The 67,011-nt window shown below is 37.6% G+C and overlaps 1 protein-coding gene and 1 long non-coding RNA gene across 3 annotated transcripts in view; one reads left to right on the forward strand and one right to left on the reverse strand.

Annotated features, from left to right (window-relative positions):
* The first annotated feature begins 20,250 nt into the window (after positions 1 to 20,250).
* Positions 20,251 to 37,290, forward strand: LOC132033368 (RGS1-HXK1-interacting protein 1). The gene is made up of 8 exons (XM_059423324.1): positions 20,251 to 20,472; positions 24,239 to 24,305; positions 30,449 to 30,526; positions 35,476 to 35,528; positions 35,700 to 35,836; positions 35,909 to 35,973; positions 36,742 to 36,800; positions 36,918 to 37,290. Exons 1-8 carry the CDS (start codon positions 20,251 to 20,253, stop codon positions 37,005 to 37,007), a joined length of 771 nt encoding a protein of 256 aa, XP_059279307.1. The 3' UTR covers positions 37,008 to 37,290.
* A 19,763-nt stretch (positions 37,291 to 57,053) lies between these two features.
* The window catches only part of LOC132035414 (uncharacterized), a 21,799-nt gene continuing 11,841 nt past the window's right edge, over positions 57,054 to 67,011 (reverse strand). Inside the window, exons 2-3 of one of the 2 annotated variants that reach the window (XR_009409240.1) lie at positions 58,488 to 58,546; positions 57,054 to 57,346 (exon numbers count right to left, since the gene is read on the reverse strand). This is a non-coding gene — a long non-coding RNA (uncharacterized LOC132035414). Of the gene's footprint in view, positions 57,347 to 57,916; positions 58,547 to 67,011 lie in introns of those variants that run through there. The other variant, XR_009409239.1, reaches the window with a different exon arrangement.

The raw sequence follows: 67,011 nt of genomic DNA on the forward strand, positions 1-67,011 counted from the left end.
AGCGTCTATAATAGATTTTGTTAGACCCAAGAAACTTCTTATATCGAAATTGATGTGGTCCGGCCAACTAAACTTACGGTAGCAAATCTTCTCGATAATCAACTTTAACACTTTCACCCGAGATCACATGGCCTAAGAACGCCACTGACTTAAGACAAAACTCACACTCTGAGAATTTTGCAAAAAGTTCGCGATCTTTACGAGTTTGCAACACTATTCTAAGATGTTTTGCATGATCAGCCTCTCTATGAAAATACATCAAAATATCATCAATGAAGACAAGGATGAATAAATCGAGATAAGGCTTGAAGACCCTGTTCATAAGATCCATGAAAGCAGCTGGCGCATTGCAACGACCCGTTTTGTCGTTAACGTGATTATTCCATTTTTCCCTCGTTGACCTGTTCCTAAGTCTCAGTAGAACTATTTTGACCCAAGGAGATAGCTGGCATGACTTCCTAGGCATCGTTTTGGGCTTTAAAATGTTTTCTAAAAAAATTTAGCTTTAAGCGAAAATCGTTTGATCGAGAGTTGAGTTTTGGGTAAACGGACCTTTTTCAGAATTTAATTGATTCATAGTATTATTTATGGCTCATTGGTGGGACTGGTTCGTTTCCCAATGCACTTGGGTGCATTTTGAGACTTTAGTTGGAAAGTGTGTTTAAGGGTTTTGGGAGTCGACTTGGTCAACGAGACCTTATTTGGGAAATCCGAGGTCGCGGGTGAGTTCGTAGCGCATTTTTATGTATATCTACATACTTTATTTGTGTGTTTTGGGTCTCGGATGATAATCAAATTTCGGAGTTGAATTCATGAAAGTTGAATCACATTTTCCGGTTGCGGTGTCCGCCGCAACGGCACTGTGTGACCCTTCTATAGCGCCACCGCCTGGGCAAAGGAAGTGATCACTTTGCAACAGCGTAGTGAGATCTTGTGCGGTGACCGCTACGGCCGCCTACATACCGAGGCGGTATTGCCAATGGCGGTATCATTGCCGCTAGAGCGGCAGAACTATACCAGTGTGCCTTATATTTGTAAAGACCCTAGACACTTAGTCATTATTCTTAATTCGTTCTAAGGGCTAGAGAGAGAGAACTAAAGGGTTTTCTACCTATTTCTCCACTAAGGTAAGGTTCTTGGCTCCATAATCATTTAGCTTCATCTCCTAATCCTTATTCTACCGTAGAATCTTCGAATCAAAGGAGGGTTTCCGGGGTTTTTCATGAAAGAGCTCTAAAAACGAATTTACTTCCTCGATTGTGATTAATGATGTTAATAATGTTGTTTATGCTAGATAATGTTGTATCTAGGCTTGTTTATCAATAACCCATCTTTATGGAGTTGAATTTCTTGAATCAAAGTTAGGGTTCTTAGACCAAAACTTGGCTTATTTTTATATAAATGATGATTTTGGGAATTAATTGAGTATTCCTATTATTAAAGTAATGGGTTTTGACCTTTTGGTATTGAATTTGGTATTTTGGTCATAAAATTCCCGTTTTTCCCTTGAGACCCGTTTTTCCTAAATTACGAGTTGGAATTTGACCTGAATAGAAAGTAGCCAATATGGGTATCATTATTCATGGTTTCTTACATAGAATTCATATGTGATAGAGTTTGGTTATTTGGAGACGCTTCGAAAGACAAGGCAATGTGTGGGTTCGTGGCACCTGTTCCCACGCCGGTAGGTTATGGCTTCCCCTTTTAGTAGACTTCGGCTAGTTTTATATATTCGTGTATTAGAAGGAATGGAGAATGCGTAGAATCGGAGATTTGGGATGGAATCTTAGGATGGTATTGCTTTGTGCTTGATTTGTGTTCGGGCTTGTGGCCTGTAGATTCCTTAGGTTGTTTGATGTGGTTTTCTTTAATATCGGTGGATATATGTGACTTGGAAGTAGCGGGTGAAACCTATTGTTGTGTCTAATGATGAGAAATTCCCGTAATATGTGATTATTGTGTTATGCCATTAATAATGAACCTAGTTGATAAATGGGAAGATAAAATACACCAACGATTGTGATTGAGTTCTAAAAAGGAGTTCTGACGAATGATTGTGAGTGTAGGGTGAGATTACTTGTTCTGAACTAATAGGCAGATTTAAGAAAGTGGTAATAATGTATATCGATTGATTGACCTGTTGTGTGTTGGGACTAGCCACCCCGTTGTGTTATGCTTGGAGGTTCTATCAGATCCGGCTAGATGCAGCCGAGTTGTTGATAGAGATTAGACCACCGGCATTATCTTGATTTGGAATATATCATTAGCATACCCATTGTGGTATTTGTGGTTCGAATATATTATTTGCATACCCACTGTTGGTATCGTGATATAGATACAATACTGGCATGCCCACTATTGGTATTGTGATATTGATACATTATTGGCGTAGCCCATTATTGGTACTTGTGATATTGAGCTTGATTGTTGATGTTGATACACGCATTGCACGCATTCTCATCCATTCATGATACATAGCCGATATTCGATGATGATCCGGTATCGTTGTTTGAGTGAAACTGATATCTTGATAAAACTCTTTACTCGAGTGATTGTGAGATGGCCGATGTCCGATGATCAATTCCAGAATCGTTGATTGTGTGAAATTGATTGATACGTTGTTGGCGTACCCTATTGTTGGTACTTGTGATATTGAGCTTGACGTTGATACACGCATTGCACGCATTCTCATTCATTCATGATGCATGGACGATACCCGGTGATGTTCAGATATCGTTGATTGAGTGAAACTGATATTTGATAAAACTCTTTTACTTGAGTGATTGTGAGAAGGCCGATGTCCAATGATCAATTTCGGAATCGTTGATTGCGTGAAACTGATATTTGATAAAACTCTTTTACTTGAGTGATTGTGAGATGACCGATGTCCGATGATCTGTTCCGGCATCGTTGTTACATGGCCTATTCCGAAATTATTGTTAGTGCATGGACTCCGCAGGTCCCTCAGAGTGGTGCCGGTGAGACTCCCCCTGTGAGCAATTAGCCAGGGTCCCGTCTGTCTGTTGGGCAAAGATCCGGGACGGGTGGCACTTAGGCTGCGCGATCACACTGGGTTGTGCTACCGAGACGTCGATATTTCCATCCGAAGTACATGTGTACATCTCATTTGCATGGCATTGCATTTCATTGATACATCTTGCATTGCATTGCATTGCATTATGGCTTGTATGAGATGATTTGGTGTTTACTTGCGATGATTGGATTCGGATTGATTTATTCAGACTTGGCACATTTGGGATTAGATGCTTTACTCAGGCAATGACGTGTACTTGAATCTGGATTCATTGATTGAACTTGTTGAGGTATCCCATAGACCGTCCGTAAGATTAGTTATATGTTTGGTCTCTATGTGATGTAGGATAAGGGGTATCTTAATGAAGAGTTGACTAATAGACTGAAATGATCGATTTAATGATATGTGAGTTCCGAGATAGACTGGTGAATTATTAGAGTGAAATTAATGCCTAAAGGTATTGATATACAGTGTGTGGTAGATAGACGTATGACTTGATTGGGTTGTTATCATGTTTATCTGTGAATCCTTTACTGATATATGTTACTAACCATTGTCGGCCTATGATACTTACTCAGTACGCGTGGTTTGTACCGATATTGTACTTAACACACCCCTTTTGGGCGTAGATTGTTTCGGGTGATTGATCGAAGCATATGTGGAAATACGCGGTGCCTATCCGGAAGGCCTCCTCCCATTTCATTCCAGGATGGAGATTGAGTCTTAGATCGCAGTGGGGATCTAGAATTACTTAGTCGCTCTTGTACTAGTGTAGACCAGGTCATGGGAAATTGTATCAAGTCTGTAATCACGTATTGTTGTAAACATATAAACACTTGAGTTTATTGAATATATTATGGAGTTCCGCTGTATTTCTAATTATCTAATGCCTTAAATGATTTGTTGCTTAATTGATGTGTCAATGAATGAGAGGGTTCGCCTACCGTTGGTGGGGAAGGTAGGTGCCCGCACGGTCCCGAAATAGGCCGTGACACGCATTTGTCAACCTAAAGGACATACCAAGAAATTCAAAATGGCCATAACGGGTTCTGAAAGCGGTCTTCGGAATATCAAGTTCCTTAACCTTTAACTGATGGTAGCCTGATCTGAGGTCAATCTTGGAATAACATTGGGCACCCTGAAGTTGGTCAAATAAGTCATCTATTCTGGGAAGATGGTACCTGTTCTTAATGGTGACTTTGTTCGACTGGCGGTAGTCGATGCACATGCGTAAGGAACCATCTTTCTTTCGGACAAATAAGACTGGCACACCCCAAGGTGAAACACTAGGCCTAATAAACCCCTTATCAAGAAGATCTTTCAATTGGGCTTTTAACTCCGCTGGAGCCATTCTGTGTGGCGGAATAGATATCGGCTGAATATCGGGGAGTAGATCAATTCCAAATTCAATCTCCTTGTCAGGAGGGACTCCTGGAATATCTTCAGGAAAGACCTCTGGAAACTCATTTACAACTGGGACGGACTGGAGAATTGGAGTTTGGGCATCTGAATCCTTGACTCGAACTAGGTGGTAGATATAACCCTTGGAAATCATTTTTCTGGCTCTTAGATGAGAAATAAATCTACCCCTGCGTACTACTGAATTACCCTCCCATTCTATGATTGGCACATTAGGGAACTCAAAATTCATTATTTTGGTTCTACAACATACCGTGGCATAACATGTGTTGACACCTAATTTTCACCTCACAAAAATGCGTATTTTAATTTTCCAAATTTTTCGAGTCCAAGACGGAGTGAGGATGCCCTTAAAAATTTAATAATTTAAAAATCTCGAGAAAAGTGTAAAAAATTGGCGTTTAATTATTATTCTGTAAAAAAAATGATAATTGAAAGAAAATTACGAGTTATTTACTTTCATAAATATAATTCTAAAGAAAATATGTTTCCCGCTCCGTCTAACTCAGAAAAATTGTTAATTAAGACGACGTATGAATTACGGCTTATTTTTTACCACATTTTTCACATTCTTAAATATCCTCCGGAACTACATCAATATTAGGCTCGTTTTGAAGCTAATATTTTAAATTTGCGAGTTTTAAATTTTAATCAACCTAAAAAACTATTTTATTTAGCTTTGTATGTTATTTATATTACTTAATCATTGTTTAATTTAAATCGGGAGGAGGGCTAATTTAAATTTCTTAAAAGGATTGGGGGAAGGGGGGGGGGGTGAGTTTATAACAAATGAAGTGTGGAAGTTTATTAAAATAAACTTCCACCCCCCACTCTTTATGTTCAGTTGCGAGGAGGGCTAGTTTAAATTTCTTAGAAGGATTGGGGGGCGGGGGGGGGGGGGAATTTATAAAATATGAAGGGTGGAAGTATATTAAAATAAACTTCCACCCCCCACTCTTCTTTGAGGCGAAATGGTGATGCCACTAGGGCTTGCTTTATCAGTCCAATTAGTGGCATTTCACGGCTGTTTTACATCGGATTTTTTAGGGTTTCTGTCCTCTACCATGTTTTCTTATGATTACCAGATTTATTTTTGTACTATTCATTTGTCTTGATCTTGAAATCGACTCGAATTGGGATGTTGCTCGGGTTTCTTCATGTGTGTGGTTGCCATGGGCAGAGCATTAAAGCTCTTAGCCATCTTGTGCACTACACACATCAAATGAAGGACCCAGGGATAATATCCCATGAGCCCATTCAAGATGAGTACCATACTTTGGGGATTTTATCTCGTTTTGTACCATTCTAGTACTATGATACCATTGGAATATAGCATTCTTGTTTTATTAGTGATGAGGCGTACTATCGTATTTTTTCTGATTTTTATTTGGAATTTTAGGGTGCAATTAGTAAGTTTCTAATTGTCTCATGTGATTTATATGAAATTCTGTTAGATATAGCATGAATTAGTACAATTAACTGGAAAATTCATTTGTCTTTTACTGAATTTCGAAATTGTTTGAATTAGGGTTTATTGGTTTGAAATATATTTCGCTTCTATCCCCAAACCCTATGGGAGGAGTGCTATATATAGATGAGTTTGTTGCCATTTTGAGAGGACTCCTTTTTTCTGAAAAATTGGGAGAAGGAAAAAAGGTCTTAAATTCTCATTATTATCTTATTAAAAAAACCAAGAATACTATAGACCTACTACTGAAATACTACAATATACCTACATTATACATTTATTATCCGAAAATATATTACAAGATGTCATAAGAATTCAAAAGACCAAGGCTCTTTTTTTTTTTTTAAAGAAAGGGAATTTTGGGTGTTTGATATTGAAGTGTTGATCCAACCCCTCCTCTTTGATCTTTAGGCTGCCCTACAAAAAGGTAAAATTCTGTTTTTAGTTTAATTCATACTCATTTTTATTTCCTTCTATGCATTTAGCTTAGTTATAGTTCCTTGATTGATGTTCTAAGCCTGTCTCTGTTAAAACTTAGTATGAATCTTTGGTTTAAGTGTGTTTGTGTGGATATAAAGCTTTCTTTTTCTGGTTTACTGTTTCATTGATACTCATCATATTATTGGTTCTATAATACTAGCAATATAAGGTTCAAATAAGCTTAAATGAGGAAGAAGGGTTAGTTTTAGACCATAGTTTGTTTCCTTTAACATTTCAGAGTTCTATAAAGCTCATTTAGTTTGAAAAATATTGTTGCATTAGTAGTATCTTCAGATTTCATATCATATTTATGTTGTTTAAACTTGTTGCTATTTATTGGAGGTTTGGCATTTCCTGGTCTTACTTAGTTATTTAAGGAATCATTAGGTAGTTTAGAATCCTGTCATGAGGTTTAAATTTGAAATATAGTTGTTTGGTGAGTTGTATGATTTAAAATCCAACATATGCTTTAGAGCTAGCAACAAGTACTCTTTATGGCTTTACTGGGATGAAATTGGTTTTGCTTGTGTGATTTCTGTTAGTTTCAAAACTGTCTAAATCTAAACTTGAAGGAAGGATAAGTGTTGTTGTGTTGTGTGCCCAATTTGGATTGGTAGGTTCAGAACTTTGAAACTGTTGACTGCTATCAGTGTCACATGGACTTGAATCCTTTTAAAACGTTGATTAAAACTGGTTTCTTCTTTGTTTAAGTGAAATACTCTTCTTTGAGATGACTTGTAAGGTGTATCTATAGGGGTCTTAAAAGTGAGTTTTAAATGAAATCTAGTTTCTTGTCTGTTGTTATGAGTCTTAGCTTGTGCTTCTGGTCATTTTCTTTTTAAAAGGCTGCATAGTTGCAAAAGGTTATAAAGGGTAGAGGCTGGTGACTTATGGTGCTGTCTCACTTTTGTGAATGTTGTTCTGTCATCCTTTGGTCCTTTAGAGGGCCTCTTTCAAAGTTAAGTTTGCTTTAGATTTGACTTGTGAATTTTGGAATTTGTTTAAGATTATGGTGACTGCTGATGGAATATATGGTCTTTAGAAGTGATAAATTAAGTGTAAAAGAGGGTACTGAAGGTTTATGTCACTTATTGTCTGATTTGTTGACTTTCTTTGAACTTTGAGCATCATGTTAAACCTTATATGTGTTGTCAATGCCCTTTCTGCCAAGCTGATTAAAAAGTTGGAAGTATAAGGAATTTTGGAAACTTAATCTCTTGTTTTAAAACTAAGTATGATGGTCTAAATTATTTTTTTTATTTTTTTTGGAATTGTTTAGTGATATCTGAAGAACTAGTTTTTCCTTTTCATTTGCCTATGTTAAAAGGTTCTATAATCAGTTGTTTTGAGACTTGTGTCCCCTGAATTTGAGTTTTAGGGATTATGGTTTTGAGAACTTCCATCACCTAGAGTCTAAGTGTACAGGAAAGTTTGAAGCTAAAACAAAAGTGCTCAAAAAGGACTAAGTATAGGGTCTGTATTTGTGTGAATTATTCTCTTTGCTAGATGGTTTGATTAATCCTGTGATTTATGCACCATGTCTCTCTTTCCCTGCTTGTTTGAATTATACCATATCCTGTATCATTTGCATCCTTTTGGACTGTTAGGATTTGCCTAGATTGACATTAACTTGAAATTCTCTGTGTTTGAAACTTGCATTGGCCATTCTTGACCTATATTTATGTCCTTAATTTTTATGTGCCGCCTTGAAAGTAAAATTGAGAATCCTTGGACTAGTTTTGAACCTGTAACTAGCATCATCTGATAGTTTGGTCATGTTTTGAGTTGAACTGGTCTCCTGTATTCATATTTCTATAACCTTTTATTTGGAAATTTGAAACTAAAATAAACTGAACATTAGGTTACTTTGAGAACACATTTTGGACTAGTCTAATTCACTCTCTTGGCTCATTAGATCATGATTTCTAAAAACTGGAAGATTAGTGTTTGGCCTATGCCTTGTCTTGATCATGTGTTTGGTTTAAACTAGAAACTTTCCTCATTTTTTTTTTCTTTGTCTCTCCACTATATCATTGATTGTTTGCCTGGGTCACCTTGAATTCCTACTCTGTCTTTACTTATGGTGTTACTGTATCTGTGTACCTGATTGTATAAACCATGTTCTATTTTATGTTGACTAGCAAGCCTAGGCTTTCCACACATTGCTTTGTTTGTTGCACAAGTAGTTATTCTCCCAGGCTCTGTGGTCATTTTAGAAGTTGGCTGATGAATAGGTGGTCTGTGTTTGCTTATGAATTCTGAATTACTATCTTGTTTCATGTTGGTTTGCCTTTTGGTGACTTGTGCATCTTTGTTGGTTTTAATCATAGTATGCTGGATTTCTAATTTGATGGGGTCATCTAAAATTAAGTAAATGTAGCCTAAAACAAGACCAAAATTGTGTAAAAAGATTAAGTGATGTTATTTCTGTGATTCCTCATCTTTTGTTGTTTATGTGAGGAATGTGAGGTTATCCCTCATGTATATGGCCTTTGTCTGTTTGATCCAAGATGAAATAGGCATATTGTGTTGCACCTAGGAATAGCACCATGCCCCTTTTAGTTGCCCTTTGACTTCTCTGAATTGCTGGGGTGTCCTTCTAAGAATCTCTTTTTGGCTATTTTTACCTTTTGACTCCCCTGTATGGCTCTAGGAATAAATGAGTTAGATTACCATTTGAAATTCTTACTAGTGTCTCTATAAGACTTGACATAGTTAGGTATGATGTACAACTTGTAGTTTGAATCTTTGTCTGAGAATTTCTGAACTTTAACCTGCTTTGCCCTTAACTGGTAAAAACTGGAAAAGATAATGTTGTTTATACCTCCCCTGCTTGTTCCATTAGCTTAATTGACACTCCCTGGTCTCATCTCTTCTCAATGTTGTTGTTTCCCTTCCCCCTGTTATCACTTAGACTCTTGTTTGTTTTGTTCTTAAGAAACTGCTGCTTGTGGGATCTATTGACAGCAGCCTTACCATGTTTGTTTATAGATTTGATACCTTGACTAGGTTCATTGCCTATCCCGAAGAACTGAAACTATGAAAACTCTTATCAACAAAATGTTGCCTCAACTTTAGTCAAGATTAATCATGAGTTTTAAAAGTGAAAAATTGACTCCTAGAATATGATGTGTGCACTATGTGTTGGACACTGCCTCGTATGCATTTGCTTTTGGTTTAAAACTGTTTGTTACTCTATTATCTTTGACTAAGTTGTTCCTTATTGTGCTTGCCTAGTTTGCTAGTTGAGAATCCATAATTTTAAGTGGCTTATGTGCTTGATAAAATCTGAACATTTTAAACCTAGAAAATCTAGGTAATTTCTGGGAATTTTTGAGTCCCCTTGGGTAGTTAAAGGAGATATATATAGAGTGTATATTGAAGGGCATATAGTGTATATTGGTTGTATATGGAGGGTATGCCCTTCAATGGGTTTTGCTCTCCATATGAGGGTATATCACATAGTATATCATGTATATCATGGTTCAACACTTAGAAAACTTCTGGCATGATTCCAAGAGCTGGGCCAATTGGGCCCATATATTGGTTCAGTCCTTTTTGCATATCTGTCCCCTCTTCCGTTCATCTAGTCATGGGCTTAGCCCAGTTGTGTTGTAATTTAAATTTCGGCCTTGTAAATTTAATTTATGTCCTTGAGATTAGATACTAATGTATTTATACCCTTTTATTTGTAAACCTCCCCATTCATTGGTGGGTCCAACGAGGCCCACCAATCCACTTAGATTGAGTCAACCTCATTATGGACGGGCTGAGCAATTGGAGCAGATTCGGAGCGGATAGGTTTAAAATTGCATTTTATTTTCTGTTGGGCTTGGTAGGCCCAACCCCCTTTACCTCGTATTATATATTTAGCAAAATTGATGAAACGTGTTTATTGGAACCCTTTAAAATTGTCACGCATTAGAATCGCTAAAAAAAACCATTTTTTCTTTATATGAAACTGATTTTTGACAAATAATAGCATGCAAAAAACGTCTTGTAACTAAAATCGCTATTTATGGACAAGAATGAACATTTCCTTTAAATAAAGACATGGTTTTGGACGAGAAATTAACTTGATAAATTTTATGGACTACAAAAAATAAAAATTATGGACCGTGCCTATGGACTTGGACATGTGGACTGATTTTGGACAAAGCTTATGAGACTGATTATGGTTATTTAGACTTATGCTAAAAAATAAAAATTGACTAAAACTTAGAAAAAGATAGAAATAAAATGGACTATATATGTAGAATATTAGGGACTATAATAGTATACTTAGCTTATTTTCTTAAAAAATATTTTCCTATACTCTAAAAAAATATTTTCAAAACTATTTTTGGGTGGGCTTACGTAGAGTCCTACTTAGGCTAAGAGCCTTCGGGTATTAGCCTAAGTGTTCTAACCCGACACCCTAAACGCCCCATTTTGGGTAAAATTTTACCACTTTTGATTTTTGAAAAGTGGTATATCTTGCATAAATGACTAATTTCTATTTGCGGAAATATTGTTTTTATCACAATCAATGTATATTTACAAAGGCATACTATTAGAACCTGTAGGTCAACCGTATTTTACGGATCCTTAATACCGGGGTGCCTAACACCTTCCCCGGGGATTACCAGAACCCTTACCCGTACTTTGGTTAGATTAGGATTCTTTTAAGACTTAACTGCTTTAAATGAACCCTTTTCGAACTGGTTTTCCTAATTTCCTAAAAATTAGGTGGCGACTCTGAAATAAAGTTCATTTAGAGCACCATCCACATAGAATTATATTTTTTTCTTTTTCCCGGTACGATTGACAACCGTACTTCCCCGGACACTTTCCTTTTTAAATAAGGCAAGTGCAAATATGAATCGAAAAAAATAGACCCGCTACAACATGAAGCTATCTAGTCCATACCCATGATCACATCAAAGTCTACCATCTCTAACTCTACTAAGTCAGCTATGGTTCTGCGGTGATAGACTAAAACTGGGCAACCCCTATAAATACATCTAACTATGACCGATTCCCCAACTGGGGTGGACACCTCAAAGGGTTCATGCAATTTTTCTGGTTCAATCCCAAATTTCTTAGCAATAAATGGGGTTACATAAGATAAGGTGGATCCTGGGTCAATAAGGACATAGACGTCAAAAGTGAAGACTGTTAGTGTACCTATGACAACATCTGCACAAGCTTCTGTATCTTGATGACCTGTCAACGCATATAAACGATTTTGTCCTCCGCCTACATTTCCAGACTTAGCTGCATTGTGCCCCTACTGAGACTGATTGTTACAAAGAGCTGCCGAGTTCATGGACTGCGCCACGTAACCTCTGGTACCTTGCCTAGTTGACGGGCAATCTCTCTGAAAATGACCCCTCTGGCCACAACCAAAGCATACATCCATACCCATACGACACTCACCTGGGTGTCTCTTACCACACTTGTTGCAACTCGGAATATAATATGACTTCTGCCCCACACTAACTTGAGAATAAGAACTTAATAGTCTGAAACTCTGCCTCTTGTTATTTCGGAACTTAGGGACTGGGGCACTTGCTGTGGATGGAGCAGGTCCTGCTGACATGTTCTTAAAGAATTTCCTATTCCCATTACCGCTAAACTGTCCGGTAGACTTGACCCTCTTATTGAACTCCTTGTCTTTCTCTTTCTACAAGGTTTCCTCCTCCTTTAGCCTTGTCTCATTCCCCTGTACGAAAGCAACCATCTTGGAGATAGTCATTCCCCCGTTCTGTGCAGGAATATTGGCCCCATCGTACAAATGGGGATCCAGACCACCAACAAACCTCCTCACTCTTGCCTTCATGTTCGGTATCATAAGTGAAGCATGCTTAGCCAGACTAACAAATTTCAAATAGTAGTCTTGAACTGGCCTGCCATTCTGCTTAAGCTTCAGGAATTGCTCAGTCTTAGCTTCTCTGACTTCTATTGGCATGAAGTGGTCTAGGAATGCGCTTGCAAACTCATCCCATGTAGCATTAGGTGCATACTCACCTCGGGATAATTCCCAAGATTCATACCAAGTGTTAGCAATGCTCTGCAGCTGACGAGCTCCAAAAGTAGTTGTTTCAGTCTCCGTAACTGTCATAACCCTGAAAATTTTCTGAAGAGCATCAATGTAGTCCTGAGGGTCCTCGTCTTTCTTTGATCCCGTAAAGGCTGGGGGATTCATCCAGAGGAAGTCCTTAGTCTTAGAAGACTCTCCATTATTCCCTGAACTTGACCTAGAATCACGACCTTGGGCACGAGCTACTACCACCGAGTGAGCATGTTAATGGCGCTTCTAACATCGGTATCATTAGTTCGGGTAGAGGGTGGAGTCTCTGTTGGAGTAGTAGTCATTGGTGGCGTAGTCTCTGGCAAAGGTGCCTGATTCGAAGTGGCTCGGATAGCCTCTGTCCTTGCAACATTAGTAGTACGCTCTTTGGCTGTTAGAAGCCTTCCTCTTTGTAGGCATGATTCCGAAAATATGTACACGCACGAATTAGAAAGGCATCCCGAGAAATCTTGTCTAATCGCGCGAGAGTATGAAAGAAGTGAGACAATCCTAAATGTCTTGGTGGTCAACTGTTTATATGTGTGGGGCCCTCATACATATAAAGTGACCCCACTGGACACGATTTCATAGACTCCCTAAAGACACTCGAACCAAGGCTCTGATACCAAGCTTTGTCACGCCCCAAACCATAGCCTAGGCAAAACACGACATTCGGTGCCTTACTGCATGTGACTGAGCGAACCACATGGCTTGCTGAATCATTATGAGGCATATCATAAGCGAAATATAACGTGAATGCATGATAAGCCTTTATAAAACGTAATAAGTCATAATACTTAATAAAATACTTGTTTAAACATGAGTGTGGAAATCACATGAATGGGCCAAAGGTGCCTATATGACTCTGAATATCTGACATGACATAACTGGCTGATCCTCTATGAAGCCTCTAACATGAGTCTAAATTGGAAATCACACTTTCTAGGACAAGGCTCCCAGCATACCTTTAATGCATAACTAATAAGACATAGATAAATGACTAAATCTCGAATGAGATGGGGCTCACCAATAAGCTGATACGAGCACGTCCTACTGAGTAGATGCGCCGTCCTGTAAATCCGTACTTGCATCGTGAAATGCAGGCCCCCGGGCAAATAAAAGTAGATGTCAGCACATTGAATGTACTGGTATATAAAGCAACTAAAAGAATAAGCATGGCACATGAAATCACAATGATAAAACTGAACTGAAACTGAAACTGAAACCTGGTTGTGAGCATGAACATGGATATATATATATATATATATGTATATATATATATATATATATATATATATATATATAGAGAGAGAGAGAGAGAGAGAGAGAGAGAGAGAGAGAACATGAGTAAAATATCTATGGGAGAGCATTAGTATGACCGACATGTAACCACCACGTTAGCACGTAGCATCTGATCTCTGCCCGATCAGCTAAGCCGTCTTGTACCTTATCGGGGTACAAGACATGAACATGGCATGAATGGATCCAAATCTCTCAATGGGGAAATATAAAGGAATCGTCCTAAACATGGGCGGAGCGATCCTTAACCTCCGGTGGCAAATGTAGTTTCAGGCTATCTGAGCCTTCTCGGTAATTTGTGCAACTCCCAAAAACATGAACATGAAAAATAGGTGGCACTTGCTGCCCATGGCTTTCATAAATCATAATTTGCATGTACATGGATATCATTTCATAGTATTCTTGCATGAAAACGTGTAAAGCATGTAGAGTATTTTCTTGAAAATAAACATAATAGATTATAACTTGCATGTAAGGACCCATGGAATGCAAAGTATGAGTTTTTCATGGATTACGGACAGATTTTCAATAATCATAATGATGTATCAAGAACACAATGAAGAATTTATAACAATCTAATGCATAATATAACATGGGGCATGGACCTAGGGTTATCATGAATCATGGTTAAAAACCCTAGTTTTCGTAAAGCTTCGTACTTTATGGAAGAAGAAGCGTGGGGAAGAACAATGATGTTCCCACACGTAGATAGCAACCCTACATACCTGGTAATGCTCCAAACTTGAAATAAAAATCTTAACTTGGAAGAAGAATTCCAAGGTTTGAGTCTTGAGTCCTTTAAATGGGTTTTCTTGAAAACCCTATGTCAAGAGCAATGATTTCATGGTTAGATTATGAGAACACATGTTAGAATTGATTTGGAAGGGCTTGGATTGACTTAACTTGATGTTCTTGGTGTTGGAGGAGAGGAACAAGTCGGTCTAGGGTTTAGGGACTTGTAAAAATAAAAAATTAGAATTGAAATCAGGTATTTATAATTTCTGGTGCGACGTGGGAAATAAGGACCAAAATACGGTCAGTACTCTGAATTACGGTCTGTAAACCTAGACCATAATTAAGCATATTTCAAAACAGAAGCACTGTAGCACCTCCTTCCCAAATACGACCATAAAAACGTCGTATTTCAAAATACGGTCCCTATTTAACAATATATATTCCCCAAGCCAAATTCGAAATGCACGGTGATTTAGATGCCAAATTATGATTTGAAATACGGGCCGTATCTTTGAAATACGGTCCGTATCCCAAGTAAATCCGCTAACATGGCAAGAGAAATTTTCAATTCCCACATTCTCTATCTGGTTTTCTAAGTCTAGAATCATGGTCAAAGCTTAAGTTAAAGGTATGGGGTGTTACAGCTAACTTTCCTTCTTTTGGCATGATCTTTATGAATGAAACGTAAACGTAACGCTACTCCATAATTATTCCATTCTTAGCAGCTAGGGATATTCCATGTTGATTCATGTTCTAGAATGTTGTTTTCAGTAAGTCCTTCAGATTCAGTATGATTCATAGAGTCACTTGTTAATAAAAAGGCTATCTAATAACGATGTTCGGAGGTGTAACGACCTTAAGTCACTCCGACAGATTCAGGATGTACTCTTATCATATTCATGCATTGCATTATATATATATATATATGTACAGACCTATGACCCCTCAAGCGTTATATACGCGTATATAATGTATTATCTATATGGGGTATGGGTAAGGTGATGGCGTTATATACGCACTACCACCTGATCAGCTGGTCACATGATGATGATGCCCACAGAGTCCGCTATAATATGATGGGATGCTCACAGAGGCTTGACAGGCGTTATATATATATATGTATATGTATGTATGACCCCCCAGGCGTTTGCACGAATGCACAGTATTTATGCATATCATTGGCCCTCGAGGGCGGTTCGGGACATACGGTTGCATTTCTTTTTATCATGTACTTTTATGTCTCTTTCGTGTTACTTTCATGCCTTTACATACTTGGTACTTTTTCCCTTGCGACGTCCCTGTTCCGGGGGGCCGCGTTTCATGCCCGCAGGTTCAGGTAGATAGATTGGCGATCCGCCTCCGTAGGTTGTTATTCAATTGATATTGGAGCACTCCCCTTGTTTCGGAGTTGCTGTTGTGTTTTGGTACGTTATACTTTTATGTACATATGGGTATGGCAGGGCCCTGTCTCGACCTTGTTATGTCATACACTCCAGTAGAGGCTTGTGGACAGTATGGTATAGTCAGACGTTGTATGGCCCCCTCGGCCTACATTTTGTTGTATAGTCATCTATGATGGCCTTGTCGGCTTGTACATTTTCTCCAACATAGTTATATGGTATGTCTTTTCGGGCTCATTTCTTTTCAGCATATTTCTCTTATGATCTGGCAGATTTCCATTCGATGACCCTCCTGGTCCACTCTTGTTTATGATTATGATATAAAAGTATGATTAGTTGTGTTCAGCAGGTAGGGCTCGAGTGCCTGTCATGGCCCTCCGGTTTGGATCGCGACAATAAAACACGCTACAAACCTACTCGCGCACTTAGAATTCCCAAAAGAGGTCATCTTGACCCGATGTTGACCAAGGTCAACTTCAATTCTTTAAAATACTAGATTTTCAACCAACGATCCAAATCACACCCGAATGCCTCGGGACCCAAACCAACAGTCCAACTAAGTCAAAAATCACATTCCGGACCTAATGGAATCGACGAAACTTTGAAAATGATGCATTTACCCTCGATTTTGACTTTGGTCAAACTTTCTCATTTCCTTAACTTAAGAACTTTCAATTTAGCTAAAACTAATTCGAAACTCACCCGATTTCCTCGGGAATTGCGTCACCCATCCCCACAAGTCATAAATACCAAGATGAAACTACGGGAAGAGTATTTTTGGAAAAACAAGCCTAAAAGCTCAAAACGACCAATCGGGTTGTTACAAAAGACCTGGTTCTTTGAGTACATAGGTTATCGCCCGATTCAACAATTGGCATTAGAGTTAGATCTTTCTGTAAGGGCTAACACCCTGAAAGATGGATGCACCTTCTGGAATTCAAAAAGGCGATTCAACAACAAGATTACCATGCTTCCCATGGCCACATACGAGAAAGGAAATCATCGCGAAAGAAAGAATGCAAGACTTCATAACCAGTGAAGATTTTGAGTTATGGGAAATCATCACGAATAGTCCTACAATTCCCATACGAGAAAGGAATGATGACTACCCTAAAAGAAAGAAGAGACTATAAAGAAAAAGACATCAAGGCAATCCAGAAGAACGCCAAAGCCAAGAAGTTGCTTATTTATGGCAATAGACTTGATGAATATAACATTATCTCCTCTTACAAATATGATGTCACGACCCAACCGGAGGGCCGCGACGGGCACCCAGTGCTAACCCACCCGGGCACCTCTTAACATACTTTCACATCTCATCTAGGTGAGCCACATGGCTAAATCATACTTTTCATTCATCATCATTCTAATCTCATTGGGCGACAATTCATTTATATCAACATTAACAACTATGCCCCGAATAAATGTACATAAGCCGACGAGGCTTAACAAAATAATATCCAAAATATAGGCCGACAAGGCCAAACACATCTAACCATATACACATGTCTACGAGCCTCTAAGAAGAATACGTCATATCATATAGGCGGGACAGGACCCCGCCGTGCCCATAAATATGTACACAAAAGAATCTATACCAAAAAGCTACGTCTCCGAATGAAATGGAGCCCACATGTAGTCCCGGATAATGAAGCTATGGATCGAGTCTGTCTCACCGGCCACTGCGGCAGACGTGGCGACGTCCGCAAACAAAAGGACGATCGATACGAAGAATGTATTGAGTATGTAAAGCATGATCAATATCCTTTATGAAAGCATAATAGACAACATATGAAATAACATAGGATGAGAGATAATAGTATCATCGTCGCTGCTTACTTGCTTTCCATGGGACATTCCATCTCTGTTGCGTATCCGTGTACATACGTCCGTATAAAATTGCTCGTTTTACCTTTCGTATCCATTTTCGTATTCGTATTCATATTTCCGTTCACACTCATATTCATGTCTTATACATTGCGTATACATAGTCTTTACATAACATTTACATATACTTAGCATATTCGTGCTATTGATGTCATATACATAGCATTTATATGGCATACCCGACCACGAAGGTTCGGTGTTTCACATACACAGCCTACGAGGCTCGGTGTCATAGATACACAGCCTACCAAGGCTCGGTGTTATCCATACCAAGCTGCGGTGGTGAGCGCGCATTATATATATATATATATATATATATACGTTCTACAGCAAATATAAGCTCGAGGTTTCATGGTAGCCACGCGTGGGCATATATACATATAAGCATCTTTAGCATTATTACCATCGTACGTTCATTACATCTATCCTTAAAGGATTACTCGTCATATAAGGAACTTAGTACGATCGTATCATATCGAGAATCATAAGCTTAGTGACTTTAGAGATAGGATCATTGCGGAATATCGTAGGTTCATAGAAGGATAGATACTTGGCCAAAGAACCATGCCTTATGAAAGAAGGGTTAGTCTTACATACCTGTGCGTTTAGCTATTCTATTACTTGAATGTTCTCCTTTAATGCTCACGTTCTACCTTCATTAGAGTTTATACTGGCATTAGATAATCGATAGCCTAGCATACTTGACTAAAGCTAGAGAAAATTGGCGACATCTCTTTTGTTTATACAACTTTCTCCATATCATATATCAACTCCCAAACATTTATAATATCATTCATAACATCATAAGCAATAATCTTCACATCTATATTATCCATATTTCCGATTCTTCGAATCATCCATAACCATAGACATATCACACTATTACGTCCATTCATATACAATGTCGATTCCATGTTCACAATATCATTTATAACATGGTTATAATCATAATGTATCAAGAATTATAACTCAATTCAAACATCTATTCAAAAGCGACGCTATTCCCGCGTTAATGACCCGTTTTATACCACTTTTGCAATCAGTGTTTCAACTTTCAAATGGCTTAAACAACGTGGAAATGTCATAAAACTTACCTTAGATGGTGTAGGAATGAATCTTGGGTGCAAACACCTCACTTGAGCAAAACCACAGTTTCGCGCCCGACACTTGGATTCTTGTCTTAGATGAACTTTAATGGGTTTCTTATACTTGATTCACTTGGTTTGGTGAAGTTGAACACTAATTTTTCTTGAAATCTTGTGGGAGAAATGTAGAGAGATGTTCTAAAGAGAAGGAGTGAAAATGGAAATGAAATAATGAACTTGGTCCCCTTTTTAATAACTCGAAAAATCTGATCTGTCGGGGGAAATTATACGGCGCTTATACGATCGTATAAATTTATACGATCCGTATAAGTGACCGTGAAATGGACCCTTCAACACCTCGTCTCTGTGACCATTATACGGTCACTTATACGGTCCGTATAAGTGACCGTATAATCCCACCAGTGAGGGACCTTCGTTGATGGTTGGTTATACGGTCGTATAACGATATACGGATTAGTATAATAGTATAACCCGTCGATCCTTGAACTTGCTCTCGTCACTTCGTTTGATCTCCAATCCTTATGGAATCTTCTTAACACTTGTTTATCACCTCATTAACAATCTAAGGGACGTTGTAACTCTTCTCTAAAACATTATTAAGCCATCATTAACTCGTTGCTCGTAAATCTCTTCCGATACTTATCGTATGCCCTGTCTTCTCTTGGCAAACTTTCTCCCCTTACTTCGAATACCTTTGAAATCTTAATTAGGGTCATCAAATATCATTCCTTACTTATCGAAATACTATATACTTCGTGCTCTTCGTTAGCCTAATCACTGTGCATCAACGGAAAATTTTCCGAGGTGTAACATATACCAAAGAAGTATAGACATTTTACAGACAACACATGAAGATACAAGTCAGGTTAAGAAGTCGAAAATTGCCTTATCAAACAAGCAATATGAGCTTTTTAAGATGAATGAAGAAGAATTCCTTCAGGAATTTGAAAGATTACCTTGTAATACACGTAATTCTCAATCCTCCTTGAAAATTGAAGGGTGTAATTACTTACTCCCAATTACACTCAATTCCCTCATAGCCAAATAATTACTTGGCCAAACAAATAGGTCAAACTGTGTAATTACACTCAAATGCAATTCCAGGTCCTTCCAAACAAGGCTTAATAATTCTATTATAGACCTAATTCAACTTAATAGCCCCCCGATCAATGTTTTAGAATAATAAAAAATTTGAAAAAGAAAACGGAGCCGAGTCATGTTTAATTGAGATTTGAGACTGAAAAGGGTCATTTTGCCTCTTTCGTTTCCAGTAATTCATAATTTCGAATTTTTGCATTAGAACAGTTGGCAATTAGGAGTATTTCGCTTTGCCATTTCGAATTCGTTCTGCCTGAGAATAGAGAGGGAAGATGGGAGAAGAAGCCGCCCTTCCTGTTGATGATATGAATAAGTCATCGCCTTTGCAAAACAACAGCAAAGCATGGTCATCGCCTTTGCAAAACAACAGCAAAGCATGGCACACTTACATATCAGAGGATCTGCCTCGCACTGTCCAACAGTCTACTGATTCCGCCATTCGCTCTGCCCGCAACATTCAAAATACTTCCTCCAGTCACCTTCGCACTCTTCAGGTCACTATTCATTTAATCACCCCCCTCCCTTTTCTCCTATCCCGGGTTTTCTAGTAATGCTATGAATAGCATGTCCGCTGTTTTTTTCCTTTCTGTGTGGATTATTTTGTGTTAACTATTTTGGTATTACTATCTGTTGCTGCATTTGTTTTGTATCCTGTCTTATTTTTATTTTGAGCGAGTGTCCGTGGGAAACAACCTCTCTACTCCATAAAGATAAGGGTAAGGTCTGTGTACATCCTACCCTTCCCACCTTCCCAGACCTCACTTGTGGAATTACAATTGGTATATTGTTGTTATTTTGTGTTTACTGTACTTTGAGTTGGGGGTGTCTCAGGCCTCATTTGTTTTCATTAAGATTAAGACGTCTGAATCTGAATGCATATCCGAACCGAATGATTAAGATGTTGTCTGTAGGTCTGAACACTGATTGTTTGTTTTCCAACATCTGAATGTGTATAATGTATTTATTTAAACTCAATAATTATATAATTCAAATAAAAAAGTAACTAAATATTATAAAATAAAACAAATTTAATAAAATAAAATATTATTTGATAAAAAAATGAAGCATTTATTTTCGCTAGTAATGGCGGAGATGCTTTGTAGTGGTGGTGGGTGGGGGTGGAGGGGGTAGGGTGGTGGGAAGTGGGGGGTGGGGTTGGTGGTAGGGGCGAAGCTGGGGTGGGGGGTAGGGGCGAAGGTGGGTTGGTGGGGGGTGAAGGTGGGGTTGGTGGTGGGGTGGGGTTGGAGTGGAGGGTGGGTGGTGGGGTGGGGTGGGGTTGAGGTGGAGGGGTGGGGTTGGGTGTTGAGGTGGGGTTGGAGCTGGTGGTAAAAATTATCCATATAAAAATACCTCTTAATGATATTAAGACTTGGTTCAAAATCTTAATGATTAAGACCTATTCAGACCTAATAAGTTCTTAGATTTTAGTGTAAACAAATACACTTAATGACCTAAGGTCTTAACCATTCAGATTCAGACCTCCATTAAGTGCAAACAAATGAGGCCTTAATCTTCCAGCTAGGAGATATTTATACAAAATGAGGGGTAACATATTTAAACCCCATCTATTTGTTTTTCTCTTTTTATAGCCATATTCCCTGTTAGGGGTCGTTTGGTAGGATGTATTAGAGAAAATAATACATTTATTAATCCCTTGTGTGGTAGTGGTTTTCTTTAAATTATGTACACATCCCAATTCAGTACTAGTCTTATACATAGAAAATCTATATATAACTAATGCCAGTACTATTCTTACTCTAACACACCCTATTCATTGAATACAACAGACCAAACAATTAATAAAAAATAATTACAACATATAACTAATCCCATCATTACTAACATAGGTTGAAAACACTACCAAACAAGGGGTTAAATAATACCAAAGCTAGTACCAGTAATATTTTCTCTAATATCTCTTCCATACGACCCCTTAATAGTTATATTGCTTGAGTTTGAAGGAATAAAACAGACTTTCCCCATGCATGAAGTGCTGGTATGCGGAGTGGGGGATTATAATACATAGCCTTCCCTTTGCATTTATGCAAAAAGGTTGTTTTGCACCTCGAACTCATGATCTATATGTTACCAGAGAGCAGTTCTACCATTGTGCCATGGCCTGTCCTCATAGAAGTTTGAAGGGTTACCATTTTCTTGTGAGACCACTTGGTTGGGTGGCCTGAATTGATATGGAAAGTTCCACTGGAGATATGCAGACACGGAATTATTACTTTGTTTGATGAAGTAATAATTTCATTAATGGAATCAAGTGGACGCAAAAATTTACTTAGATGAACTTAACAAAAAGAAATATCTTGTCAGTTCTGGCAACTAAAACTATGCTATTAGTGAACTGACAAATCCAAAAAAAAAAAAAAAGTTGGGTTAAACGTTTTGCTTCTAGAGAGTGACACGAAGTTGAGATTCCACCAAAAAGCTGCTCCAGGAAGGGACCATCAGCCCGATGTTCTTGATGGCCTTGTCAACTTTGTATGAGCTCCAGCTCCGATAGGCCTCTTTGATGTTGAAAAGCATGACCCAACACCTACCAAAAAATGAGAAGATCATATTCCATATCTCAAAAGCTATTATACAGTGGAGGAGCAGGTGGTTGACACTTTTGGCATTAGACATACACATATAGCATCCGTTTTCCCATTGTATGCTTCTTTTCCTGAGATTTCCCGGGGCCAAGCATGCTACGTGCAAAGCTGTGCAGCTAAAGCAGATGATTTTAGTGGTAACTTTGTTCTCCACTCTAACTTCCATGGACAAGAGTCAAATTTCTTGAAATGTAATGAGCATATCCTGCCTTAACTATGTATACCCTGTCATCTGAATTGCTCCAGGCTATAGTGTTCCTCTCCTGAGGGTTCAAAGTACAATTTTCTAGTCTTGTAAGTCGCTCAACCAAACTCTCCATTTCCCAATCAAGGTTCCTGCTCAGTTGTAGATTCCATGCATTCCCTCTCTGTTTTGAGCAATTGATGAATCATGATTGCTTGCTAGTAAAAAGACGTGGGGGAACTCATTTTTCAGGGTGCTGACCAGGCACTTGTCTTTCCAGAACTTTATGTCTGATTCATTCCCTACTTTGAAGTAATTGTTGGGGACAAAATCATCCCGTAGTTTAGCAAAATGTATTTCCAAGGTCTAGTTTCATGAGGGCTTCTTGCCAGCTTAGTAGACCAATGATTAAGCATGCCATGTTTAGCTGTGACTACATCTTTCCATAACCCAGGACTAATGACCCCAAAATTAAAAGTTGGGAAGAAAAAAATTAAGGCTAACTAGAAAATGATTTACCCTTTCTCTAAAGATCACCTCCTTAAAATTAAGTTCCAGGAAGCAATCTTGAAGTCCGGCAAAAGCAATTCTATTACTCAATCCTGAACAACTTGCTTCCAATAATCTTAACTTGCCAAGAAGAATGACTTGACCCGCAAGACTATAACTACTAGTGATTCTATTCAGTTATTGGAAATAATTAGCGATCCCGACTTGAGCCACTCATCATATAACCATAGTGTTACATAAGGAACCTAAACGGAAAACTGAAAAGAACTATAAATAAATATAATTGACTTGGATTTATGACTTCAAGACCGAGCCCATGGGGTTGAGTATGCACAACTTCGTACACTTTTGGAATATTTTGTTGAAGTTGAAAATAAGAGTATTTGAAGTTGAAGGTGAAAAATAATTTTTGGAAGTTGAAATTGTGTGTGGACATGAATTTCACTGGAAAAAGTTGACATTTTGTGAGTGAAAACCATTATTTCACTTGAAATATCCCCCAAACCAGTTTTTCAAATTCCCTATTTCAAGTTGAAGTTGAAATAATTGACCAAATCGTGAACCACACATTAATTTGCAAATATTATTCAAATATCTGAAATCAGTACCGGTTTCTCAAAAAAATAATAATTCAAATATCTGAAATAATGTGCATGTCCAAACGAGTCCTTAGCGCCTTGGTGCCAGCACTAAAGCAATGCACCACCTACGCGAGGTGAAAGGGACAACCTAATTTTCTTACCTAGTTTCAGAGATTAAACAGCCTTTGGCAACATTGACCCCACATTTGTTGAGGGAATGTGTTGTTGTCTTCTTATATGGTGTTAGGGAATCCTTCACCTCATGAGCTAGCTTTTGAGGTTGAGTAAGGCCAAAGGTTCATTTGCTTCGGGGTTCCATCTAAATCTTTCCATATTATCTTATCTTTATTGCCAATTCTAATCTATAAGTAATGTTTTGCAGGATTTTATGCCAAAGATACAAGCCGAGTATAAAACTTATGAAGAGGTTTTCTTCAGGAAAATTAAAGGTTACTTGCACATGCCTTCGTATAGTTTCGTATTGACTACTGTGCTCCTCCCCTCCTGAATGGTTAGATCTAAAATTGATTACTTGTCTACCTTCTATGCTTTGTAATTGGAATGCTTTTCATCATTTGTTGATCAACAAGCTTTTTTTTTTTTGAAACTGGTAACTATTGTATATATATATATATAAGCGGGCAACACAGTACATGGGTTGTACTGAAACCATATTTACAATTGTACTTCAGAAGCTAAACTGATCTACCTCATATTGAATCTAGCACATCAATTATGGTAGCAGTATCATTTGAAAATATCTGTTTACACCAAAAACATAATAGCAAGAGACAATTCAGTTTGATCTTCTGCATACTATTCTCTATATTTTTAAAACATCTTGAATTCCTCTCCTTCCAGATTGTCCACCAGATGCAAGCAGGGACAATTCTCCATCTACTTCTGTTCTTTGCCATAGACCCTGCTTCCTCCCAACTCTGTAAAGCTTCTGTAATCTTTCCAGGCATGATCCAGGATATGCCTTTAAGATTAAAGAAAATTCTCCACAGCTGTTCAGTCACTTCGCAATGTAGGAATAGATGGTTAACTGTCTCTGCTTTATCTCCACACAAAAAACATTTGGGACACAATGTTATCTGTCTTTTCATTAAATTTTCCTTGGTGAGGACACTTCCTTTGCCAAGAGCCACACAAAACAAGCCACTTTGTGTGGGATGTTAGTTCTCCAAATATGTTTCCAAGGCCAATTATCAATCTGCTGATTAGACTGATTCATCAACCTATATGCTGCATAGACCTTGAAATCACCATTGTTGTTACCTTGCCATCTCAATACATCTTCACCTGCCTGTACACCACTGAATTGTGCAAGTATTCTGTAAAATTCAGTTACTCTGTCCATCTCCCAATCATTGAGTAATCTTCTGAAAGTTATATCCCAACCTTGAGGTGTCCACATTTCTGCTATAGTCTTCTGTTGGTGAAGCACAAGATTGAATATGTCGGGGAAGTGTACTTTAAGAATCCCTATTTCATGCCAGTTGTCCTCCCAGAAGCTAGTTTTGTTACCGTCCAGGACTTTGATCTTTGTTTTGCTTTTCAGTTCACTCCAAAAGGTCCTGATGGACCTCCATAAACTAACCCCATATGGTGTATCAACCTCCTTGGTCATCCATTTGTCTTCCTTCTCATATTTGGCATTTATAACTTTAACCCATAGAGTCTGATTCTCATTGGTAAGTCTCCACAACCATTTCATCTTCAGTGCTTTATTGTGAATCTTCAAATTCCTGATTCCCAGACCTCCATATTTCTTTCCAAAGTAAGAGCTTCCCATTTGACTAGATGATACCCTTTCTTTTCTTTGTTACCTTGCCATAGGAATGCTCTCTGATTCTGTCCAGCCTTTTAATGACCCCTGCTGGGATTGGAAACAAAGACATCATATATGTAGGAAGAGCATCTAAGACTGAGTGAATGAGCGTCAACCTACCCCCCAAAGATAAGTATTGAGTCTTCCATCTAGCCAGTTTCTTCTCACATTTTTCAATAACACTGTCCCAAATTCCTATGGATTTAGATTTTGCTCCCAGTGGCATTCCTAGATAAGTAGTTGGTAAAGCGCCAACTCCTCCACCTAGAATTGCATTTAGTTGTGCCATCTCTGTGACCTCATTGATGGGGAATAACAGGCTTTTCCTCCAGTTAATGTGTAAACCAGAAACACCTTCAAATAAGACTAAGATCACCCTCAAGTATCTCAACTGATCTTCTTGTGCGTCACAAAAAATGAGTGTGTCATCAGCATACTGGAGATGTGTCACTTCCATGCTGCCCCTGTCACCTGTAGCCACTTCAAAACCTTGAATCCACCCATTTAAACTAGCAGTTTTTATCATATTATTGAGGCCTTCCATAACCAGAAGGAACAAAAAAGGAGACAGAGGATCTCCTTGCCTGAGACCTGCTTTGTGATCCAAAAAAACCAGCAGGAGAACCATTAATAAGAATTGAGAAATTGACAGTTGTGATGCAATGCTTGATCCACTGAATCCATTTATGTCCGAAGCCCATCCTTTCTAATAATTTTAGCAGAAAAACCCAATTAACATGATCATATGCTTTCTCAATGTCTAACTTGCATAGAATTCCAGGTTTTTGTTGCTTAAGTCTAGAATCCACAGCTTCATTTGCCACTAGCACAGCATCCATGATTTGTCTTCCTTTGATAAATGCCATTTGTTGAGAATCTACCAGCTTTGTCATTACCCTTTCAATCTTTCTGTCAACACTTTGGAAATTAGCTTGTAGAAACTGCCTATCAAACTGATAGGCCTGAAATCCCTCAGTTCCTTTGCCCCTTTCTTCTTAGGAATCAATGCAATGAAAGTAGCATTGAAGCTTCTTTCAAAGACTTCTTGATCATGGAAATTCTGCATAGCATTCATTATATCATGTTTCGCCACTTCCCAGCATTTGATGAAAAAGCCCATGGTGAAACCATCTGGTCCAGGGGCTTTATCGGCTGCGCACAACTTCAAACATTTCAGTACTTCTTGTTCCTCAAATCTGCCTTGTAAAAGATCCCTCTCTTCCTCTGAGATGACTGGGCATCTTTCAAAATGACAAGAAGGCCTCCATTCTTCAGTTTCTGTATAAAGCTGCTGATAAAAGTCAATGATTTCCCCTTTGATTCTGACAGGATCCTCACTTAACTCTCCTTGAACTAGCAGTTGATCAATGTTGTTGTACCTCTTGTGAGCATTAGCCATTTTGTGAAAGAACTTAGTGTTCTTATCACCTTCTTTTAGCCATAAGGTCCTAGACTTCTGTCTCCATGAAATCTCTTCATTCTTGACAAGTTCCTCATACTCCATATAAATTGCAGTCTTCTTTGCTATTTCCTCCCCAGTTAAAGGTCTGTCACCAAGTACCGAATCCAGGTCTGCCATCTGCCCCAACAATTTCTTTCTTTGAGAGTTCAGGTTTCCTTGCTCACTCTTGCTCCATTCCTTTAGCTTTGTTTTAAGAGCTTTCAGTTTGCAAAGCAAGAATGTAGTCAGGTCTCCCAATAAAATTAAAAGAACTCCACCAGACATTAACTCTATCAGTAAAACCTTCCAATCCCACCCACCAATTTTCAAACTTGAAATAATTTTTGTTCTGAACCCAAGTACCACATTGTAATGCTACTGGAAAGTGATCAGAAATTAGCCTCTGGAGAAGGGATTGTTTGATATTATTGAAGCTGTCATCCCATTCTTTAGAAATAAGGATCCTGTCAATTCTTGAAGCTATATCATGATTATCCCCTTTGAACCAAGTGAAATTTCCACCCTCAAGTTGGGTATCAATTAGGTTCATATCTTCTATAAAATCAGAGAATTCCACCATACCCCTTGTTCTTGTAATACAATTCCTCCTTTCTGAGCTAAATCTAGTGACATTAAAGTCACCGCAAACAGCCCATGGCCCTTCTATCAGTCCCCTTACAGACCCAATCTCATCCCACACTATCCTCCTTTCTAAGTAGGAGTTAGGTGCATATACCCCAGTAATATGACAAGAAAAATCCTGCAATTGTGCCTCAAATTTACAAGTTCCAAACCCTACTGTCCCACACCGACAAAATACCCCCTCTTGTACCACTAGCCTCCAACCAAGCAAACCTCATCCACCTGCCACCCCATATCTCCTTAACCTCCTCTATAAAATTCCTCTCTAGTTTAGTTTCCTGGATACAAATGATATCTGCATTCCAGTCTAGTACTAAACTTTTCACTATTGTTCTTTTAACCTTTTTGTTCAATCCCCTAACATTCCATGATACCAGTTTGAAATTCATGGATCAACATTAGTCGAACTCCTCCCCTTATTCCTTTTACCATTGCTTTTGTATTTGACATCAAAAGTGATGAGGCCTTTCAATTCCTGGGCACCTTTGAATCTTGTCTTCTTGCATTCGAAATCTGACACCATCCTTCTAGCTTGTCGACTACTATCGATTTGCTTTAAAAGTTCCAGAGCCTCCTCTTCGTGCCCCTGCAATTCCCCCCCAAGAATTTTGCTTAACTTGATCATGTTTTGATGTACCCATACTGTTGCCTCCATCTCTTTTTCAAGAAAGGATTGTTGTTGTTGAATGAGCAGTTATCTCTCAGAAAAGGTTCAGCCTCTTCAATTTCCCAGTTATCTCTCAGACTAAGTGAATTCTCCCCTGCCTGAAACGTCTCGCTATCTTCGCCAATTTTGTCTTCAACATCCTTTTCATGGATTGTTGCTTCTCCAAACCCTTCTTGTTGTCTGAGCTCCCCAATTTCCATCCCCTTTGTGTTCGTGACCACCTCTATAGAAGAAATAGCGACTCTTTCACCCTGTGTGTTTGCATGCGGGGAAGACTGTTCTAGAAGAGAGATATCCAGTGCTACGGTCCTTCTGTCATCTGCTTTTTCTTCCCATTGAGAATGTTGAATGCCATTGGAAATTAAAAGCCCAGCTAAATCAGGCCCATCCTCTCCTTTTGTAATATTCACAGACTTGGGGTGTGTGGGGAGGCCCAATTTAACAGTTTCATTTAAAATTCTCACAAGCTGGTCACGTGCTACTGCTACATCAGAACCTCCAGCTATTTGACAACTGCACACCACGTGCTTTCCCCAGTTCAAATCCCTAAAATTCTGGAATTCTCTTCTGTTACAAGTCAGATTCTCTTTTGTCCAGCGGTCACTACTGCAACTTGCAACCTTGGCTGTCTCTTCTGCAATCTCTTCTCTGACAACTCCGGTGGTGGCTTCCGATGGAGTTTCAACCCTAGTTTTGACTTCGGCCCATATCGGGATATGATAAGACAATCCATCTCGAACTATTGTCACTTCTCTTGGAAGATCTCTGCCATCATTGGATACCAAGATTCTTGCCCATTTGAGATGATTTTTCAACTCTGTCTCTTCTTCCGTAGCAACCCATCCTCCACATAGATCTCCTATTTGTTGGAATACTCTCTTGGACCAGAGATTAAGAGGAACACCAACTGCTTTGATCCAAGTGTTCTTGACTGAAACAGAGTCTGACAAACACCCCACCATGGGGCTCCACCATTCCAGTAGGAACCTGGATTTTTTCCAGTTCCATTGGCCTTGAAGAATCTTCTCAGCCATGAACCTATTAGGGAACTCGAATAGAAATAGACCACCATTCATCTCATAAATATTGACCCCAATTACCGATTTCCAGTTGATTGTTGTCCACCTTCTCACATCGGCCAAGGTGGGTTTCTCATCTGCTTCTTCTCCACAACACCCTACTAAGCATCTCTTTAACAACCCATCATCCTTGGAGCCAGTGGAATCACTGATATCAATATTTCCATTCTTCGTTCTCACTTCTGAATCACTGATATCAACAAGCTTTTGTTGCACATTTTCAAAAACAAGTGAACCCTCATTGGTTTATAGATGATATCACTCTTGCACACTTGCTTCTCATACATGTAAATATAAACGAATTCTGTCAATCACCTTTTCCCCTACTGTGAGATCGTGTATGACCTTTCATTATGCTCTGCTTTCTTGAAAAATCCATCGAACAATGCCTCATTCCATTGAGGAATCTTTATTGGCATGGCAGGGAGTCAACATTCTGTAAAAAATGATGAAGCCCGCTTTACCTGATTGGGGGTCATTGAAATGGGAAAAAAAATGTAGTCGATGACTTGGGGAGAATCTTTACCAATGAACATGACAAAGTGGCTTTGCATGCTTCCTTGGGCAGGAAAAAGCTGTTCAAGGAGCTGATGAGCTTTTCACTGTTCTTTGTCCTTTTTGTAAGCCTAATTAGCCTTTAAATTAGGCTAGTTCCTATTTTTCTACCTGTGCTATGGTACTTTATTCACTCTCTTGGTGCTTTCGTGTATAACTTCAATTTACTCTTTGCTTATCCGAGGGAATAAAAAGGAATGCCTGAGTGATATTCTCCTTTATTCCTACATACATATCCTTACTTTTTATTGTTATCTTTTGGAATGTGACAAGACCATTGTGACTTTATTAATCTTACAATAGGAATCTGATTTAGAGATTAACTTGGTAAATAGATTTTTCTCCTATAAATGCTCTTCAATCTATCCTTTCAGATGAGTTGGTAACTGCGAGAGAGCACCCTGCTATGGCTGGGGGAATTGGTATTGCTGCTGGCCTCCTCCTCATGCGAGGTATTAGATGTACTTATTTTTGTTTTTCATTTTTCATGCACAATATGCTGGCGATTGACTAGGTATGAACTTAGTCTTTACTTAGATTGCTAGAAGAAATGGCATTCCTTTTGTATACTGATTCCTATCCTCAATTGTTTTTCTGAGGATTCCTCATTGATTATTTTAAAATGTTGAGATGACTGTGGAGTGTGGCTAAACCTTAAGTTTATTGTTTAAGTTATTCAACATAGAAAAATCCATCAGTCCAGTTAAATCAAGATTAACAAGGCTTAAAAAGTTTTCTCAAATTAATAGACATATTGAAATTTAAGTTATTATAGTGGGAGATAAAGGATATAAGCCTGTGACTGGATAAGAGCCCATCTCCAATATGTAGTGACAAACTTATTGTGAGTTTCTAAGCTCCTAGACAACAGTGTATGAAATAGGTGGCATTTGCGTTTTGTTTTCAATTTCTTTTATTATTTTTGATGTTGAGATTTAGCGAATGTGCCATTTGTAAGTAGATCAATTTAGGAGATCTTTGCATCCTTCAGTTTGTAAGTGTGAACAGTTCACCCCAACCACTAACCCCACAAAAAAGAAGAATCATTTCTTTGTAGGAAAGGTTTTTATAGAAAAAATTAATATGCGGTTAATAACACTGTCGTTGAATTTTTTATATGTGGTATAGTGATCGCTTCAGTACCTCTGTTAGGAGGCGAACTAATGTAACTGAAAATAGTAGTACTTTGATAATGGCTGATGTTTTCCCTTTTGAACTTTGGCATCTTTGCTTTCCTATCAGTATTCATCATTATTATAAAAAAACTCGATAGGTAAACTGGTCATAGTCACCAAAGAAATGAAAACAAAACCAAGATTACAACAGCATAGAAAGGTCTCGAATGTATAATATGATATTACATAAAAAGCAGCCCCAACATATGTATTTGCCTAAAGTGAGAGGCAACTTCTTTTTGTTCTTTTCTTTTAGGATGTGGTCCATTGCGTTTTCTTCTCCTAGTTAAGAATTTTTTTTTTTTTTTGACAATGAATTAGTTAAGAATTTTAGTTTTTAACCTATTATTATTGCTTAAATTGCAATACCTCTGCCTTTCAAAACTATATAATGGCTCCAAAAGTATTGAATTGGGATTAATAATTATTTGATATTTGTAAAAGCAATAATTTGATTGATGGTATGGGCAAACACTCAATGTACCAATGTTAACATTATCCAAAAAGAAAAAAACGCTCAATGTACCAGTGACATACAGAATAATACAGAATACAGTTCTCAACAAATCTTATCCACTCCTCTTAACTAAGTTACTAACAGGAACTTTTTGGCTGCACCAAAAATTGACTAAAAGTAAAGGGTTAGTCCTAAGTTGCAAAAACTTTTTTCATCCCTTCTCTCACTTTTTCTCATTCCACAACATCCACATAAGCTGAGGTGAATCTAGGATTTTTAGAACATGGGTTCACCACTAAAAAAAAAAGAAGGAAAAAATGTGCTAAGTGGGAATTGATCCCCAGTCCTCTAGGTAAATAACTCAACCTTTACCAAGTGCACCATTTAACCTTCTTGTAGCATGGGTTCCGGAAGATGATATTATACCAATTTTAGAAAATATATACATAAAATACCTAGTATGTAGAGACCATGGGTTCACGTGCCCCAAATTTTCTACCTAAATTCGCCCCTGACATAAGTTCCGAACAGGCTACGTTCCATGCTCTGCATCTTTTTTTTTTTTTTTTGAGATGGTAACAACTCTGCATCTTGTTTTTTCCTTCTGTACTTAGCACATCTCTAACAGTTGCCAATATTGACCATTGCATTTTCAACAGATTCAACTCTGTCTACTAGAGTTTTATTATTACTTGGCACTATACCAATAAATGGTTCATATTTTTACTCGAGGGCTTGCACCTATAACACCAGCTGGCATATGTGCTAACCTTCTTTTTCTCATGGTTTCACTGATGGGATGAGTCCACTTGCTGCCAACCAAAAGAAGCACGCCTTTTCTCAGAGCTGTAGCAAATCCATACTGACTAATAGGGAAAAATGTCTCCACTCTCCTTACTAGCCTATTTAGGAATATACTAGCAAAAAGAAACCGCTACACTACTTGTAAAGTGATTCTATTTGGTTTTGAACCTCCATCATTCAGTTCTCTAAGTTTCTTTTGAACTTCATACTTCAAAGAGCCTGCTTTCTTGATCCCTGTGTACTTGTGCTGTTGATATTCGCTTTGGCTCGAGATATAATTGATTGTTGAGAAAGCACTGCTCAGATTGTACTCACTAATACCATGTCGGCAGTCGCCACCTACGTGTCTAGAAACTTATTGTGCCCCTAATCTCAACTACTAAAGTGATGTTTCCGCTGAACTCATCCCACACCCCTGTGAAGTTTCTCCATACCCTGCATTTTGTAGGGTAAGGCAATAGTTTTGCTCCTCCATCCCCTTTGTCGAGTTCGCACTTTATACTAGAACTATCCTCTAAGGGGACTGCATTTCGTTTTCAAACCATTTTAGCCACTTCTGCTGTAGGATTTTGTTAAAGAACCTCAAATCTTTTACGATGAGCCCATCATCTTTCATTGGGAAAGTTACCCACCTCTAATTAACCAAATGAAACTTGTTTATTGTCCTCCTTTGTGTCTCATAGAAAATACCTTTAAAGTCTCTCCAACCAATTTGTACCACCAATTGGCGCATGCATGAGAGATACTCCCTCTGTCCCAACTTATGAGACACTTTTTGCTTCTCGATTCAAACTGTGTGACCTTTGATCAACATTTTAAAATGTATTTTTTATCACATTGACATGAGAAGGGTTTTGTAGTAGTTTTCATATAGTTTTTGAATATCTAAATTTTAATTTTTAAAATATTAAGTTGATCTAATCCAATTTAGCTTTGAAGATTAGTTAAATTGACTCTCGATTAACGAAAAGTGTCACATAAATTGGGCAGAAGGAGTATATGATGTGTTGGATGCTAGATTGGGTGCTCTTAATTAATACCTCCTTGTCTCCTTTCAATAAGAACCTCTTTTTCCATTCCACTGATCTTTTTACTTTTTCTAGTTGCTGGGTTTCACACTGGGTGCTTCTAGTTTGATGCTCCAAGTGGCAGGCCATTTAAGTTGTAGACTACCTCATCCCGCAACCGAATGACTATGCAACTATTCCATATTTTATCTCTTCCGTGGCAATGATTTCACACTTTTTTGATTGATCCTCGATACCGACGTAACCAGGTACCACAAAACTGTCTTAGATACAGTAGTTGAGCTTCATATGCATCACAAAACACAAGAGTATCATCTGTGAATAAAAGGTGTAACATTCTGACATACTAGCTTAAAATGCCTTGAAAGATCTGTCAGCAACTGCCCTATCCATCATCTTAGTTAAGGCCTCTGTTACTAGAATAAATAACTTTGGAGAGTGAACAGCCTATCTTAACCCTCTGGAACTTGCAAAGAAACCCCATGGACTTCCGTTCCCTAGTAATAAGAATAGGATCTAATCAACTTCCTTCATCTTTTGCCAAAACCTATCTTTATTTTTCACTTCCCTCCCCCCATTCACTCACATCCTCTCCATTTTTCTCCCCTCTCCTTTCGCCTTGTGCATTCCGATGTTCTTTTCACTTGCTTCAATTTTTTACCCATTCTCCTCCATGCCCACCTTCTGTCCCACTCCTTCGCACTACTAACTTCCCTTGTTCTTGCACAATGTCCATTCATAATCCTATAACCCTATCCTCAAAATCATCGTAGGAAACCCCTAAAAATTTCCTGAGTCGCAGGACATTTTGATCCACCCACTCCATGTCCCCTTTTGAAATAACCAATTACTGGTTCTCCTCCCCTTCCTCACCTTTTCCACCTGGTAATCACCATATGCAACTCTTCCTCAGCTTGTGGATCTTCTGATACAGCTACGATTGCCCTATTTGCGGTATGATTTGAAAAAGGTTCTGGTCGAGCAAGGGAAGAACACGGGGGGAATCCTCGCCCCTTCCTTTTCTTAGGTTTTCCACCCTCTGACTTCCCTTTCTTCTTTGTGGAAAAAATAGATCTGTCTTCTGGATATTTTACATAATAAAGGAACTGGGATTGCTCAGGGTTTGTATCCCATTGGTGTTATACAAGGGTTGATATCCTACACCAATGTATGCATATTTTTGTTTCTGTGTTTCATAGATATACAGCATGACATGCTAGATTTGCCCAAGTTTGTATTCAACACGATATTGCTCTCTTTGTCCTGCTCTATCCTTACCCGTGGTCATTTATCCAGAATTGAATATGTAGCTTTGAATTCGCTTCACTTACTGATTTTAGCATACAGAATGTACCTTTATGGGAAAAAAATTCAATTAGTGGGGTCCATCTTTTGCTGTTTGCTATGTCCCTTCTCATGCTTGTTTCCAGACACAACCCTCTCTTATAGCCACATCTATTGATTACAAATTGTTCTGTAATGCAACTTCAGTACAGAAAGGATAATATTGTGGTCCTCAAACTTGATCTCCTTCAGATTGATGCCTTGTTTCACTGCAATATTTGCCAAAACCAATAGCCGTATTTTAGGTTGCATTTGCTTCAACTAATTATATCTTTTTAGAACCATTTGAGGATCATATCACTAAGGACCTGAATGTTGGAGGATTTAAGCGTGCTTGCTTTAAATGAGTTTTCCCTTGAAATAATGTTTGGTTCATCTAGCAAGATGGGTTCTCGTTTTTAGGAGTTGCCAGTTTTGAAGAATCAGGAGATCTGTTTAGGTTCCATAAACAAGCATGTGTATTGCTAAGTTTTTGTTTTTTCTCTCTCCAAGGATGCTTATTCCTTAGTTGCATTCGCTGAATAATGACATAAGTTTTTGGTAGCTAATATCAAGGTATCTTCTCTGCTGATCTAAATGACATCTTCCTGCAGGACCTAGAAGATTTCTGTTTCGTCAAACACTGGGCCGTTTCCAGAGTGAGGAGGTAGTCTACTCCCTTGTTCATGCAAAAGAAAAAAAAAAAAAGTTCAGTTATTTTATATGCCTCTTGTTCTAAAACCTCCATTGGGAGCTTTGACTAAGCAGCTGACATGATTCAGTCCTGAGCATATGTCATCTTTTTTAATCTGATTAAAGCAGTAATTCAACTTTTCAGGCCAAGTTTAGTAAAGCTGATAATAATGTGAAAGAGTTGGGCCTGTCTGTTGACTTAATGAAGAAAGAGAGTAAAAAACTACTTGAAAGAGCGGCTCTCGCTGAAAAGGATATGAAATGCGGCCATTCTGATCTCATGTATGTCTTTTCTGTATGATTGTTTGTGTGGTTGTCTTTGTAGCTTCTGCATTTGATCTTTTAAATTCTTAGGGATGCTGGAAATAAGATCCAAAGTGTTGCAAAATCGGTCTACAAGGCTGAAGCTCAAGCTGCTGGTAAGTGTACCCTACTTTCCTTATTATTTTATGAATAAGTACTTTTGCTCATTTCCTTCATTACCCTCTGCTTCTCATTGTTTGCTACATGAGTCTGCAACCAATGCAAAACCTTTCTCTTCTCCTCTAAATTAAGAGAAGATTTGCAGATGCTGTAGAATGAAGGCTTTCTAGTCTTAGACTTACCATCTGTTACATGAAAGCATGAGTTTTTGGGTAAAACTAGGTATTGCTTTGCTAAATGAAGAAGGTTTTGTCTTATACAAATTCTGCTTCCCATATAGTTTGCACTATTTGGGAATGCATAAAGTGCCTGGTTTTGGAAAAAAATATTAAGGTGCTTATTGGAGGCAGATATAAGGACAGGCTAGAGTAGTGAATAAACCTGCTGTTTTGCTGTAATTGGAAAATGGCTGATCGGTCTGCATCTTGTTATCTTCCTAGGGATGTATTGATTTAGATTGTTGTATTATGAAACGATACCTTTTTAGTTATGCTATCCATGTCCTTCCATCAAAGGACTTGAAAGACATGAAAAATCAAGGCCGTACCTTGTTTCATTTGTGTTTTTGATGTAAAGAAAACTTCCCTATTAACAAATGATTTCTTATTTCATTTGTATTTTTTGTAATAAAGACAACACTCCTTTTCTAAAGGTAGTTGGATGGATTTTCTGGAAACTTCATTTCAAATCCCCATGTAAGCTAACAATTTCTTTGTTGATGTTCAATGGAAAACTTAATGCAACTTCTCTTTCTCAACTGATAGATTTGATGGATGTGCTGCGGGAAATTCCGGGTAGAGAGGCTTTAAAGCTAAGAGCAGATGTAAGCTCCCTTGGCGAACAAATGTTTTTTTGCATATATGTTCATCAATTTCTACTATCTAGTTTTGATTTAAATCTGCATTGGATGTCCTCATGTTTACCTGAGTATGTCACTCAGGTTGCTTCAATGGCGTCACATCTACGTCAGCAAAGGACTACAATTGACAAAAGGATTGGCAAGATTTCTGAATTAGGTCTTCCTATATGAGAAGAAATGATTTAAGACCATTGCACTGGTTTTGGTTGCCTAATAACTTAGGATGAGTATTGAAGAGAGCCACCGGCATATGGATGAACAAAGACACTCCATTCTCCTACATTGTTTAAGCCTTCGAATGCAATTTGTTTGTAGGGAACTGCTGCGAGAGAGATGGTGCAGTAAGATTAAATGCCACAAATTGTAAGTTTGTGGATTTTTTTCATCTGTTCGAGTTAACCCTGTGCAGAAACTATGATACACAATAAATGAAAATGAGACGTCTTCCCTCTTATTCGTCTGCCCCTAACACCTATGGGGATCAGAGCTTTCTACGTATCTTGGTCCTTAAAAAAGGGCATGCAATTAATAGAAATTTGATAGTTACAAATCATCTAACAATAAGCTTTCTGCATCATCTGGCACTGGAAAACTAAACCTTCCTGAAATTTGGTAGGGTGCAAGTTGGACTATCTATTCGTCATATAGATTATTTATGTATACTTATATGGGTCTTGCTAACATGCTACATGAAGGTAATATATTAGCAAGATACCCATTTTTGCTTTACCCGAAGTACCCCTTAATAGCTTATTGGAACATGTTAATATAGGTGGTTTTTTTATTTATTTATTTAATTTTTTTTTTTTTTTTTTTCAAATAATACTAAACCTAACACATCTGGTAACCCATTTTCTCCCTCTGTTTCCTCTTCTTCTTCCCCACCCACTCTGGCTCTCTGCCATTCCTATATTCTTCTTCAATATCAAGTAAAAGGATACCATGGCCATAATCTCTAATAACTAAAAATGTTTTCCAATTCTGATACTACGATCTATTTGATTTTTACCCCATTTCTTCTTTTGCATTTTTTTTTTTCTAAATATTTCGGGGCAGTCTTGGAAAGATTCGGTACAACATCAATGGTGTTACACGTGTAATCAGTGGCCTCTTTTTCTTATAAATTACATATGATTTCAAAGTTAAATTTGTCATGAAATTTATGTTCTTAAGTTGGATGTATATGGGTTTAATGGCTGAAAGAATCTCAGTTAAAGATATAATTTACAATCCATCAACAAGGAAATTGAAACAAAGAAAATTAAAATTGGCTCCTTTTCGTTAGAGAAATGCTGGGTGTAAAGTAGAAGAACAATGGATGATCAAAAGACAAAAACCCCTTTAGCTCATTTGTTTCTAGTGTGTTATTAGGGTCATTTTAGGAAACTAAATAATGGGTGTCTTGCTAACCTATTACATTCATAACAAGACCCTATATATATATAAGTTTGCTAATTGACTAGCATGAATGTAATAGGTTAGCATTGCGCTCATTTTTTTTTTTAATATAGACACTTGAACTAAGGTATGTTCTAATTGAACACCTAAACATATGCTATAATTTTCCAATTAAAGTTTTTGGCTTAATACATAGGTAACCTCTTAAACTTGACAACAAACTCCATTTAGACACTCGAAATACGGCATGTTTCAAATGAGTACTTGAAAACATAATAAAATGTTTGTATTAGACACTTTCGGTTCATAATTTTTTTTGTGCGTGTTCTCAAATACCAGTCGCAGATATAGTTAAAATATGTCACCTTCTTCGCCTCAATAGAAAATAAAAGGCTTATGTAAAAGGCTTATGTACAATAGCCTGATGCTACGTTTCAAAAAATTGCACGGTTTATCCTTCAAAATGGGTGGTCTTTAATTTTTGCCCTTCAAAATGGGTGGTCTTTAATTTTTGCTCTTCCTTTCATTTAATGGATTTTCTTGGACCAAAATGCCCTCCAACCTGGAGGCACGAATCCATTTTTACTTCACCCCTTGTTGATTATCGAAAGAAACAACTGAAGAATAAGAAAATCTGTTGTAACTGAATCGAGACTAATTCAAGCGAATAATGGAACCCTTTTCTTGGATCCTTACGTATTTGGTGAAAGGGAAATCTACAGGCCTGTGGTCTTTGTCCAATATATTGCAAGACGTTGATTTATCTTTAGTCTCAAGAGAATTGTAGGAATATTGAAGCCTCTGATTCTGTTTCTAAATAATGTTTGTTGTAATTGTTAGCTTAGGTGCAAGTGAAGAGCAAGATGCAAAGTGAAAGTGCATAGTGTTGTTGCTTCACTCATTTTTCCTATGATTATTGTTGGCATGCCAGATGCTTGATGAAATGCTACTCTTTGAAACTAATGAATTGCTACTCTTTTATATTTCTAAGTTGAACAACTATATATTATTTGCTTACACCTACTTTGATTGTAGTTGATATCATTGATGTTGTGGCATCTTCATCTACACTTCCTGTGGCTAATGTAGAATCTTTTATTTGCTCAGCTTTGGTCATTAAAGAGTTGCTCATCCCTCAGGGAAACAACTTAAGAGCCCGTTTGGTTTGGCTTATAGCTTAAAGTGATTTTGCGAACATATTTGAAAAAAATAAGTTGGGGTAGTCCAACTTATTTTTTTAATATCATTGTTAAAACTATAAAATTTGCTTTTAGATAAAGCTAAGTTAAATGGGTCCGATTATTTTTTTGAGCTTATTTTAAACTAAAAATGACTTTAAAAATTTGTGACCAAAGCTAAAAAAGCGACATAAGCCAACTTTATAAGTCAATCCAAGCAGGCTCTAAGTTAGTTTGTTAAATTTAAATGGCTTATACGCTGAGTTTTCTCTCTTATGAACATGACCCATTTACTCTACTACTCCAATGTAAGTACATTCCACGATTTTAGTTAAAACCAAAACCAAACCGAGCCCAACCAAACCGAATAAAAAAAGCAGGCATTTGGTTTGAGTTTGGTTTGGTTTTAAATTTGAAAAAAGCAGGTAATATTTGGTTTGGTTATGGTTATAGTAAAAAATAACCGAATAAATAAAGAACAAATTAATTATATATATACATAAAATTTATAATTATTTATATGTATAATATTAACTTTTCATAAATAATTAAAGATATTTTATACCTTTTAATTAATTTAATTTTGGTCTACTTATTTTAAGGCTCATGTCTTAAAAGAATATGTCAAATCACGACAATCCAAACCCAACTCTAATAAGTCGTAAGCATAAGGGGTAAAAAGTAAAAATCCTACTATCTCTTTTCATTTTACATTGCCATCGGCATGTATTTCCCTCAATATGCGGCAAAGTTCGCCCTTGTGGCCGTGAGAAAAAAGAGCTTCATAAGAAATTTGAAGAATGTAGAGAATATTTGAATTATCGCGGTAATCGCCATGAAAAAGCAGAGCCAATAGAGTAAATAAAAACCGGTGGTTATTATTTTACTTGGTTTGGTTATGGTTTTTAGACATTTAAAAACCGACTAAATTGGTTTGGTTATGGTTTTAACTAATAACCGACCCAAACCGAACCATGAACACCCCTACTCCAATGATAATTCTTGTCCCTCCGTGAAGAGGAGGTCTCATGGACCAGTAATGGCTGCTAAGAAAAGGTCTGATGGTAGGGGTTGTGACTTGACTTTTCTGGACATCACGATTTTCTGAATACAAAAATGAATATAGGTTATGTTTAGTTACTCCTAGTCAAGTCAGTTGTTTGCCTTATTAGGCAGAACTTGTAAGTGTATAGAATGGGAAGTCTTGCCTTAAGACAAAATTAGTTGAATTTTTATCTAAAAAATATATTAAATAATCTTCAAGCTAAGTTTGCTTTCTTGGGCAAAACTTCTAAGTGTATAGGCAAAACTTATTAAATTTTTATATAAAAAATAAATTAAATAATCTTCATTTTTTTTTTTTTGCATGGATTGTCCTTCAAACGCGCTGGTCTTTAATTTTTGACTTATTTGGGCAAAAAATGTAAGTGTATATAATAGGAAGTTTTGCCTCGATGCAAAACTAGTTGAATTTTTATATGAAAAATAAATTAAATAATCATCAAACTAAGTTTGCATTATTAGACAAAACTTGTAAGTGTATATAATAGAAGTTTTACCTCGAGGCAAAACTAGTTGAATTTTTATACAAAAACAAAATTGAATAATCATCAAGCAAAGTTTGCCTTATTAGGCAAAACTTGTAACTGTATATAATTGGAAGTTTTGCCTCGAGGCAAACCTAATTGAATTTTTATATAAAAAATAAATTGAACAATCATCAAACTAAGTTTGCCTTATTGGGCGAAACTTGTAAGTGTATATAATAGGAAGTTTTGCCTTAAGGCCTAACTTTATATTCCAAAGTTAGTCCAGTTAGGCCTTAAACCTAACTTTATATTCCAAAGTTATTCAAGTTAGGCCTTAAGACATAACTTTAGACATAACTTTAGATTCTAAAGTTAGTCAAGTTAGTGATTAAGGCCCAACTTTAGATTCCAAAGTTAGTCAAGTCAGGCCTTAAGGCATGACTTTAGATTCCAAAGTTAGTCAAGTCAGGCCTTAAGACAAACTTTATATTCCAAAGTTAGTCAAGTTATGCATTAAGACCTAACTTTATATTCCAAAGTTAGTCAAGTTAGGCCTTAAGGCATAACTTTAAATTCCAAAGTTAGTCAAGTCGGGCCTTAAGGCCTAACTTTATATTCCAAAGTTATTCAAGTTAGGCCTTAAGGCATAACTTTAGATTCCAAAGTTAGTCAAGTCAGGCCTTAAGGCCCAACTTTATATTTCAAAGTTAGTCAAGTCAGGCCTTAAGGCATAACTTTAGATTCCAAAGTTAGTCAAGTCAGGCCTTAAGATATAACTTTATATTCCAAAATTAGTCAAGTCAGGCCTTAAGGCCTAACTTTAGATTTCAAAGTTAGTCAAGTTACGACTTAAGGCCCAACTTTATATTCCAAAGTTAGTCAAGTCAGGCCTTAAGGCCCAACTTTATACTCCAAAGTTAGTCAAGTCAGGCCTTAAGGCACAACTTTAGATTCCAAAGTTAGTCAAGTTATGCCTTAATGCCTAACTTTATATTCCAAAGTTAGTCAAGTCAGACCTTAAGGCATAACTTTGTATTCCCAAGTTAGTCAAGTTAGGCCTTAAGGCATAACTTTAGATTTCAAATTTAGTCAAGTTACGCCTTAAGGCCCAACTTTATATTCCAAAGTTAGTCAAGTTAGGCCTTAAGGCACAACTTTTGGTTCCAAAGTTAGTCAAGTTAAGCCTTAAGGCATAACTTTATATTCCAAGTCAGGCCTAACTTTATATTCCAAAGTTAGTCAAGTTAAGCCTTAAGGCATAACTTTAGGTTCCAAAGTTAGTCAAGTCAGGCTTTAAGACTTAACTTTATATTCCAAAGTTAGTAAAATCAGACTTTAAGGCATAACTTTATATTCCATAATTAGTCAAGTCAGGCCTTAAGGCATAACTTTAGATTCCAAAGTTAGTCAAATCAGACGTTAAGGCCTAACTTTATATTTCAAAGTTAGTCGGCCTTAAGACCTATCAAAGTTAGTCGGCCTTAAGACCTAACTGTATATTCCAAAGTTAGAGGCCTTAAGACATAACTTTAGATTCCAAAGTTACTCAAGTTTATATTCCAAAGTTAGTCAAGTTAAGCCTTAAGACATAACTTTAGGTTACAAAGTTAGTCAAGTTAGGCCTTAAGGCCTAACTTTATATTCCAAAGTTAGTCAAGTTAGACTTTAAGATATAATTTTAGATTCCAAAGTTAATCAAATTAGGCTTTAAGACATAACTTTAAATTCCAAAGTTAGTCAATTTAGGTCTTAAAGCATAATTTTAGATTCCAAAATTAATCAAATTAGGCTTTAAGACATAACTTTATATTCCAAAGTTAGTCAAGTCAAGTGAAAATTTCCATTTAATTCACTTAAAACACACTTATTTTATCTGCAGATTCTTGACTTACACCAGCAGGGTCATTATTAATTTTACCAACGATTGTAATGCCATAATGAGCGGTGTTATTTATATATGTAATTTTTTCTAATTTGCAGATTCTTGTATAATACAAGACGGGTTACTTTTCAATTTTATCAAAGGTTGGATTCTTAGAGGATAAAATAGTAGGTGTAAACCTATGACCTCGTTTGCCAGAATTTCTGTAGCTTCAACATTATACTTGTCCGTCATAGGTTTACATTTACTGTTTCATCACCAAATTGGGTCATTTGTGCAAGTGTTCGAATTGGATCTATTACTCCTATAGCTTTAATGATATCATTTTTTTCGATTTTCTCCATTTTCTTATTGTATTTTTAGATTTGTAAGTGAGGTTACCTAATTGGTTGGGTAGTTACTAAAGAAAAAATTGTTTGGATAATGTCAATGGAAGCTTCAAACCATTATAGAGAAGCTGATGGCGAAATTTGAAATCCACCATTGTTGATATTTGGAGCTTCTGGATTTGAAATCTGAAGGAGGAGAGAAGGATGAACTTGGGAAATAAGATGAGTTGGAGAAGAAACATAAGCTATGATGGGACGGGTAATTTTGTCCACTTATTATTAACTTAAAGTGTTGAAGGATAAAAACTAAAACAATGAGATAGGAGAGCCAAAAATTAAAGACCAGCCCTAAATAATGGCATTCGTGCTAATTACCCCTTCATTAACGGTCCAACTATTGTATTTCACAACCTCTTTTTAAGTTTGACTAGTCTTAGGTTACTCGCAAACGTGCCTATATTAATGGAGTCCGCAACTTTTTTAACCCAAAAAGTGTCTAAAGTTACCAAAATACCCCGCTAAAAAAAATGAACCAAACTACCCACAAATTTAGTGCGCAATAGGATCAAAGTGTAAATTTACACTTTGGCCCTATTGCGCACTTTACACTTTGATCCTATTGCGCACTAAATTTGTGCGCAATAGGGGTTTAGTAAAAACCCCACTTGTCTTCCCCACCCGACCAGATCCCCACCATTTTCAAAAAAAAAAAAAAAAGACGTTCCACTCGTTTTCAGTGGTCCCCACAAGCTAAAAACATCGTTTTCGAACTGTTTTTTTTAACCCAAAAGTCAATATTCTTGGTATATTCAAGGCAAGGAACAAGTTTCAAAGCTTTGATCTCGGAATAAAGCGGCGTAAAACTCGATTTCAAAAACTAAAAACCACCTTCATTCTAGGTATTTCACTACGAATTTTGTATTACATTGTTCAATATATTACTATCCGAAGCATGATTGTTGTGTAAAATTACGGAAAAAAAAATATTGCCCACTTTTTTTGTGCGCAATGGGTAGCCACTGTTTTTTTTCCTTCATTTTTTAAAGTTTTTTTTAATTAATTAATTGTTAATTAGTTGATTATTTATTTCGTAACCCTTAATTGTCGGATTAACTAATTTTTTATTTGTTAATTATTTATTAATTAGTTATTAAATATTTGTTAATAGTTTCATTAATTAATTATTTATTTGTTAATTATTTGCTAGCTAATTGTTATTTGTTTATTTGTTAATTATTTTCTAGCTAATTGTTAGTTGTATTTAATCTTTAGGTTAGGTTTGAACATCCCTAGTTTAAGAGTTAAAATATAAATATCATTAATATATTATTAGTTAGTTAATTGTAGTTAGTATAATAATTAATTAACAATTATTAATTAGCAAATTTAGATAGTTAATATAATTTTCCATTAAAGTCTTAGTTAGTTAGTATAATTGAACATCCTTAGATTATTTGTTAGTTAATTGTATTTAATCCGTAGGTTAGGTTTGAACATCCCTAGTTTAAGAGTTAAAATAACATTAATATAATATTAGTTAGCTAATTGTAGTTAGTATAATAATTAGTTAACAATTATTAATTCGCAAATTTAGATCGTTAATATAATTTCCCGTTAAAGTCTTAGTTAGTTAGTATAATTGAACATCCTTAGTTTATTTTTTAGTTAATTGTATTTAATTCTTAGTTTAGGTTTGAGCATCCCTAGCTTAAGAGTTAAAATAGCATTAATATAATATTAGTTAGTTAATTGTAGTTAGTATAATAATTAATTAACAATTATTAATTTGCAAATTTAGATAGTTCATATAATTTCCTGTTAAATTTTTAGTTAGTTAGTATAATTGAACATCCTTATTTTAGGTCTGAACATCTTTAGTTTAGATTAAACATCCTTAGTATAATTTTTCAAAAAAAGATTACATAATTAATAGTACATGTTAATGATTAATTAAAAATGTGTAAAATAGATACGATACCTCCATGGATCCCGCCCCCTTCATCCAGGGCCCTTCGAGCCGAGGTGAGGTGCTTTACTATGCTGTTAAAAGATAAAGTCCCGGCCTAGTATGGGATTTGGATGTAGATCCCACCCGCTTGGTCCGTCCCAGGGTTGTGGAGCAAGCATGGGATATTTTAGCAGCTCGGCCACCACATCCTCGTGTCTTAGAGATACTATATCGGGGCGGTATCTACCGTTGGGTCGCTGATGGTCACGTACATCATGACAGGGCTCTTGTGACGGCCATGATTGAGCGATGGCTACTAGAGACCCATACGTTTCATCTCCGCACTGGTGAGGCCACTATCGCCCTTGAGGACGTGGAGGTCCTTTACGGTCTCTAGGTCGATGGACGCGCTTTGTATATTGAGGAGCCCCAGCAGATGCTGTCGTATCGGCAGGAGTTGACCAGACTCATTGGTTTCGCGCCTCAGGGTCATATATGGGGACAGAGTCGGTTGTTGATGTCTTCCCTCTTCGAGCACTTGCGCCTCATAGACATGCAGCATCCGATTACAGAGGACACAGCTCGGGCTGATTTTGACCAACGTGCTCGTTTGTACCTTCTCGTCATATTCGGGGGCATCCTATTCCCGAACGCATCGGGTTCGCATGTGAGCTTGAGGTATTTGCCCTTTCTGGAGCATCTGGACGAGTTGGGATATTACAGTTGGGGCGTTGTTGTTCTGGCTTTCATGTATCGCCGATTCTGTCGAGCGTCTATTGGTGTGAGGACCAATATCGCTGCATTTTTCCTGTTCCTCTAGGTACTATATTTAAGTGTGTGTAATTTTATTCTAAATATAGCTTTTTGAAATGATGATTGATAAAATATTTTTTTAATAACCCTTTCAAATATGGGTATGGACTAGGATGAGACCTTTTGAGCCCATAGCTGCTGCCCCTCTGCCCGATTATATTGTTGAGCCGATGCCATACAAGCGGAAATGGACGAGAGGAGGCGTTATCCGAGATGCGGATACGCACCATAGTATTCTCCTGTTCAAGGATCAGCTAGATGGTATGACGTCGGACACGATAAGTTTTTTTGATTTAACATTAGTACGTTATTTTTTTTTGTTACTATTTTAGTCTTTTATTGTTAACCAATTCAATTATTTTTAAAGAATTTTATATGGATGCCGTATGATCATATTTTAGATCAGCTGCCGGCATTTTGTAGGGCTGGTGAGCCCTCGTGGAGGTCGCGGTGTCCGTTGATACATATGGACATCGTTGAGGAGCACGTGCCCGACCGCGTCTTACGACAGTTCGGCCATGTACAAAATATACCTGAGCAGGCGACTTGGGAGCTTGACCATTACACGCGGGACGAGCGTAGGGCTGTCACCGATGCATGACGGGCCTTTATGCAGCTCCAGGTCCACTATTGGGATCAAAGGGTGGGGACGCTAGCGATGGTCGGACATACGACTTCGGTCTAGACGTACATGTAGTGGTACGCTCGGATCACTCGGAGCTTGATTGGAAACCCCGCGAGGCCTCGTGCCGATGGCCGAGGATATGCAGCTCTCTCAGGATAGTATGAGGCGTTGGTAAGTTTTATTAGTCTTAAACTTAATTAATCGTTTTATGTATTAAGTTACAAATTTATTCAATCATTAATATTTGCAAACAAATGCAGCTACAGACCGTACAGAGGATGCACTGGGAGAGCATGGACCATATGGATGCCCCCGAGACAGCGGGATATGCAGCGCAGATGGTTCAGCTAGCCAAGGGTGGTATGCAGTAGGCGTAGGAGCTCGAACGTGTCGACGAGCCTGTTCCAGAGGTCCTGCATCAGGCAACGGGTGGTCGTGGTCGTGCCAGAGGGGCTGGTGGCCGAGGTGGTAGGGCTAGAGAGTCTGGTGGCCGAGGTGGTAGGGCCAGAGATGCTGCTCATAGAGGGGGTCGTGGTCTAGTAGATGAGCCTGACGACCATATACCAGGCCCAGCTCCAGCCCAGCAGCCTCCGTCGACTTCAGAGATCCCGTCGACTTCTTGCCGGCCGTCGACTTCAGAGCGTCCGTCGACACCTGTATATATGCCGGATATATTTTCAGGTCACATGTTCTATCCATCGCCTGCACAGTTGCCAGTTAGTCATCCACAGGGTGAGCGTCCAGCTCGTGATCTACGGGGTGGCACGGAGCTGGACTTCGATTTCTTATTCGAGAATTTTGACATGTCTCCGGCTCCGGAGCCCGCTCAGGCGATCGCTGAGGAGTCATCTCAGGAGCTCTCTAGCCAGCCATCTCAGGAGCCCGTCAACACACAGGTTTGAATTTTTACAATTAAATAATGTTTTAAGTTAATTGTTATATGTTATTTTATGTTTAGTTTAGCATAAAACTAAACTATATTTTTTATATGTTATTTTAGGTTCATTCTTCTGCGCCTGTGGACTCGTCTCCTGCTCCGGGGCCCACTCAGGTGACAGCTGAGGAGCCAGCTTATGAGCCTCTAAGGATCCCTCTAGCCAGCCATCTGAGGAGCCCATCGACACACAAGTTTGATTTTTTACAATAAAATAATGCATTAACTTAATTGTTTTGTTATAGCCCGTACTTTGTACGTTCGGATATTTCGAGGTAGTCGTGGAATGTTGAGGGCAAGATCATTTTTCAAAAATTATTTTAAGATACAAGTTGGTTATGAATATTGTTCATGAATATTATAGTATGGAAATATTGAGAAAGTCCATGGGCAAGAAGGAAAATTTGCAAAAAATGGTTCATGGTAATATTGAGAAAGGCTAGGGGTGAAATGGTAATTTCACAAGGTTCAAGAAAATTCTTGAAAGGCTAAAGTGTATAAAAGAAGACACTTGGTCTTCTTTGACCATGTGAGAAAAATTCAGAAAAAAAAAAGAAAGTTCTAGAAAATAAAAGGAAGAGAAAAAGAAAAAGAAAATTCTAGAAAATGGAGAGAGAATGTGCCCCTCACATGCTCATAAGGGATATATATAAATATATGTGTGTGGTCATCTTTTAATTTAATAGAGTGGAAGAGAAAGAGAGAGCAAACAAAAGAAAGAAAGAAAAAAAAAAGAAGAAGGAGAATTCGGCCAAACAAGGCCAAGAGAGAGTGAAGGAGAAAAATACTTTTCTTCAAGTATTCCTACCAATTGGAGGGTCCTTTATGACATGGAAGAGTTGTTGGAACAAGTAGAACACATATTCTTGCAAAGTTACAATTCTAGCCAAGTGAGGAATCAAAGGAAAAGGTAAGGTTTCATCTTTTTTAGGATGTTGTGGATGGCTTGTATATGTTGTAGGTTGAAGAAATGGATGAAATATATGAAAATATGTGTGTTGCATGTTGGCTGAATATATGTGTGGTGTTGGATTGAGGTGATGAATTAATATTATTTAGTAATTTGATTGTTGAGTTGTGGATGAGAGTTGTAGCCGTGTATTGTGTTGCATGAGTTGGTTGTGAGTGTGTGTTGTGTGCATGGGAGAATGAGTTGATTTTATGTAGCATATTGTTGTTGTTGAAATGTATAGAGATGGATGGAAATGCATGAAAATGTATAAAGTTGTTATGTAACCGAATGGTAGGTGATTTGGTAAGTTATGGTAAAGTGATGTTATTTGACATTCTAGTTGTTGTCAATATGGATCATGTAACGTGGAATGAAGGTCGTTGTCGAAGTTAATGCATATGAATGATCATGAAATGTATGGTTGTTGTTGAAGTTAAAGGTTTCGGATAAAGTGGCATGTTGATTGAGTGTTGGAATATTATGTGAATTGAATTGAATTGAATTGAATTGAATTGGATTGAATTGAACATTGAAGTGTTGCTAGAATAATTGTTGATATTGTTGGCGGGTTGAATTCCGGATTGTTGTTGATGATTTGGGCTGAGTAAGACTCTCGGGGATGGTGTATTTACAGGGGAGATGCTGCCGAAATTTCGGCAGATCATAAGTGAATTTATTTGAAAAATCAAGACAAGTGTGCTTAGTGATGAATCTAATAGTTGCATCAATTTTCTTGAATGTAGAATAGCGGTAGCGAGCTTGGACAATTAAGCGTAGCTAGTTGGTCGTGAGACGAGTATGTTAAGGCTCGTCCCTTTTCCTTCTATGGCATGAATCATACGTTGCGATTTTATAAATGCTCCCATAACGTCCTTATTTTCAAAAGTTAGAAGTTATGATTTCAAAGCATGATTTTCCTCCCTAAAAGTTTATGAATGTTTTCCAAAATATTCATTTTTCTCCAAAAAACCAAGTTTGATGATTTTGAAAGCTTTTATGACTAAAACGACGAACATGATTTTATGATGACAAGGATGATGCAGATATGAGAAATGTCTATGACGAATACGTCAAGGATATGTCCTTACCATGAACATGATGATATGGAATGTTAAGCTATTTCTTGGATAATGACTATTTTTTTAAAAGGTTCCAAAGTATATGAAATGATATGTTATGATCCTGTTTTTTGTTTCCCGTGAAGTTACCCTTCATTGATAGTCTCGCCTTATTGTCCTAGTTCCTTCAAGGTGAGGCAAAGCGCCCATGGTTATTCCATAACATCATCGGAGGTTACCGACCTTACGTAACTCCGATAGGTACATGACTTTCCTTGGGCTCTCATGCATGCTAAATATATACATGGGAATATGGGAAAGGGACACATGTTGCGCTACAGGCGCGTTGCCACCTGGTCAGCTGGCGTTATCATCCCGGACGCGGGATGCCCGGACGTGGGATATATGGGTGAGCCGACGTATTTCGGCGCTATGTGGGTGAGCCGACTTGTTCGGGCGCTATGACATGATATGACCAGATAAGCATGCATGGCATCCGCCCTCAGAGGCATTCACATGTACAGGTTACAGCTTTACATGATATGATCCATATGTACAAGTTGACTTTACATGATATGATCCATATGTATAAAAGCTACGACTTTACATGATATGTTCCATACGTACGGAGTTAAAACTTTACATGTGACATGTTCCATATGTATTTTACTCCCTTACACATGATATGTTCTAAGTTTTTATACGGATATCACTCATATGTATACTCCCTACTACGTTATTTGTTCATGCCTTACATACTCAGTACATTGCTCGTACCGACACCCCTTTTGTGGGCGTTGCGTTTCATCCGCGCGGTACCAACGAGTAGAAGCCATCATAGAAGATGACCCAGCGGTGTTGGCAAGCTCCATTTGCCCTGGAGAGTTCCGAGTCGGCGTACATGTGCTATGATTTACGATCACAATTAGAGACTTTGCGACGCAGTCGTGGGTCAAGTGTCGTTTTGAAAACTACTAGCCGATATGTTTTTATTATACATTATGTTATAGAGTCCTTACGCTTACGATCGTTTTTAATTTGAGAAACGACGAGTAAAGATTTTGAAAGTTTTACTATGTATTTTACTTTCATTTGATTTAAGAATCCAAAGAGAATATGTGAGTAATAAGAGTCCGCGGGTTCGCTCGGCTCCGAATATGGGGTCGGGTGCCCATCACACCCTAGTAAGATCGGGGTGTGACATGTTTATATGTTATTTTATGTTTATTTTAGCATAAAAATAAACTAAATTGATTATATGTTGTTTCAGGTACATTCTTCTGTGCCTGTGGATCCCTCTCTTACTCCGACAGAGTCATCTCCTGAAGATCACATTTCGGCCACCGTCGTCTCCCATAGGAAGCATGTTTTGAACAAGCCCCCTAGGAAAGGAACGCAGGATGATCACACCATAGAGCGTGCACAAATTAAGAGGAAGAAGGGGGATGGAGATGATGGTGAGAGTGGTGGGGGTGGTGGGGTTCGCCTTAGGCCTAAGGTTATTCTAAAGCCTCCCACTTGTGGGACCTAGGGGGATGGAGATTGTACATTTGTAAATAAATGTACATTTTATGTTAACATTTTTTGTTTTGGGTATTATTTTCTTAATAATAATTAGTTATCTTAGGTTTTATTGTCGTTTAATAGTAACTCGCACGACGTCCTAAATTAATCAAAACCCTATAAAATAAAACACTTAAACCTAAAGATAACAAGTTTTCAAACAAACAAAACTTACTTCGCGACACTTTATAACCCCTGAAATGACAATCCAAATGTATAGGTATACTTGATGCATTGAGCCTACATTATTGTTCGCAGAAAAAGATATCAGGTTCTATATATAATATTGATATTTTGGTGTTTTTAAACATGACTAATCTTTGGTCAAAGTACGGAGAAAACGTGATTTTCAAAACTATTCAAAAGAATAAAGGCTGGGGGTTTTTAGTAAACCCCTACTGCGCACAAAATTAGTGCGCAAAAGGTAGTTTGGTTCTTTTTTTTTTAGAGGGATATTTTGGTAACTTTAGACACTTTTTGGATTAAAAAAGTTGCAAACTCATATTAATGAGTACACAATTTTATTAAAAAAAATCATGTAAATATGATTAGCTAAAGTGTTTGAGTTAAATTAAAAGTTATAAAAAAAATTCATAAAAATTGATCTTTTGATCTTTTAGAGATTTGAGAGTGAAAAGGTTGGCCTCATACCTCTTAAAAAATTGACAACAATGATGTCCAAAGTCTGAAAATTGACTAATGTCAAACTAATATTTTACAATAAATAACTTAATATGAAAAAAGAATGTAGTGAGGTGTTGTCATTTGTTGTACTGAATGTAAAAAAAAAAAAAAATGACAACTAATTTATACTGACTTTACTTCTATTTTCTGAACTGAATTATTTTGCTAATTAGTTAATTCAGAAATTAATTATTTTATCTCAACACTAAATGAAATAATAAAGGTTTTGTTTATTCAAATTCTTACTATTTAGATCATCCAAGTATTAAATATTTTTTTGCAACTGTAACTTCATTCAGAAAGAATTTTATTTTAAAATAATAAAATAATTTAAATGAATTAATTAGAATCTTAATTGGTTTTCAATAAGGAAGAATTTGGTATAAAAATTAGTTGATTCAAAAGCTTAAATATTAAGAACATTAACATGGGAGGTATTATAGTAGAAATGTTGATCGACGTTTTAACCTTTGAAAAATATATTCGATATTGGAAAAAATTATACTTTTATTATTTTTCAACATTTAGAACTTTAATCAACTAATATTTTGCTAAATTTATTAATTGCTAATAAAATAAAAATTAAGGAAAAATATTCAGAATTCCTAAAAATATGTTGTCAATCCTATTTAACTAACTTGTTAAAAACTGAATGTCACCATTTTGATTAATCAGCTTGTAGGTTTCTAACCAGATAAAAAATTAACCGAATTCCAAAGTACTTGAAAATAGTACAAAATTCTACAAAAACATAATTTAAAAAGGAAAAAATCTCTTAAAGCATGGCTGATTGTTTTGCCGATCTTATTAGCACATTATTGGTGATCAGTGCAGTGTATAATCACCGCTTTTAGATGAGTGGAACATAAATGACCCAAAAAGAGATGGAAAGTGTTAGAACCAATTTGGTGCATTGGGACAAAAAATTATGATAAGTCCAAACCACGGGATGCAAAGTCGAGACTTTTGACCTTCGATTTTATTTTGAGTCATAAGTTGTGCATGAATTTGTTGGTATGGAACAATTAGGAAAATTTGGGACCAAAATTGAAATTAATGAAAGATGGAAATCATGCATTTTTTTTCTTGTTCTAAAGTGTGGGAGTTCCCATTTGTCAGGCAATTTTAATTGTTAACACTTGTGTGGGCCAAGGGACACATGTACAAGTCTTGCTAGTATACAAAGATGACTTCTAAGTCATCTATTAATCCAACACTTAAGTTATAAAGGAAGCTCTTAGTTTCAAAACAATATCCCAAAATAATTCCTTGGTGCTATTGGAGGTTAGTAGCGTGGAAGTGTTGTTGGAGCGATCAACCAAGTTTTTATTTTAATTGTGGAATTTAGTTCGATCATGTTTTATATGTTATAAAGGTTGTATCATGTTGTAGTATGTTAAAATGGATGAATATCATGAAAAATAGTATGTTGGAAGTAGGTTGTGTGCATGGTGTGTTAATATAGGTGTGTGTGTATGTTGTGTTGTGTTGATGAATTGATCTTATGTAGCATGTTGTGATAGTTTTAGAGTGGAGTAAGGAATGAGAATCATCTTTAATTTCCGGCATTCATGTAGCAAGAAATGAATTAATATCGCTTAATGTTTTAGTTATGAATTCTTGGAAATGAATGTTTAATGACTCAAATTGATGTTGTAATTGTTGCGGACTGATTCAAAGGTTATTGTACATTTAATGTAATTTGCATATTGATGAGAATAGCATTGTTAGAATGTGAATTGTGGATAATCCCGATTTGAAAATAAGGTTCTCGGGTTTGCGATTTAGTGGATTGGAACAATTGTTGGATTGTTGGAAATGTTGTATGAATTGCTTAGAATGTCTTTAAATGTTGTTGGTATGGGTTCGGGTTAGTATTTGAATGTATAGCGTCGATGTTGGCTTGAAAGCCGTTTTTTTATGAATGTTGTTGAATGATGGAAAAGAGAATTATGTATATTACCTTTCGGATTGATTATTGATGTTGCTAGGTTGGTTGTTGTTGTTGTTGTTGTTGAATTAAATTTCGGGGTGGCCTATTTAATTTGTAGAATTTAGTGTTATTTTAAATGCCTTCCATAGCTAATGTTTGGCATATTATGACTTGTTTGTAGACCTAATTGGATTTATTTTGCGTTTGAGCTAGCGTTGGGTGCGTTCGAGGTATGTAAAGCTCCATTCTTTCTTTTTGGCATGCCTTAGTTACAAATAGGCTATGACACGAGCCTAAATCTATTCTCGCAATCCGGCATGTTTATGACTCTTATTTGTTCCTTGGAATTCGTATGTTAATATGATGAAATATTGGCTTTTATGTCATTGAAATATTTGATTTTCAACCTTTGCATAAAAAGTTTGGCTTTTAAAGAGCTACGAACGCCCGATCGGATTGCCTCGATATGCTCGTAGGTGATTGTATGATGTATGATAAGTATGTTTTTCATAGGCGGGCCCGACTCGGGTCAACACCCGTCCGTGGGCCCCGCGACTCTCCTTTTTATAATTCTGATGACTTTTGACAAAATATGATATGACTAATGTCCCGATTTTAAGTATGATCATTTTACGTATCACTTGAGTCTATGATAATGATTTTATGCATATGGTTACTCATGACTCCGTTCGTCGTTATATCTTTCGCCGAGTCCCGGACCGGATTCGTTGTCGTGCGCACTTTGTTATACTCCGGTGTTATCTTGTGATTATTGTTCGCCGAGCCCTCGCTCGAGGGCCGGTTCAACTCATATTTGGTGTTATCTTGTGTTTGATATGTGAGGGATACGGAGATTTGAAACTTTCGGTGTTATCTTGTGTTATGGCGCCATCGACGGCGGGCGACCATATTTTCCGTGCCATGCATGATTCGTATTTTTAAAGTGAACATGTTGATATTTTGGAAATGCATTACCACCTTCGATTATGACTACGGCATTGTATACTATATGTCTTCGTTTTGCATACTCGGACATATTTCATCTTGAAGGCTACACGGACGCATCTTGGTGATCCATTTAGGACACGATTGGAGTGCTCCTTATTCCGGGCCATATTTTGGTATATATTCGTTCGTTGCATTTGTATATATTTGTTCGTCACAGCTTGCCATCGTTTAGGAGGTACGTGGACATGTATGTGGGTTATGCCCATTATGTACGATTGTGTGATGTTAAATTTCCCGGTGACTTCGTCGGCTTTATATGTTTTAAAAGGGCCATTTGATAGCCTTGTCGGCTTCGATATATATATGGCTGTGTTTTGAGATATGTTTCACAGGTTTGATATAATACGGGCGGCGTTTGATATTTGTGTCGTATAAGATTTTTTCTATGAATGTTCTTCAATCTCTCTCTACCATCTCTACAAAGTGGACAAAAAAAATGGAATTCATAAACCTCCTACAAAATTAGCGCGTTAAAGGGATCCCATATTTTTTCTTGTTAATTGTTTTTAGTTGTTGTTTATTAATTTAAGTATAGTTAGTTTAATAGAATTAATTAGTTAATCCCAATTGTTAATGTGTTTAGTTAGTTAATATATCATTTCTTATTAGTTAATATAATTTTTTTGATAAAAGAGTAGTTAGTTAATATAATTTCCGGCTAAGTGAATTAGTTAGTTAATATAATTCTAGTTACTTCATTAATTTTTTTCTTGCTGGTTAATATAATTGTAGTTACTTAATTAGTTTTCCATTAATTTTTTAATTGTTTTTAGTTAAGTAATTAGTTAACTGGATTATTTTATATGTTTGTTAATTAATTAATTAATTAATTTGTTAATTATTTTAGATGTTAAGTTAAGGAGTTAATTAACTAATTAATGGTTACGCCTCTCATTTTCGTTACGTTAAAATTCGTGGTGTACTAGTCGCATTGGTCTCGAGTACTAAGATTTGTCTCTGAGCTTACGATGATGTTGAGTATGTTATTTTATGTATACAAAGATTTAAGCTCATGACTTATAAGTTACGAAAGGATTAGAGGTTAAACGAATCGAATCGAATTAAGTTTGAGGGCTGTGCAACTCGACGGGTAGAAGGACGGATCGTCAAGAAGAACGACGGCCCGTCGAGTCACCACCATCGAGCCACCTTAGCCTCTGACCAAGGCTACACAACGACGGTGCAACAGGACGAACCGTCGAGCTTGCCATCGAAGTGCAGGCAGTGGAAAATTTCCCTCTTTTATAAATTAAAAGGGCCACGACCTTGGGTCATTATTTTCACCCAAAAATCAGATTTTTTCTAGATTCTTCAAGCTCTCTCTACCATCTCTACTCATTTATAAACCTCCTAAGCTAATTCAAGTGAAAATCAAGCTTTAAAATCCTAAGATAGTTCACGGAAGATGATGGTCCTTGCTTTTAGTTGAAGTTGTGGTGGATTTGGTTTGAAAACAAGATGGTGTGAGTTGAAGTTCTTCAAATATAAGGTATGATCTTCCTTTTATTACTTGTATTGAGTTGATTTGGAGGTTAGTAAGTTATACAGGTGAAGGAAATTATGGTAGGGAAAGTCATAAATATTCTGTTGTAGTTGTTGACTATGAATGGAATTTGAAAGGGAGTTTGGGATGGATTTTCTTATGTTTTGACTTGTAGTAAGTTATACAGTTGATGTTTGGGCTTGATTCAGAGTTGGATGGTAGTTGAGATTGTAGGGGAAATGCTGCCCGAATTCCGTTAACTCGAGAAACTAGTTTAAATTGGATTATAAGCATATCCCTAGCCTAATTACTATGTGAACCATCTTGAATGTAGACTTGTGAGCTCGGGAAATAGATTTGAAGTAGCTAAGTGAGTAGCTAGGTATGTAAGGCTAATCCTTTTCTTTCTTTGGCATGATCCCTGTGAACCGAACATACATGTAACGATAATCCAGAATGGCTCCACTCTTAGAGTTAGGAATCACTCTTTGATTCGTATTCCACAATGTATCTTCAGAAAGTCTTCCTTTAGATTCCATATAATCTTTAGAGTTACCTGTATTCCTATCATGTTTTACGTATTGCATTTCATACATATACACATGCATATACAGACTCGAGACCCTATGCTCGTATATTATGTATTACACATGTATATATGTATGGGGTATGGGGAAGGTGACGGCGTTATATACGCATCACCACATAATCAGCTGGTCATATGATGATACAGTGATGATGATGACGGCCGATACGATACGATGGGATGCCACGTTAGCTTGACAGGCGTTATATACGCATATATATATATATATATATATATATATATATATATATATATATATATATATATATATATATATATATATATATATATATATATATATATATATATAGATGGCCCGAGCCCGTGCAGAGCACGGGCGAATATTGTTATATAAAAGTGGTCTGACTTTCGCAAGGTACTTCCTTATTTGTTTAGTAGGAGTTTAACCAAAAAAAAGAACCAGTACCAGCAAGTTAAATATTACTCATAACATAATATGCTTCATATTGTGCGGAACAAAGTTATACTATTACGTGCCAAGCTTGCTAGAAAGAGAAAAGCTGTGAAATTCTTGATGCTCTTGGTGTATGGTTTTAACGGATTCAAAATATCGTAGTTGGCTGTAGAAATTGCATTTGGGTATTAACTAGAAAAGAGAAGAGAAAGCATACAAAGTTAGATAAGAATTGCTATAGGTTACAAGTAATACAATGAAATTGTAATGCAATGTTTAAGGTTTACCATCAATCTTTGAGAGAGTTGGAATAAAAGTTCAAAATCATGTAGGACCCGTGCTCTATAATTTCAAAGTAATTTTTCTCTCTATGGAACTTTGGTCCAATCTTTTGTTAATATAAAAAGAACAGAAAGAGTAAACTACATGCCATATTGAGCATTAAAAGACTACTTAATGAGACCATAAGGTTCAAACGCAGATCATATGCAAATTTTTGGTGCCTTCACTAAAAGAGATAGACATGCTACATGTTCTGTGTATATGCATCTGGACTTAAGAGAATAATTAAAAGTTACTTGGACAAAGTTGAGAAGCACAATCCTTTCTCTTAGTGCATTTAAGAGAACATATCTCTTTTTATAAGATACATTTTTAATGCAAAACAACAATCAAATGTCAAGCTGGTACTGAAGAAAGCATAGGCAAAAAGGAATCCTTCAAGTATGAAAGGATTCCAGAAAATCTAACATTACAAAAGTGTCAATAGAAAAAATCAGCATTATACCATACTCTTTAAGTTCTGAATACATTTATGACTTAACAACGACAGGTGTTTTGCTCTGTTCTATCAAAGCATTTTTGGATTTTTTGAGTCCAAAAACTCCACATTGTATGCTTAAAATAGGAGCAGAGTTTGGGTTTGCTCAACCAAAATCACAATCTTACATGTACACACGAAGGCAATATATGTAGAAGGCAAAACTTGATTCTCTTGCCAGATAAAAAGCATGTTATAGCTGCAGTTTCTATCCTTTCATCTAGATTACTACTCTAGACTTGAGATTTCAATTCAGTGAATCAAAATAAAATTATCTTCAGGAAAATGACAAAGAATATAGGTAGTTAAAATAGGTTTGCAAAAGGCAGAAAGATGAAAACTTTTTATTGAAAGCTTACTATGAAACAATCTACAGCTCCAAATTAAAAAGACTGAAGTTAATGCATTTTTCACACTGCAACAGAGTTGTTTTCCATGAAATGAAATATCCACCAGACTTAATGACTAAAAGGCTACAATCACGTTTCTGAAATACATAGGAAAATATAGTACCTAGTAAGCTTCTGGTACTTCAGCATTGACGTTGCTGTGGAAAACCACATGCTGCATAGCTGCCAAAAAACTAATCATATATAAAACATAAGTTTTGGTCTATCGCTGCACCAAACTGCCACTACCAAGGTAGTCGTTATGCTGCAAATTAACATGTCTGGCCTTTCTTTATCATCTGTTTTAGAAGAGCAAAAAGTAATTGTGGAATTCGGTTATTCAAAATAATAGAAAATAAGTGCAATAAACAAAGGAAAATAGCAGAAATAACTTCCAAACCAGAGAGCTCAACCACATTCAAATAGAACAAAGATGGAAACTTTGAAAGAACGATGATCAGATCCTTATTGTTACTAGATATAATTCAATAAAGAAAGAAAGATTGTAGGAAAATCAATTAGCTTGTCAACAAAGTTTGTTCAGTAATCTGACCCAAATTCTCTCCATTTCGACAATTTTTACTGCATGATAGGAGAAATAGGATTGTATAAATAGTATGAAAGAAGAAAGCTTATGATTGCAATTGTAATCATATTGAATGTCGTACACACTTGTCACCATTTTGTTTAAATTCTCAATATCGTTGCTTTAACAACTACTCTTACTTTAAAATATTAGAAACATTTTGAAGGGAAGAACAAAGGTGTTACACCCCTCGTTTTCGTAATAGTAGAACCAATGATTTCCTAGTTGAGTATGCCTTTGGAATTGAGACTCGTGTCTGAGTTTTGGAGATAGAAAGAGCCTTACCCCATGTACAAGGGTACCAGCAGATATTCTTGGTGATTTATAGAGTTAGAAGTTGAACGAATCGAATCGACGTGACCTGAACTGAATCAAAAAAATTTGCAGAATACCAGTCATCGTCGACAGGTCGTCGACATGGTCGACGGACCATCGATGTGCGGCGTCGACAGGGTCCCGCAGCCTTGCATGTTGTGCATAGGTCGACGGAGCAAGTCGATGGACTGTCGACACGTAGACGGGCCGTCGACACGTCGACGGGCCGTCTACCTGCTCGTCGAACCGGACTACTGTAGCATTTTGGCTTCCAAGTATAAATATAGGAGCCACGACCTTATTTCTTATTTTCCTCCATTCCAAATCAGAAAAACCCTAATATTTTCTCTCCCAATATTTTTCATCATATTAGTGAAGATTTGACAAGACCCGGACCCCGTAAACCCGAGCTTGTGAAGAAGAAAGTTGCTTCTAGGGTTTCTTCAAGGTTGTGAAGCTTAGGGAGTTGAAGTTGAAGTGATTCTTGGGATTTTTGACCCCTCAAGGTATGTAAATGATTTCTACCCTTGTATTTGAGTTTATTATCAAGAGTTTTAGTGATTCTAAATAAAGAGAAGATATTTATGGAAGTGGTAAGTTGATGAAGGGCAAGGTAGTGACTTGAGGCTATTTTTAAGAGATGATTAGGGATAGATTTAAGTATATTTTGATGTATATATGTGTTGTCATCGTGTTGTGGGTATTGTGGTTGATGTTGGATCGAATGAGAAGTTGAAGAGTTGTTAAGCTTGTAAGGAAAATGTTGCCCATAAATTGTTAAGCTCTATATGTATTTAAAGATGGTTAGTAAGCGAGGAAAATAGCCTAATTAAACCCTATGTTACCTTGATTGTATACTTGCCAGTTCGAGAGGTAGAAGTTGGACGATTGAGTATACTTCAAGGTACGTTAAGGCCATTCTTTCCTTCTTGTGGCATGATCCTATGACATGATCCGACAAACGTGTAAGCGAGCTTCCATATTACTCTACTCTTAGAAGCATTAGAAGTACTTCAGTCTTTGATGTTCATGTACCCCGTTTATGGGTGATCATACATTCGTTCATGGGTCCGGTCTTATACGTAGCCGGTTCTATACATACGATTGTGTGTGTGTGTGTATATATATATATATATATATATATATATATATGGTGTATGAGAAGGGATAGGCGTTATATACGCATTACCACCTGATCAGCTGGTGCACATTGATGATGATATTGATTATGGCCGCAGAGGTACCGATATGATATGATGAGATGCCATAGAGGCTTTACAGGCGTTATATACGCACATATATCAGGCGTTATATACTCACATATACATATGGAGATGTATGACCCTCATTGATAGGCATGAGCATGCATATTATGTGACCACACAGGCATTGTCAGTTATACAGATTTATGCCGATACATGTAGATACTAGTTCATACAAGTACATGCAGTTTATCATTTTAGTTTATAAGTTCAGATCTTATCCATGATTCTTATGTATATATGTGGTTCTTATAGCTTACATGCTCGGTACATTATCCGTATTGACTCCCTGTTGGTCGGGGGGCTGCGTTCATGCCCACAGGTACAGGTAGATAGACAGGTGGTCCTGTTTAGTAGGGCCTCCAGATCTAGCAGTGGTCAGTGCGCTCCATTTGATCCGAAGCTGCAGTCAGTTTTGGTATGCCACCCTTTTGAGATGTGTATGCATATGGCTATGAAGGGGCCCTGTCCCGTCCTTTCTACAGCTTTCATTCCAGTAGAGGTCTTTAGACAGTTATATGTAATAGTCAGATGATATAGCCTTGTTGGCTTCTATTCTTTTGTGTACAGTATATGTAGCAGCTTAGCTGGCTTACACTGTTCTTCTGCATGTTGTGTATATTTGCAGATTGTACAGAGTTTTGATGTTTCCCTTTTATGAGATCACTTTATGCCATTATGAGCCCTTGATGTTTAGTAAGATTCAGATATAAGTATAAGGGTGTTTGGTCGCTAGAGGTCAGACGTTCGTCACGACTCATCGGATTGGGTCGTGTCATAAGTGGTATAGGAGCAGTTCTGTCCTAGGGTTGTCTACAGACCGTGTCTAGTAGAGTCTTGTTTATGGGCGTGTTGTGCACCACACTTATAAACAGGAGGCTACAGGACATTTAGGATGATGCCATTCTTTTTCTCTTAGATTGTGCGATAGAGCCTTGTGTTAAGCGTTCGCTTTCTGATAAATTGTTCTGATTTCAGCGTTGCCTTGTAAGAAAGCTACAGCTGCCTAGAAGGGTAAGAGATCGGCCGGTGAGGCCACTAGCCATACTCGGCAGGCCACGAGGGCCCAGGATGAGATTTCGATTGAGGGGCCGTCTGAGACATTGCATACCCCGCCTCCAGCACCTGCCCCAGTTCCTCAGGCGGATGCACAGGGCCAGGATGTGCGGGATCCTGTATGGTTGTTAACCAGATTAGTAGCCGCCCAGGCACAGCGACAGGGAGTTGGTGTTGACGGCTACAGACGGCGGTAGTTCGAGGTTAAGACCTTGTGGGTTGGAGTCCTCCCGAGTTTTCTATGGTAAAGCAAAATATAGACCCCTAGGATTTCATTGATGGTATGCAGAGGACCTTGAGGGTCATGCACGCGGATGAGGTTGAGTCGGTGGAGTTGGCTTTTTATAGACTCCGAGATATTGCGATACAGTGGTATTAGGCATGGGAGTTATCTAGGGGAGAAAATGCCCCTCCAGATGTTTGGCGAGAGTTCTTAGATGCTTTTATTCGCCATTATCTACCTCCTGAGGTCAGGGGAGCCCGAGCAGACAGGTTCTTATGTACTAAGCCGCACAGTATGAGTGTCCAGGAGTATTGCCTGCACTTCGATTCCTTGGCTAGATATGCCCCAGCCATGGTGGCTGAGATGGAGGATAGAGTTCATCGCTTTGTGGCTGGTCTAGGGCCACACTTGATAGATGAGTGTACGACTGCTGCACTACAGCCAGGCATGGATATCTCCCGTATACAGGCATATGCATAAAATTTGGAGGATCGTAAATGCCAGCTGAGAATAGAGCGTGAGCGTTACCAGGGCCGTGGTAAGAGGGCTAGATCTTTTGATATGGTTGGTGAGTTCAGGGGAGGACAGAGACAGCAGCATTCCAGATATTCTTATCAGCCGGCAGGGAGTGCACCTCCGCGATTTCCAGGTCCGAGGTTTGACCGGTCTTCTTATTTCGGAGCGGGCCAGAGTTCTAGAGCATCGGAGCTCTCGGTACGGGTGAGTCGAGGCCGGATACGAGGCCTCTTTTGCCGCGGTGTGCCCAATGTGGCAAGTTACAGGCCGGTCAGTGTTGGCTGGGCTCAGATGTTTGCTATGCTTATGGACAGCTAGTTCATAGAGTGCGACAGTGTCCGATGAGAGAGAGTGGGAGTATGGTTCGATCCGCGCGGGGTTCGCGGCTAGTTAAGCCACGGCAGGTAGCCCGGGGGGCAATTTCCTCGGCCATTACGAGTCGAGTGTCCCACCCTTAATCCGATGATAGGGTGTGATGGGCACCCCCTTACCTAGGGCGGGGTGCCCATCACGCCTATCGGATTAAGGGAGGGTGTGACAAATTGGTATCGAGCGAGTCATCCCTAGGGGTTGTCGCAAAGTCGTGTCCGGTAGAGTCTTGTTTATGGTGTGTGCGCGCGCCGGCTTATAAATGAGGCTTCTGAGGCATCTAGGGTGGTTACTCTTCTTTCGCATACGAGATCGTGCCATAGAGCCAAGTCATAGGAGATGGGACTCTTAACCTAATTGTGATTGCGGTAGAAGAATGACAACGATAGAAGAAAGTGATCGATGATGTTGGAAGTCACAAAGTACGCGAGGTAAGTAAAGGTATGAAAGATATATGTTGGCAAAGATATTGAACTTACGATTGAAATACAAGTTGAAGACTAAAGGGGGAAAGTAAACAAGAAAGTGTAGCAGTGCGTTTGAGTTGGGCATACGAGTATGTTTATCATTTGTGTACTGTTGATGATATTGAGAGCCCTGTGTGGCTGTGATATGATATGATATATGTACATATGTTGGCCCTGTGAGGCATTGTTGGTATTTCCTGCATGCAGGTTTTGAGATAGTAAGAAATATAGAGGAAACTCTGCCGAAATTTTTCCAGAAATATAAAGAGAATGAGATATGAGTTTGTAATACGACTTGAAAGATCGTGCGATGGTAATAGTGAGATTAAGACAAGAGTACGAGAGGAAAATGAAGTGTGACAGAGATATGAGTGTGTTGATAAGATGACTTGTGAGATATTAAGGATAAAGTTGATCAGAAAGGGTAAAAGGTTAGGAAGTGTTACGCTATGAGATTGACTACGAACGGGACGATGTGAATATAATGAAGATTGTTGTGAAAAGAAGTAAAGCTCAGTGAGAAAGTGGCCAAAGCTATAATGTGATTTATGTGGTTAGAATATAAAGGCAAGTGCGAAACGGAAAGACAAGTTATGGAACGAATAAGGAAGGGTTTGAGTTAAAGATTAAGAGACGACACGAGATGATGTGCCTAGAATGTCACAAGTTGAGTAAAGGGAATTACAAGGAGGAAAAGTTTAGATCGAGATTCTTAAGACCGTATGCGATTAGTTGAACATTCGAGGACGAATGTTCTAAAGGGGGAAAGGATGTTATACCCCGTACTTTGTACGTTGGAATATTCTAAGTTGGTTGCGACAAGTTAAGGACAAGGTTATCTTTTCTTCCAATTTGGTTAAAAGTGCGGGGTTGCATATTCATCTTTTATTGGTATGGAATGTTAAGGGTTGTCACACCCCAATCTTTATCAGGGCGTGACGGGCACCCGACTCTCATCAGAGTCGAGCGAACCCTTAAACGTCAACTCAATTTTTTTTTTTTTTTTAAGACAAGAATTGAAAATTGTAAATGAAATACCAAAATCGACACGTGGCTCAAGGCATCTCAAAACATGTTATATATATATATATACGACATAGAACAAGGCGAGCCAAAATGGGCCTCTGCCATTTAATATGCACAACAAAATAATGACCGTGCAAAAATAGCAACCATAACTCCCCCCGTTCGCGGACTTCTACGAGGTATGACTGCATAATATATAAAACTATACAAAACGGGGACGACCTCGGGAGCAAATGGAGCTGTCGGCTCCCAAATGCTAACTCCCTCAAGAAAATTTGGGTCCCACAGTTGCGTCCGATCACAACTGCGGGCATGAAACGCGACCCCGAAGAAGGGGGTCGTACGGAATATATCGAATATGTAAGCGTCCGGAAGCATGAATCGAAAAGTACAACGATAGCTAGTTTAGGATACCCGGTATGAATTGATGTTTAAATAAAATAGTCCACCGGACGGCCGCTCCGCCTAATAATAATAATGATAGTAATAATAATGATAACAACAATGATATTAATGATAATAACCCCCTTCGGGTGTGCCGGTCCCGAAGATCCGTCTATCGACGCCCCTTCGAGCATGCCGGTCCCGAATAAAATGATGGCCCTTCGGGCATGCCGGTCCGGATACGTCTATCCGGCCCGCCCGGACATCTGCGGTCCGAGCGTGCGTCTGTCACGGCCCCTTCGGACATGCGGCCCCGACATAATACTTCCTAGCCCGCCCGGGCATGCCACTCGTGACATCGGCTACACGGCCCCCTTCGGACATGCCCCTTTCGTGACATAATATTAATCCTATCCCTTCGGGGCATAATAATAATAATAATAATAATAATAATAATAATAATAATAATAATAATAATAATAATAATAATAATAATAATAATAATAATAATAATAATAATAACACTAATAATAGCGTTGTGGAATGTAGACATAAGTCGTGAATGGAATGAAATAGTAAAATCTCGCACCCCACCCGGAGTGGTTTAAAAGAGTCTTAAATAATACATTATCGCACTCCCCGGAGTGGGTTGGGAAAGGTCTTAATTAATAAAAATATCGCTTGGTAGTTAGGACAATAGCCAAAAGTTTTTTTCTTGATTGTGGTACGGGGAAATAAGTCAAATAAAACGATAGGAGAGGATCCGGGAATAGTGGGCCCGCCCCGGGTCAACGGAGGTGGTGTACGCAAATTACATATGCTAAGCTTAATGGCGTAATTTATGAAAGCTTCAAGGCAATTCGACTACATTTATGTAAGTTATAGGTGTTTGAGCATTTTTCCAAAAAGATATAAAGATCCTAATTCAATCGCTTGAATGAATAGTACTGAGTCTTAATCGGATTTCTATGAACAGAATAAACCCCGAGGCTCAAATCCAAACCTAGCACACCTAGTACATGCCAAAAGAAGGAGAGGGATAGCCTTACATACCTTACGGGTGTCTTATGCTCGCTTAAGCTCAATTCCGTTCACCCAAAATCTGCAAATGGTCACATTTACCAATTGTGAATTATTAATTCTAAGAATTCAACTTAATATCATATTGGTCTACCGAAGTTGGAAAGCACCTCCCCTGTGCATATAGCATCCCCGAGACGTAGCTCGGCCCAATATATCAACAACAACAACCCAACGACATCCTCAACAACAACAACAATCAAACTAGAACGCGTTAACATGAATAGTACTACTTTCTTCATAATGTCATAACTTCCATTCTAACTTCAACAATGCAACCAAGAGCTACCAAGCCGCATTATTTCCTTCCAAACTTATTAACAATAGCCACAATTCACATTTAAACCTTACTTCAGATTTATACAAAAATCATATAAAATTCATAAAATTGCCACAACAACATACAACCATTTTCGATGCCGCCTTCATTAAACCTTTATTTACGTCACAGAGGTCACAGTTACAACACAACTAACAAGCTAAGTAAAATCAAATTCATTTCTTCTCTACATCACATGGCCCACGGCCACATCCATCCCTTCCACACACACACGCCATGCACACACACGCCACACTTTCATAATCTCTCGTCTAATTCTAATCGTCATAACATATAAATTTATTCCATAACTTAAACATGAAATTCATACCTTTTCTTCAAATTTCAACTTTTCGCAAACGTGGTTCTTTCACCAAACTAATTATACCACGTTGAAGAGCGTCTTGAACTTAGTAAGAATTCAAGAAAGAACCAACTTTTTAATCAAAGGCCAAGCTCCGAAAATTGTTTCTTTTTTTTTTTTTTCTCTTCTTTTCTCTAGGCCGAATGGCTTCTTCTTTTTTTTTTCTTGATTTTTCCTTTGATTTCATGAAACTTCTAAGGCTAATCATCCTTTTATAATTAATAGGCACATGGAAAATTTAATTAAAACATGGGTTGGGCCTTGTAGTTGACGGCCACCACTCTTGGGCCTTAATTCTCTTAATTTTTTTGAGCCCAATTGGCTACAAATCTTAATTTGAAATTCCCGAGGCAAACTTCCCAAAATTCCAATTTTGCCCTTAGGCCTCCTCCGGGGTTTCCACATTCAAGCTTCCATATCCGCCACACACTCACTAAGAAAAATTCAAACATGGCCTCCTTTCTCATAAATCACAATTGTTTCGAATTTTCCGATTATGAAAAAGGGCGGGAATATAACAAGGGTAAAATTGGAATAAGAAAAATTTGGGGTCAAAAGTGAATTATGGAAAGTTAGTTATTTTTCATGAAATTAAGGGCTAGAAGTGAAATAAGTATTTCATAGTAGCCAAAAATGGCCAAGTGGCCATGGACCCCACCAAAGTTGGCCAAAAATTTCAAG

The sequence above is a fragment of the Lycium ferocissimum genome, chromosome 10 (genome assembly GCF_029784015.1).
Source record: "Lycium ferocissimum isolate CSIRO_LF1 chromosome 10, AGI_CSIRO_Lferr_CH_V1, whole genome shotgun sequence".
Classification (NCBI taxonomy): domain Eukaryota; kingdom Viridiplantae; phylum Streptophyta; class Magnoliopsida; order Solanales; family Solanaceae; genus Lycium; species Lycium ferocissimum.

Bases quoted from the DNA above. Each gene is read 5' to 3' on its own strand.
- LOC132033368 (XM_059423324.1), top strand. From the start codon at position 20,251: ATGGGAGAAGAAGCCGCCCTTCCTGTTGATGATATGAATAAGTCATCG. The intron at 24,306-30,448 runs GTTACTTGCACA...CTATCCTTTCAG, and splicing joins TTTCTTCAGGAAAATTAAAG to ATGAGTTGGTAACTGCGAGA. The intron at 35,529-35,699 runs GTAGTCTACTCC...TCAACTTTTCAG, and splicing joins GCCGTTTCCAGAGTGAGGAG to GCCAAGTTTAGTAAAGCTGA.